The sequence below is a fragment of the Sciurus carolinensis genome, chromosome 12 (genome assembly GCF_902686445.1).
Source record: "Sciurus carolinensis chromosome 12, mSciCar1.2, whole genome shotgun sequence".
Taxonomy (NCBI): Eukaryota; Metazoa; Chordata; class Mammalia; order Rodentia; family Sciuridae; genus Sciurus; species Sciurus carolinensis.
In genome coordinates, this window is record NC_062224.1 from 47101060 (window position 1) to 47173148 (window position 72089).

Sequence of the window (72089 nt, forward strand, 5' to 3'; positions counted from 1 at the left end):
CTTTCTTCACTCCCCCTCATAAAAGAATAAATTTCAAACAATTAATTTCTATACATGCCATTAGTGAGGAGAAAAGCAAACAAGACTGAAAATTTCCAAATAAACAGGGCACCTAATTTCTAAATGTCTTGAACACAGTGTAGTTAAAATTACTCCTAGGAAAAGAACTTTAGATCTAGAGTTTGATCCCTGTTATTTATAATGGTGGAGTAATGGGAGGTAAGGTATTTGTGCAGTGATTTCAAGAATAACAGGATATAATAAATGGCAGAACAATTTTTTTTAAACTGGACACTATTCTTATACATATTGTCTCTCTTAATCTTTATAACAACCCTGTGAGACAGAAAATATTATTATATCCATTTATTTATGGGGCAACTAGGCATAAGAAAATAATACTCATAAAGTTACATAGCCAGTCAGGGGCAGAGCTGGAGTTAAACTTGCCTGGTTGATAGAGGTTTATTTATTTTTTTCTTTTTCTGCAACAACTTTATTGATAATTTGTATACAATACAAGTCACTCCTTTAAGGTGTAACCTTCGGTGGTTTTTTAGTATTTTACACTCAATGGCCTTTTTTTTTTTTTTTTTTTTTAGTATATTCACAGTTTTGCAGCAACCACTATAATAGTTTTTAGAACATTTTCATTACCTCCAAAAGAAGTGTCCTGTAACTATCTCCCCAGTCACCCCATTCCTCACAACCGTAAGCACCCACTCATGTATTGTCTTTCTCAATGGAAATGCCTGTTTGGAATATGACATGTAAATGGAATGTGGGGTTTTTGAGACTAACTTCTTTCATGTAGAATGATGTCATCAAGGTTCATCCATGTTGTAGCATCTATCAGCTCTGTACTTCATTCCTTTCTTTGGCCAAATAATATTTCATAGTATTTATATGCCATGTATTGTTATTGATTCATCACTTAATGAATATTTGGGTTGTTTCCACCTTATGGTCATTATAAATAATGCAGTTATGAACAATTTTTTTGTGAACATACATTTTCACTTCTCCTGGGTATATACCTAGGAGTACAGGGCTGGACCATATGGTAGCTCCATTTAACTCTCAGGTTATTTCTCAAATGGTCAGTACCATTTTCATTCCCACCATAATGTTTGATGACTCCGTTTTCTGCACATCTTTGCCAGTACTTGTTATTTTTTGCTTTGTTTTTAATTTTAGCCATCCAAGTAAGTAAGAAGTGCTATCGTGTATTTTTTATTTTCATTTCCCTGTGAATGTTGAGCATCTTTTCATTTAATTGTTGACCATTTTGGGTCTTCTTTTTGTGAGAAAGAGCTACTCAGATCCTTTGCTCATTTTTTAACAGTGTTGCTGTTGTTGAGTTTTAAGGGTTCTGTATGTATTCTGAACACAGATCCTTTATCAGATTTCCAATCTGAAAGCTTTAATTTCATTTTCTTGTCTAATTACTCCAGCTAGAACCTCTAGTACAATGTTGAATAGAAGTGGTGAGAATGCACCTACGTCCTTGTATTGGTCTTGACCTTAGGGGGAAACATTCAGTCTTTCACCATTAGGTATGATAGCTGTGAGTGTTTTGCAGATGCCCTCTACCAGGTTGAAGTTTCCTTCTCTTTCTGTTTACTTAGAGTTTTTATCATGAAAGTGTCTTGGATTTTTATCATTTTCCCCCTCATTTATTGATGTGGAATATTTGTTAAATGATTAAATGAAAATCATCATACAAAAGTTCTTACCCCAGGAAATTCCACCTGATGGCCTAGCATTGTGGGACTTTCCCTGACTACCTTTGAGATGAGAGTCCATTTTTCTATGGAATATAATCAAATGAGTTGTAGACTAGAATACTAGAATTTGGGTTCAAGTGTTGATTGGTTAATTTCCTGGAGACTGTTACAGCAATTATTTTACTTAGAACCATTTTCATTTCACATACTAGGAATCCAACTCAGATTCATACGAATTTAAAATGTATATTCATGCCTTTTATTCATCATTTCTACTTTTAGAAGTTCACCTTATACACTTGCACAAGTGATCATGTTATTTGTAGAAGGTTGTTCACTGCAGCATTATTTATAGTAGCAGAAAAATGGAAACAATTTTCATATTGGATGATTGATTATGTAAACTAGGATAAAGACATATTATGGAACTCCCTGTCCTTATTCCAAAGATATAGTGTAGAAGGTATCACTGACAGGGGAAGACTTTAAATTTTATCCCATATAATTTTGAATTATATATATTTTTATAATAAACAACATGTTAAAAGATATATTGTAAGTGAAAAATGTATTTTAAAAATTTTTATATAATTAAAAATTCAAGAAGACTAGTAGTATTTTATTTTTTAAAACTGTGTTGTGGGACCATGGGTGTTTGTTAGAATTCTTCTTTCTGTACACATATTTAGAAATACTGTTTTATATCTGCTTAATTTAATAAAAAGTTATGCTCATGATACCTGATTATTTCTATGTAATGGTCACTCTTTTAAAAAGACTAGTCCAAATACACTTTTTTCAGTGAGTTGGGGTTTTGGTTAACTGAGGTCAGTTCTTCCAAGTTTCTCTATATCTATCAATTATTGCCCATGTAGATTCTCTCAAACATGAGAAGAAAACTCTCAGATTTTACTGCTTATTTGTTACAGACTTAATTTATTGATTTACAAAGTTAACTTGCTGACATGGATGATATTGTGTCCTGCCTCCATCAGCACAACCAAACTCACAGGTGTGACAAGGGTCAAAGGGGGATTGGAAAATAAAGATTCACAAACACAGATTTTGAAGATTAATCTGGGATCAGGTGGAGCTCTGCTCTCTGATAGAGATGCAGATCTAAAGAATTATGCCAGCAATCTTTATTTATATATGTCTCATTATCAGGCTAAAGACTATGCAACCATTGTATTCAGGAAAGTTACAGAAACCAGGACATCTATGTAGCATTTCCACAGTTGCAGTGTGCAATGTTAGGAGCTTTGTGTAGCTCTCAAGAAAGTTCATTGTTTAAAGTTACTGTAAAGCAGACAGGAACTGGAGAAGCAGAGCTGGTGAAATATTGTGGTTGTCTAGCATAAGAATTCCTTCCTTCCCAGGAGGTGTGTGTCTGAGATCAAGGTCAGAGTTGACAGGACTCTTGCACAGAGCCTCCTCATGCAGGGCATTGCCACAGCACCTAAGCATCCTGTGCCCTTGCACAGAAACATTCCCAGGCACCGGGCATACCACTGCCATGAGGTCTTCAGAGACCCCCAATCTCAGTTACTGCTCATCCTCTGTCACCACTCTCCACAGTGTCCCTCTCTAAAAAAAAGATATGTTGAAGTCCTAACCCCAGTACCTCAAAATGTGACCCTGTTTTGGAAATAAGGTCATTGAAAACATAGTTAAGGTAAGGTCCTACTGGAGTAGAGTGGGCCTCTAATCCCATGTAACTGCTGTCCTTGTCAAGATATGAACATGTGAAGAAAGGAACATGCTAGGAGAACATCTCTGATGACAAGCCAGAGAATGGAGGTATGCAGCTGCACACCAAAAAACACCAAGAATTCTCAGCAAACCACCAGCGGTTACCAAGAGACAAGGAAGAATTCCCTACAAAATCCAGAGGCAACATGCCCTGTCGACATCTTGATCTTGGACTTCTAGTCTCCCCTTCTATAAGGCAATATATTTCCATTGTTTTAAAGCACCCAGTTTGTGGTACTCTGCCTAGGAAACTAAAACTTACAGTTATTATAAATATTATCTTGACATCAAATCATAATTTTCAGATTCAGTGTATTTCAAACCACTAAGCCAACATACTCATCTTTTGTTTAAAAGGCTCTCTGAAATACAGCTCCATGAGTGACAGCTCACTGGTTTTTTTTGTTTGTTTGTTTGTTTTTTGGGTTTGGGTGTGTGTGCGTGTGTGTGTGTGTGTGTGTGTGTGTGTGTGTGTTGTAAATATCTAGAAGATTACTCTCCACACACAGTCCCTAGTGACTACAACTGAGGAGGGAAATTAGAGGCTGAGGTACCTAGAAATGAAGGACTTTAAATTTATTGGTTTTTAAAAAAAATATTATTTTATCATTAAAAAGAAAAAAGAATTAAAAAGAATGTTATTCTATATTGGAAAGCCAATACAAAAATAACAAATTTTTAAAATTTGTTTGTGCTTGTATTTTACTTAAAATACTCATTTTAGGGTAAGCTGGTCTGTCAATGAATAGGGAGTATGCATGATTTAAATCTTGTATGACCATATATTCAGATCATGCCCATGTTCCACTAGCACCCACTTTCACTGTTTTCTGATTTGGATGATAAATGATATAGTCATCTAAGTAATGGTCTTCAAGATCCTAATTTTTGATTGAGTCACTAAGAAGGATTTTCATGTTCAAATTATTTCAGCTCAGCCAGCAGAGGTTCCAGGGAAAATTTTACTAGAAGAATAAAGCAAACCTATAACTTCTTGGAGTTTTGATAGGCATGAGCTATGAAAGTCTGTGAAACTGTGCCTTTTATCTTTAAAACCATGGAAGGGAAATGGTTGAATTCACAACCTTTCTGTTCACACTAATGAGGAAAGCTTCCAAGTTCCTTTCACTGGCTTTTTAGTCTAATCCATGTAAAATGATTTATTTATATATCGAGTAAGCAGAAATATATGTTGACATTTTCATGTGTCCATTCACTGCAAAAGTTGTTCTTCATGGCTTAGCCTAGGACCTTGCACAAGAGCAGCCGTTAAGGATTAACTGAAGATCAGGCAGAAGCACCAGAGGATAGTGTAAAGGGCACTGGCTGGGAATCAAGATGCCTCGCTCTACCAGAAACCTACTACGTGGCTCAGGAAAGAAATTCAACATCTTTCTTTTGTCAAGCAAGAAGAGGAAAATAGGATCCTCTCTTTCCTCACAACACAAGCACTTAGAATTCATTGAAGACATATTCTGTTAAAATTATGTGCCAGTAACTAGAAGGTTCTATGCAGATTATATAAAGCATAAATAGTATTTATGCCCTACAGAGTTCAACCTCCACTGAGGAATCACTAACTGATAACTAAAGCGTGGTCTAGCAGTAAATGCTATGAAAAGAGAAGACATAGAAAGTATTTGTTCTGAGAGAGGTGGGGGATGAGTGAAGGACAGCAATAAGAATGAGCCACTGATTTATAAGAGTAGGTAAATGTGTACATCCACAAGTGCACCCACACCCCCATACACATACACTCACACATCAGTACTGTGAGCAGTTTGATTTTAGGGACTGGGACTTACTCACTCCTGTTTCTAAAGCATAGCAGGTTTGCAACACATTGAAATATAGCCTAGCCAAGCATGGTGGCACACACCTGTAATCCCAGCAACTGAGGAGGCTGAGGCAGGAGTATCTTGAGTTCAAAGCCAGCCTCTGCAATATAGTGAGGCCCTAGGTAACTCAGTGAGACCCTGTATCTAAATAAAATACAAAAAAGGGCTGGGGATGTGGCTTAGTGGTTAAGTGCCCCTGAGTTCAATCCACAGTACTAAAAAAATTTTTTTAAAAATGTATATGTATGTATATATATACCCTACATGTGTGTATATATATATATATATATATATATATATATATATATATATATCCTAAAAGATAAACTACTTTTGCTGACAAAGAACATATGTTCATAAGCTTGAAAACAATGCTTGATTACTTATTGCCTTTTTCAACTTGATTCAATAGTCATTTTCTTCCATTTAAACAGACTTTTTATATAATAAAATAAAATTTATTAAAGAATTCACTGACATTTGTTCTTCAAGAAATGTGTTGATATTCTACTATTTTGAAATTTAATTTTAAAGAGAGATTAAAATTTATCTTCCCATTATTTTTGAAGCCAGGATATACAAAGAAGATTCAGATGTGGTCTGTGTCCAAGTTTTTGTTGAACTATTTGAAGAGGAAGACTTTCAAAAAATCTCCCTCAGACACTTTGACAATAATTACCCAAATTACAAAAGTATATAGCCATTGGCAGAGAAGGACACTTAGAATAACATATGCTGTAGATGTACTTGCTTGATCTTGGAACTGATATGAAGAAAGAGATAAAACATAACCTATGGGGCTGTAGTTGTGCCTTAGTAGAAGAGCGCTTGCCTAGCATGTGTGAGGCACTGGGTTCGATTTTTGGCACCGCATATGTATAAATGAATAGAATAAAGATCTATCAACATCTAAAAAATAAATAAATAACAAAATAGCATAACCTAAAAGAATGAGGAGGTTCTTTATTTACTGATCTGAAACTTATCTTCAAGATACATTGTTCAGAGCTAGGTGTGGTGATGTACACCTGTAATCCCAGTGGCTCTGGAGGCTGAGCCAGGAGAATTGCAGGTTCAAAGCCAACCTCAGCAATTTAGTGAGACCCTAAACAACTTAATGAGAACTTGTCTCAAAATTTTAAAATTTAAAAAAGGGCTAGGTATATAGCTTGGTTGTTAAGTGCTATTGGGTTCAATCCCTGGTACAAAAAAAAGTGGTTGACTTTAAAAATACATTTTTCAAATTTATTGTAATTCCAATTGACTATTTGCACCCATATGTTTGCGTTTTATGGTCTTGCTGCCAATAAGTTTCCAACTACTACTTCAAGGTCTATAGTTTTAAGATATTCTATTCAACACATCCCTAATCTGAAAATCTGAAGTTTGAAATACCCACAAAACTGCAACATGATGCCCATAATGGAAAATTTCACAACTGACCTCATGTCACAGTAAGTACAGCCACACATTACTTTCAGGTTACGTGCATATAAGGTGTGTATGAAACATTAATTAATTTTGTTTTTAGACTTGGGTTCCGTCCCCAAGATATATTTGAATATGTGTTTGTATACAAATATTGCAAATATGAAAAAATCCAATGATATGATTTTTTCTATATGCAAGTGACGATGATAAACTCTCACCTTTTCACTTGAAGGAAGTACTTATAACTTCAATATAGTTCTAGTTCTAAGCATTTCAGGTAAGGGATATCTGAAAACTTTTCTTTTAAAAAGTAGAAGCTTATTTTAAAATAATATTTTCTCCATGGGTGTGGTTGCGCATACATGTAATCCCAGCGGCTTTGGAGGGTGAGACAGGAAGATGATGAGTTTAAAGACAGCTTCAGGGATTTAGTGAGGCCTTAAGTGACTCAGCAAGACCCTGTCTCTAAATAACATATTTTTAAAAGGGGGTGGCTGGGGATATAGTTCAGTGATAAGTAACCCTGGGTTCAATCCCTGATACTAAAAAAAAAAAATCACATTTTCTTTTATTTAATGTTTGAGTGTATTAAAGAAACCGTGGAATTTTCTAAGATTGATGTGATGTTCTCTGAAATGAAATTTATTCAATATGTGTATTCATTATCTGACGAGTCATTTGTTTAATTTATTCACAGTGCTCATCATATAGTTACTTCTGGTTGCATTTCTAAACTAATTTTTGAAACAGTTCAAACCAGGAGGCTTTTCACCTTAGATATCAGTATGCCAATCCTAACCATTCACTAAAATTTAGTCTTAGAGTTTGATGGGAAATATAAGGTACAAATAAAATTGCTGAAGTAAATTTTCATAGTTGTAATATGCACATAGCTAGAGCTTTCCTATGCCATTTCCTTAAAAATGATCCCAAACCATTTCATTAGTTCATGTATAGAGTCATGTATAGATTAATAATGGGGTTATGTTCCTTTTATAAAATGATTATCTTTTGGCAGTGTGCTGAGTCTGATCAGTCCCTCAACCACCCACCTAGCAGACTGTATGTACAGTAGTCCACCCTTAGCTATGGGGGGATATATTTCACTAGGTTTTTTTCTATATGCAAATAACTATGATAAACTCTTACCTTTTCACTTGAAGGAAGTACTTACAGGCATATCTGAATTTTAGCATCACTACCTTGTACTTTGAGGCCATTATTAAGTAAAAGAATTACTTGACAAGCACTAACAGACAACTACTAAGCCACTAATGGATGGGTGGTATACAGAGCTTGGATATACAGCTGAACACAGGGATAATTCATGTTCAGGGAAGATGGTGGTGGAACTGTATAGGATGGCATGAGATTTCCTCATGAACAGCACACAATTTAAAACTTGTGAATTGTTTATTTTCCATTTAATGTTTTCATATGGGAGTTGACCATGGGTAACTGAAACCACACAGATGGGACACAACTACACACACACACACACACACACACACACACATGATCCAAATCATCTTTACGATTTAAAGCAACCATTCAGAATCTCATAGGCAGATTGGAAGGACCATTTTCTCTTTCCTGATGTAGATCTGTATCTGATTACTCAAGATCCCAGGTACAACTTTCTACCATCCAAACTGACAGTCCTATTAACAAATGCCAAGAAAAAGAATTAATGAATTGATCCATCTGATCATTTCTAACAACATGTCTATTTTCTGCTGCTGCAATTTCTCTTATGGCCACACAGAGTCACTGTTGACAACTGGTGGTTTTACACAATCCAATGAGTTCTCATCCAAAGGTAGGATGAAGATAGGCTGTGTGCCCATCTTGATGTCCCAATAAAAATAATTTACTATGTGGCTAGTATTTTGTTGTATCTAATTATACCATCTTATTTAAACATCAAAAGATTCCTGTGAATATTATTATTATCATCCCCATTTTATGGATGCAAAAATTGAAAAGGGTTAAGTAAAATGACCAAGGTCAGAGTAAGAGGTGTTTCTAACCCGGGTTTGACTGACTTCCTAATCACTACGATCCTAAGTCTATTCCATAAATATGTCCATGATTTTGGATTTAGTATTCTACTTCTAGAAATCTATCTTAATCAGAGATCTACATAAAGCTTGGCATACAAGGATATTCAATGCCATACATGACAGGAGAATGAGAACAGTCTTAAGGCCCAACAAGGGGAGGATGAGTTAATTCACAACCTATGCACAGATCAGATCATAATAGATTACTATGTGATTAGTATTAGCCAATCATGGTTCTAAGCATTTTGTTTCTTGGCTCAATTAATCCCCACAAAACCCTACAATATGGGTGTCATCATATTTATTCTAGTCTAAAACATCGTCATTATAAGAAACTCTTATTATTTTCTTCATAATTAAGAAAAATGCAGGGGCTGTGGTTGTAGCTCAGAAGTAAGAGCACTTGCCTAGCACATATGAGGCCCTGGGTTCTATCCTCAGCACTGCATAAAAATAAACAAATAAAGGTATTGTGTTGATCCATTAAAAAAAAAAAGAGGAAAAATGCTGCATCTGGGGCTTGGGGTGTAGTTCAGTGACAGAGTATTTGCCTCATATATGTGAGGCTGCAGCACCATAAAAAAGGAAAAAAGAAAAGGAAGGAAGAAAGATTCCGTCAATTCGATTCAAGCCCAGTGCTTTTTTATTGTAAGTGGTGAGACACATTCTGATTTTAAATATATTAAAATGTGAAAAAATGTTCATATTAAAATAGATAAGATCATTTTATTATAAAATATTTTAAATTATAATATGAAATAGTTATTATCATCCCTCATTTTATTAGCAAGAAACTTGAGGAACACAGAGATTAAATAACATGTCCAAGGTCAAAAAGTCTGAAAGTTGAGGGAGAATAGTAACTAGTGTGACCAAAAGCCCCAATCTTTAAATAAAAGGTAATCCATAAACTTCAGAGATTTGGGCAGGTCTCAAATTATGGGAAGTATGTCTATTAGGACCAAAAGAAACTCTTTGGGTAAATTTGTCACAGCTTGGATCTGAAAAAAAACAAATGTGTTCATTGAAAGGGCTTTGTATCTTCGCTACCCTATTCTATGCTTTGTGTTAACCAGTACCACTGGCCATTGCTGCTGTTCAGGAAACATGAAGGATCAACTAGACTTAAAGTCATGCACCAGGGTTTACAGGCAAATGTTTTTAAAATATAGACATTAGCTTTTGGAATGTGACCCCAATGTTCTTACTGTTTGGCTTTGTATATTCCAAACTAAGTTTTCTTTCTCTTTTTGGGAGGCTTAGAGTTTCTGAAGTTGATCCAGGAATGCCATTCTTTCTTCAGAAGCATCTACGGAGCTAATGGGGTGAGATTCAGGAATCTGCAATTTTTTTACAACCTCTTCAATATGCTAAATTGTGGGAACCATCGCTGAAGACCATCATGATGTGTGTACATTTTCTATAGAATTCTGTAGTTAGGTTTTTATTTACTTTTCTGAAAAGGTGGATTTTCCACGTTAAACAAACAAACAAACAAAAAAAAAAACTTCACCTATTCTAACTATTGCTAAAGTTGAGCACTTCTCTCCATGAAGAGGAAGCAAATGCATTTTTATGCTTGTTTTCATACTGATTTTTTACTCAGATTACAGAGAGTTTTACTAATTAAGTGTGATTTTTTAATTGTAATTCCATCTTATAATAATGATTTCTTGAACTCATTCCCCTGATAAACTCATGAACTTGGACAGACAGCCACCATTAATGAATTAGTGATTTCTATGCTTGCCACATTTAATACTAACTCATATCTTCATTTCTTTAAAAGAGGAAAGAAAGAAAGGAAGGATCCTTGGAGGAGGCAAAAGGTAAGGGAGATAACTTTGCCATTTTTCTTTTCTCTGCAGGCTCTTGTCCTCTCTAAAAGCCACTGGCTCCCTTAGGAAATGCTATTTCTACCAAGCTGCCACCTTCTGGGCATAAGTGCCTGCCAGCGGGTTGCAAGGCAGAGAAAACCAGCCTACAATTGGATGGGGACTTGCCTCTGGGAGCAGTTTCATCTCACTTCTCAGAATGGAGGCCACAATTTTTCTCCCTGGGTCCAGCCACTTCTGCTTGGTCTGTGGCATCCCAGCCAGGTTAGGAAAAAAGACACCTGCCTGAGGAACCTCATAGAAAGAATCAAACACATTAAAAACGAGACTTGTTCTTGTTTGCTCATGTTCTAAAAAGTGAGCACTCTATGAATGTCCTGGAGACACAAAAATAGGCCTTTAAGTTTACCTTTCTAAAAAGACTTTTGAGATCTCTCTAAAGCCTCTGCAAACTATGTCAAATATTCAAGTTTCTTAGTTGGGTATTTCCTTAAAAATGTCCTGCTTCTTATCAATTTCAGATTTTTTTTTTCTAAGAACTGGAGGGAGATTTGCAGTGGGATAATCCATTTCACATGGTAAAAATGAAACTGCTACCACAAAACTTATGATGCAATAAAGTAAGTGTAATAAAAGAGGCACTAAAGGAAACCGGAAGGTTTGGTATCTTAAAAAGAAAAACCACAGTGATATGGCTTTGATCTACTGAATTGCTTACCCAGGTTTCTCCACGCACGGACCCAGGGTTTCTGGTTACTAATAGAGCCCTGTTAGGTTGAAAGGAAAACCCAACTACCAATAAGCTCTGATCTATTTCCCTTGCATTGAAGAGGTTAAACTTTTTCAATCTTTGCCAAATTTTAACTTTAATCTCTCACTGTTTTCTACATTGAAACATTGAAACAATAAACACACTTTCCAAGTATCCTGTCTTCATAAATAAGGAAACTAAAGCTCAGAGGGATTAAATAGCTTTTCCAAATCATACAACTAGTAAAATGAAAACAAAAATTGGCATCTGTGTGTCATGTAACTCCCAAACCCACATTCTTTCTTTTATTCCAGACTTTCCACCAGAGGGGGGGAAAAAGATACAAATACTGTGTATTTGATTATAGTATGTTTATGGGAATTATAGAGAGCAACACTTCTTTATATTGCTTTTTTCTAAAAGAAGCTACAAGTTATGGTCATAATAGATGGGATTTGTCAGTCCAAAAAGTTGGCTTCTGAGTCCGGTTCTGTTATTTGCTAGTAATGTGATTCTAAGTCCCATTCCCACTTGACCTGAGTTTCATCACTTTTAAAATGAAGATTAAATCACCTCTAAGATCTTTGTTCACTTTGAAGAGTAATCCACATTAACATAACAAACTTGAAGCCCCAGCACTTCGACTAGCTGATAATCTGCAGTGACTTGTGACTTTGGGTTTTTACCAGATTGCCATAATCTGCAGCATTATCTCTATTATTGGAGGGTACATTCTCTGAAAGGAAAGGACCGCTGTGACCTCAGTAAGGTCAAAAGCATCTCTCCACACCCCATTCACTTCCCCCACCTTGTTCATTTCCTTCTTGGCACTTGGCACTACTTGTTCTCTTATGTGTATTTATTTACTTGTCCAGAGTGTCTCTTTCCCTAACTAAACTATAGGCCTTTGAGTTCTGTGCATGGCTGTTTCCCGGCACTTGGTACTGTGACTAGCATATAATTCAGACTCAAATATTTGTTGCATGAATGGTTGAGCAAGCAAATTGTTTCTGAAATAGCATAGTGGTAATTCTTTTCTTCTCACTTTGCAAAGTTAATTTTACAAGCAAGTGCCAGGGTTAAAGGTAATAAAACCTTAAAGTCTTTGCATTATTAAAACATCACAATGTTGATTACTAAAATGTTGACAGCAGTTGATACTGATCTGAGTGTCAGGACTGGAAGTAAATTTTTAATCTTTTTTCCCAAAATGTCTTAACTGAACATGAATTGTATAGCAATCAGATTAAAATGTTTTATTTTGTTTTGTTTTGTTTGAGATTCTGGGGATCAAACCCAGGCCTCACACATCCCAAGCAAGCACTCTACCACTGAGCCACATCTCCAGCCCCAGATTTAAGTTAAAAAAAAAAAAAAAAGTTGGGGGTTCCTACTTTGTGTTCTTCTGGAATGGGTCTTCTGAAGCTTCCCAATCTTTAATTGGGAACCAAGAAGACGCATCTCATTATTCCACACCCTCCTGCCAGAGTTCCGTGCCCCAAGACTGCTCAGTCGATCTTGGATCTAAAAGATGAAACGGGAAACTGGCTGGGCAGAGTCCATTTTGCCAGTACCATCTATAGCGTGGGTCTCAAGCAAGGAAGGACAGAAAGCGTAACCTGGTGTGAACTCTGAAAGCAGGGCTGCAGGTGGAAGTGAGGAGGCTGGCTGGCCAGTGGTTTCATGCTCCACAGCAGCCTACCGGCAATGTGGGTAACACATGACTGACAACCCCTTTCCTTGGTTCTGCTGTGTGAATAGGTATGAAGTGATGGTAATACCTCAAATAAGCAGATTGAGATCCATGATCATCCTTTATTCTCCAAGATTAATATGCTATTAAATATAAGAAAAGGGAGGGTTTGGTATACAAAACTAAAAATTTCAAATGTGACAAAAGTGCCACAAAATATATGATGCCTGGAGGTAGTACTGTGCTGGTAAATGTTTAACAACCAGCTCTCTGAAAACCCTACACTGATTTGTAGCTTTTGCTACTTTCTGTGGTGTAAATATTTCCACCAGTGTGTTTCAGGCTACCAATGTGAGGCTGCTGAACATCGGAAAGAGTTTCACAGAGGTACATCAAACATAGTATTTCCACCACGTAGATAAAGCAGACGTAATAGTAATTATGTCTGAGGTAATGGTAAAAGGTAAGTCAATACTCAGGAAGTGGTATTAGTGTTTATTATCTGTCTTTAATATATTTTAATTTACTTTTAATTTCATGTGATTTTAATTTTTAATAAAGGCCATGTTTAATAACCAGCTCTCACAGCTTCTGAGAAGTTTAACACTGGCTCCTAGAGCTGGTCTGACATGCTGCTGCCTATTGGGAGTTGCTGGGCAAGGACCCTTGTTGGAGGTGAGGGGTGTTGACTTGGAGAACCGTGATCTCTCCTGGCACTGTCTGAACCACTGGGAACAGGTGCCTCCCCCAGGCATTCTTGGGAACACCTTAGGAACAGACTCAACAGCACCTCTTCTCATCCCCCAACACACACCCAGGTGACTTCCTCAGGATCTCAGTGTGAGAGAAGGCAGGACTCTGGATCCTGTAGCCTGGAGAAATTGAAGTAGATTTACTTTAAGGGAAAGCAAAACTAGTGTTCTAAAACTAGTGTTCTATTTCTGAGACTTCCTGGGCTCAGCTCTTCCTCACATCTGAAATTCCTTCAGAACCCCTCTTCTGGGAATTGCAGATGGAAGACCTAGCATTGCCTGAAACCCACTCACATCCTGAAGAAAGGTTCATAAGATAGAACCTGGATAGAAAAGTCAACCTGCAGAGAAGAGACTGGGGTAAGAAAACAACCCAGGCATTTCACAATCAGCCTATGGCAGCCCTGTTCTCCTCCAAAGGGCACCAACAAATACCAACTGCACTCCGAGATGCCTTTGCTGTGGGAGGCACAGCATGTGCAGGAAGATGTTTATTTGGTTTAAGGTCAGATAGACATGGATTAGAATCTGGTTTCCCTGGACACCTAAACGAAGGTAAACAAACTTCTTTAAATTCATGTAAATCTCAAATGTAAATGGAGAGAATAGTACACAGCTCAGGACTATTCTGAGACTCTAAGGAGATAATCTATCTAAGGACTTAGCAGTGTGCCTGGGGCACACTAAGCACTCAAAGTGCAGTAACTATGAAAGTTATTTCAATATGGCCAGGGTCTAAAATGATGCTTTGTTATGAAATTAATAAGTCAAACCATCTCAATTATAAGGAAAAAAAAAAAGTCCGATGGGCATTAATCCATAGATTTAATAAAGGAAGGAAAGAAATCTCTCTCTACCCACACTAAAGAGATTGAATCAGTTAGTAGTTGCTTTTAGTACTGTAATAAAAACTGTGATGGTTTGAATGTGTCCCCTTTAAAATCCAGGCATCTACCAATGTGAGAGTATGAAGAGGTAGGTGGGTCTTCAAGAAGGAATTGGCTATGAGGACTCCTCCTTCCTGAATGGGATCAAAGCCATTTTAAAGGGGGTATCAAGAAGTGTTTGGCTACCTTGTTCCTCCCAACTGCCATAGGAGGACAGTGTTCTTCCCTCCAGCAGATGCAGCAGGAGACTGACTTGGAAGCAGAGAGTAGCCCTCACAAGTCAACCAATCGGCTATCACCTTGATCTTGAACTCCTCAATTTCTGGTATAGTGAAAAATAAATTTTTGTTCTTTATAAGTTACCCAGACTCAGGTATAACAGCACAAAAGGACAAAGGAAAGTACCCCCCCAATTTTTTTTTTTTGTTCCACTTTGGTTTAAAGCAAAGATTCATATAAAGGTATACATGACATGCCCTTCCAGACCACTGGGGTAATCTCATCAATTTCTTAATACATTTCATGTGAAGAATAACATTTTGATAGAGGCTTAGAAAATGATTGTTTTTGAAGAGTACAAAAGTCCACTTGTTTTTCCTCTACCACTGCATTTAATACTTGCACGTACATAGAGGGGATCAGACTGTTTGTATGCTTTTCTTTTTAGCCAGTTTCTCCCCCACCCAAACAATATGTTGACAACAGTTTTCTCAGATCCTAGGCAGAATCCTTTTTATGCTGCATGTATGGTATTGGGGACAGAGAGGACTGTGAGGTTAGTAGGTAAAGGTTAGTAGTTAAAGGAGTGGCAGAAGGCACATAAAATGGCACTTGGGTAATCTCCACAAATCCACCTGGGTCACTCCATAACTGGCCCCAGGCAGTTTGGAGGAATAGGGGATAGGAGGATGATCATTACTGAGCCTTTCTTGCCCTCTAAACGTGTGAAAAATTAGTACAAAGCCCAGCACAGTTCCTGGGAGCGGTCCTGAGTTATGTGGTCATTTTGGAAGGCCACGATTAAGAAATGCTGCACAAGTTTCCACTGGGGAGGTAGAACCCAGAAGCCCAGAGCAAAAGTTTCTGTTTTCAAAGTGTGGCTCAAGGAGCTTAAATTTGGGGAAGTCACAAAACTAAGCAAGTGAAATTCAAAACATCACACATACAGAGCAGTGCGTTTTAGGCACTAGGAGAGGCCCATGTTTTAACTTTCTGCACATGAGAACAGATGGTCTCGATTCACACACAGGCCCAGTTTACACAGCCTCTTCACCTAAACAATAGCTACCTCGGAGTGCATGCAGGAACTCCCCTTCCCTTCCCAAGGCTATGGGGACTTCTCTCCCCTTCCCACATGTGAAGACTCCCTCTCTGCCTGGGTCCCTATTTCCCTTGTTTAGTTTTTACACAATGATGGTGAAAGTTATTTAGTACAGTAGTAGTTCCAGTGGGGTAGGAGGAGGACAGAGAAGACAGTTCCTTCCCTCCTTGTTTGCATCCCTCCCCTATAGTCTTAGGGAAGGAAGCTGAGAGGGTTGTAAGAGCTGAGGGCATAGCATTACACATTGATGAGCCATGCATGTGTTAGAAATGTCCCCTCACTCCCAAAGGCAGCCAGGTGAAGCCTGAAGCTCCAGGAACTTTTGTCTTTGCAATTGCATCCAGGATGTCTTAGGGAAGGCTGGAGCAGAGCAGAATCTAATGGTGTACTCTGTAACCCCCATAGGTTTGATGGACATCCCTGATCCACCCAAGATGCTGAGTGTGACTGAGCAAGTCCTGCATCAAACAGTAGCTGCAGAACACACTGCTACTGTTACCTAACTCAGGTCACTGGGTCCAGGGTAGGCAGAAATGAAAACTGGATGAAGAAAGAGTTTAAGCATAGGCAAGGTTTTATTATTAGGGGCTTCTGTTCAAACAGAAGGGAAACAACACTGACCAAGAGTTTCTGGCCAGCTCGAGCAAAGGACAAAGGCGTATAGCTTTTACAGCATCTATGGGGGAAGCAGGAACTCAGTCACTTGATGTCATCATGCCTTTTCATGTGTAGCATGTTTCATACCATCTTAAGTCTGTACTTGATGGTGTGCGTTTATTATTCTAATAAGGAAAAGGTAACTGTGGTTACTTCAGTGACTCTTCTATGTGTGTGTTTGCCCCTCACCATCTGGTCTTGCCCCTTATCATCTACGAAAACTTCTGACATTTTTTTTCAGAATGGGGTAAACTATTGTCCTCCTCAGTGAATTACTTTCAGTGATTTTGCTTTTTCTGGCTCTAGCTCCTTAGCATTTGCTGTCCACACAATCTCAAAAGCTGAGCTTTCTTCTCAGTCTTCCATCTCCTGGCACGTCATCTCGCTACCAGAGCCTTGAGGACCGATTCACTTTTTGATGGCTAATTTTCTGGTATAGCTTCTAACTCCCTAAAACCAAGAGCTAGATTGACTATCCTATTTCCCCTTAAAGGTTTAATCCCTCAATTCTAAAGGGTTCTGGTACTGGTGAGGGGCAGGGGGCCCAGTTGGTGTTAGAAGAAGAAGTCTGTATTTCAGGTAGCAGAGGAGCATGGAGTGGCAGGGGTGGGACATGAGATGAACTCCTTGTCCTCAAGATAGAGTCTTGAATCTTCGCCTCCCCAGGATACTTTATCCTTGGTGCTGTTGTGCCCTTTTAGTGGTATCCAAGCTAACTGCTCTATTGAAGCATGTGTGTTGTGCACATTAAAGCTTTGTCATTTTCAAATACTTAATATGAATAAGTTCTATCACGTTTGAAATCCAAACATATTATCACAAGAAACTTACATATGTCAATGAAAGAAAAAGAAGTTACTAGGTCTTTAAAATTGTTTCATCTGCTTAAAATTTTTTAACATGATTATAGTTTTAAATGTATTACCTACATGCCTAAACAATTTCTCATTAGAAAGTTATCAGAGGTGTGAAGAGATTATTCAAACATCTTAGCAAATGTAGATTTAACTGTTTGAACATAAAGCCATATGGAAAAAAATTATGTTCATGAAATCAGGTTCAAGTGCCTCTTAGCTTTAAAAATATCTTCTTTAAACTTTCTTCAAATTCAGCAATTATCTTCCTTTAACACTTTGTGATTATAATTTTAAAAAGAAAAAGTATAGTTTTCACCACATATAAATACCACTGAATTTATTCCAGTTTATTTTATTCATAAAATTCCATATTTTATGATTATGAAGAGACTGGAAAATAGTACCCTATATTTTAATATTTTATTTATTACAAACAACCACATTTGTGATTACATAGGTTAATGGACTAGCCAGATAATCTACTTATTGTTAATTTTGTTTCTTGCATGAGTAAATGAGCAAATGAATTCAGATTTCCAAATGACATTATTACCCCAGCCGGAGTGAAGATACACTCTTCAGGTAAAGTGCTACCTGTTACAACCCAGTTTACAAGTATATTTTGTTGGCTGCCAACAGTTTCAAGAAAGCTATTTTGTTATGTACCTTAAAATGACTTCTCTCATAACAACCCGTGGTTCCCTGTGATTCCCTGCACTCTGGTTCAGGTGGTTTCTCACTGGCACATTTAAAACTTATTTTGCGCAGGGATCCTGGAATGCGTTCTCTTGTTGGGTCCTTGGGTGAATTAGGTGATGAGTTTAGCACCTACTATGTGTCAGGCTTTTTGTGGTCAGACTATAACCTTTAGGATCTTGCCCCTGTATAACTATAAAACTCTAATAAAAAAAGATCTTGTCCCCCCCAAAAAAAAACTTATTTTGCTAGCATGTTCCTAAAAGAACAGAATTGCTTTTGCAAGCCTGTAAAAAGTCCTGACCAAGAAAAATGTAGTAAGTTAACAAACTTTTCTTTCTTTTCTCCTTCCAGTCTGTTCAAGGTGCTCAAACTCAACCTTAATTAGACTTTTCAAAGTGTTTTAAAGTAAAACTGTCTAATTCACCCCAACAGATATGAAATCTGCTATTGCATAAGTCAGGAGTAGCCAGCCAGAAACAGCCATTGCACCAGCTCCCTAAATGCAGCTATCTTTGGGAAACCTCTATGTAGGAAGTCAAGCTAATACTTCGTTCTCAGAAGATTAGGTGTGGTTTTAATGAGCTCATTGGAGGAGGGGGGCGGGGCGGGGATGGGAGTGGTTCCAAGGTTCTATTTTTAAAAAGCTTATAAAGGTCATCCTCTGTTGTCTAAAGACAATAGATGAGGGAGAGACCTCTCTCACGTTACAATTACAGGTTAACAACCTGTGCCAAACTGGTTTCCAAAGAAAAAGCTAAGAGGGTACAGATAACTTCCTTTTCAGCGGAGACCGGGATAATCAGCTCCTGAGCCAGTGCCAAATTTCACTGAGCAGCGTCTAGGCCATCAGGGCTTCTTCACCTCAAATTGGGTTCGGCTGCATTTGTCAAACGAGTGCTGCAGGGTGGGCGGAAGGTACATTCCTTTCCTCCAAGATTAGAAATGCCAACCCCCTATAAGGGGTTCTCCTCGTGGGTGCATGCAACTACCTGGGCCATCGAGGGGATGGAGAACATTCCGCGTCACTCCTGTCACAACACTGACCAGCGCTAGCATTTAAAATAATCTGTTCCCGTCGTTGCACTACGCTAGTTGGGCTTGTCCATATGCGAGTTAAGGTCTTATAATGAGGGCCTTGCTTCTCATCCTGGCTAGCCTATGTCCGTCACCAATTCTCTCAGGACTTAGTTGGAAAAGCAATTCACTTTCCACAGAAGAATCGTGTGGAGAACTCCAATGCGTGTCAGAAAGCAGTTTTGAAATTGCGGAGGGAGAATGAGCGTGGGTACCGCACAGAGTAGGAAAGAGATTGAAGCTGTGAATTTCGTGGAGAGAGGAGCTTTTCCCCTATAATTCTCTTCCGGCTTCACCTGGAGTTAACGCTTACCTTTCAAGGAGGAAAACCCCTGCTTATTAGCTAAAGGTTAAGGGGAGACAGAACAGGTAAATTTAGTAATGGGGGCGGTGCCGCTGAACCACCAGTACCAATAAAGACTGTAGAGAGAAAAATCAGGTTCTGCTGGCCAAGTACACAGATCTCCCTGAGAGCTGGACCCCGAGTTCTGTGCCCGCCGTGCCGCGGCCTCTCCCAAATCTTTAAAGCAGAGTGCCTACTTGCCGACCACTAATCACCGCCCTTTCTGGTGGATGAGCCGAAATCTGGGCGGAGCGGGTCCGCAATACCCGTATTCCAATAGACTTGGTTCGGAGAAACCCAGAAACTCCCCATGCCTCCTGCAGTTCGGCTGGGAGAGGAGGAGGTGCCTGGTCTCCCTGCTCCGGGCGTGAAGCGCACAGGAGCCCGTCCTCCCAGCCGGAGCCTGGGACGCTGGAGCAGGCCCGAGCGCGTAAGCACACTAGAATACACAATCTTCCTTCCGAACTGAACAAGGACACGGTCACCCTTTCCACTCTGCCACTAGTACGTCCTCTGCTCACAGGTCCGGGAGAAAGCTCATCAATGTCGCTCAAGCTCCACTGGGGCTGCAGCTGCTACCTAGGGTCCCAGTGTCTCCCCTCAACACACCCCTCCTCCCTGGCCACACACACGCACACGCACCTCCAAGAGCTAGAGGAATCCGGACTCCGGCGCCCGGCTCCGCTCCTCCCTTGTCCCGCCTTCGGCTCCGCCTCAGAGCCCCGAGGGCAAAAGGGGGGCGGTGAGAAGACGGAATTTCCCAGCGCGGGGGCTTGGGCTTCCACGGCAAACGGGCAGTCTCTTTCTGTTTACGGAGAGAAAGGGGAAATGGAAAAGGCGGGGAGGCGGCGGCTGGCGTCCGCTGCGCCGCCCCTGGGCTGGCTCAGACGCTGTGAGTCAGGGGCCGACGAGGACGGCCCGAGAGCACGGGCTGCCTGGAACGCACTAGCCGGCTCAAGTCTGGACGACGCGCCGCGCTCCGGGGCCGATCGCCCTGGCTCCCTCTCCTACCGCTGGACCTCGGTGCCCCGGCGTGCCTGGCTCCGGAAGGCCGGCCACCAGCTGCGCACCGAACCATCGGGGGACTGCGGCTGGAGCTCTCGGCCGGCGGGGGTGCGCGGAGGCCGCAGGTAACTAGAGTTTGGGAGCTCGGGGTGCCATTCGGCCGCATCTCCTGGATGCCCCGAGGGTTCCCACTCAGAAATAGTGTACGGGATCCCGGCAAAGGGGAGAAGTCTCGGGCCAAAGGAGTTAGGAGTGTTGCGGTAAGCGTGTGCAACTCCGCTGCGGCCCTTTGCGCTGGTCGCCAGCTGCAGGCAGGCACAGCTGGAAAGCACCTTGCGCAAGGGTCTCACGAGGTATGGACTCGCGGCTCCTCCCTCTTCCTCCTACTTCCCGGATCCCCAACTACCGGGCAGTGTCAGTCTGGGCAGTAAGCTGTGAAGCCGGGACGTGCTGTCACTGCGCCTCCTTCGGGAGACGCCGCCTGGGCGGCTGCACTCTCCCTACCGAGATCGGGTGAGTGCCCCTTGGAGGTTTGAGGAGCCTTCTGCTGCTGGCCCAGACGATGGTACTTTTATAAGTTTTTAGCCCTTTGAGGCTCTCTTGGCTTTAAGAATAAGTTAGAAAGAAGTGTGTATTTGGTGGTGGTGGTGGGTGTGTGTGGGGGGTAGAGGGGGGCGTTAGGTTGAAAAACAATTTTGGACCCGAATTAAAGGCTGCTCTTAATTAAAACAGGGAGAGAAACTCATGCAGTGGCTTTACATACCCATGGCCTGAGTCGTATTTGCTAAGTAGAGTGTATTCCAATCTCAGCTGAGACCCTTGACCCACTGATGATTAAGGTTTGTGTGCTGTCAGCTCTGGGGTATGGCCCTAAGGCTTTGTCTTATTAGGGAAGTAGGATAGTTGCGGTATCTAGAAGAGGAGCGACTTTGATTATATAGCGCTGGAATGCACCATTCTGGGGCTTTTTGAGAACAACAATATAGTTAAGAGATGTGCCCTGCAGGGCAATGTACTATTTTGGCAGGAAAAAAAAAAATCTTCTAATTAGGAAGTAACACAAGATGTATTCATCTTTTGTTAGGCAGAAGTTCATGCCTCCAATCTTGGCCATTTTCATTCACACTTGCCAGGAAACACTCAAGTTTTGTTTATGTCAGTGGCAGTAGCCAGGAGCATTACATTAATTTTTTTTTTTTTTTTTTTTTTTTTGATGCTGGGGATTGAATCCAGTGCCTCGCGCATGTGAATTAAGCACTCTACCAACTGAGTTATATCCCCAACCCCTATATTAATGTTTAAGAATAGTATTTCCTCTTGATTTATTGCTGATGTCTGAAATAATTTGAAGTACATAGTTTTGACTTTATTTGCCCACTTTTCCATTTCTAAAATTGGCATAATTTTTATTCTATTAGGAAGCAAACATTTTATGAGGATTTTTAATTAAACTGTATCCAGGTCAGTTATTTTATGCTAAAAGTCTTTATCTCTAAACTAGAATGTCTTCACCATCTGTACTTTTTCTAGATGTGTACTGAACATGCATATCTCAAACTGTTAGCCTACTGTCTGCTTGATTAAAGTGAGAAAGTGCTCAGTCTCTTTGCTGGAGTGTATAGCAGGAATGACTGGTCTTCAGTGTTGCCAAGGAGCACAGATTTGTGTGACAAGAGTCCTGAGTTGCTAAGGAATGGAGCAAGCACTGGGGAAAGTCTCCGTGTTAAATACTTCACCTCTCCTGACTTCCCCTTCAGGTTTTCCTTTCCCTTCCCCTCACCTTGCAGTTTAGGGGTGTGCTTATGTGTATGTTTCTGTGTTTGTGTGTGGGGGGGGGTGTGTATAACCTCTTAGGTTTACATATGAATGCTTGAGACTTTCTGCAGGATATAAAAACCAAAAGCTGTCTTTCTTCTCTAGATCACCTAAGTAAACTATATAGACTTTTCTTCTCTTAAGTTATCTTAGCGCTGGGAACTTTATTTTCTGTCAAGCGATCCATGTAAGTCAGTCCAGGAGTCTTGGATTATTGTAGATAGTAGGGCCATAAATTGATTGGTTTGTTGCTGTTGTTACTTCTGTTTTTCTAGTAAATTCTATGAGGAGAAACTGTAACTAAATGGCTCAGTGAAACTGAAGTCAAATGTTCTTCCATTACCCTAGGAGGTTCCCTTCATAACTTCACAGATGCCAAGAACTTGAATCACAGTCTCCCCTCAACAATGTACAAGATCTTGCTGTTGGATCTGTCTTTATAAACTACTGAACTCTTGGAAAAACAAAAAGATATGCAAGTTCTCTAAGAGGGAGCAATCTTGTTCTCTGGATTTAAGTGTGGAGACAACAACCATCAAAACATTTCATAGATTTCTGTTTTTTCTTTTTTTCTTTGTCTCAATGTAGGCAATCTTCAAAAGTTTACTGTGAAAGAGACTGGGGAACAGGTAGCCACATCCCATTTGCAGATAAGGAAGGTGTCTAATGCAATATCTGCAAAGCCAGATCTGTGACTCAGTACTTCTCTCTTTCATACCCATAAAGCTGCTATCCATGACAGTTTATTTACTGTGCACCAGACATGTGCATACAAATTCATGTAATCCTCTCAGCTATCTTAGGAAGTAGGTGCTGGTATTACTTCCATTTTACAGATGGGGAAATTGAGGTACCAAGAGATTAAGGTACTTTTTTTAACATCATGCAGGCAGTAAGAGATGGGCCTGAGGTTTGACCCCAAGTAGCCTGAATCTTAGAGGAATATTAGACTGCGGGATGGATGCTAGATTGTTTTCCTCAGATGCATGCAATTTGTTCATCAAAAATGATCCTCAGGTAAGGGACTGATGATATTAAATTGTGTGGGGTTTTGTTTTGTTTTGTTTTGTTTGTTTTTGAAAAGTGAAATGCACTCAGAGAGAGGCAGATGGCTGGGTCATGCATGCAGGTGGCCCAGGGTGGAGCATTTCCTGAAGCTTTGAACTGAACCTCCAGGTTGATTGAGATATATAGCTTTGGTAGAGAGTTGTGTTTATTAATTCTTGTGCTTTTTTTTTTTTTCTTTTTCTTTTTTGGTGCTTGGGAATCCAGGATCTCATGAATGCTAGGCAAGCACTCTACCACTCTACCACTGAGCTGCTGAAATATCTTTCAGATATTCAGATACCCCAATCCTGCTGAAATATCTTTCAGAGAGAGGCCCTACTTTCAGGAATGCTGTGGTTTAAGTAGACAGCTTCAAAAGTGTCTTAGATCTCTTTGATTCTGTTGCCTTTACTTTGGAATGGAGTTGTGTGGTTCTAAGATACACAAGAACAGCTTCTCTTTTACCCTTGCTTTGCATTCTTTTTCTCATCTACACATTCTCAAGTTGTTGGACCTGATTGTAAAAAGAACTGAAATGCAACTTTGTCTAAAGTAGTCAATTGATCTTAACCTGTGGCTTGCTTATGATAGATTGGACTTTCCTGGCTTATTTTTGCTGCCACAGCTTCTAGAGGGTCATTGGTGTAGATATGAAATTAACCTTCTGGGTCTCTCAGTATTTTTGCTTTATTATATTACAGAATTCTGGTCTCAGGAGGGGACAGCTATATCACAGGTTTGAAAGATTGTCTCCTTTCTCATACTTAGCACTGACAGAACTAGGATCTGAGGTGACATCCCCCTTCTAGTGAGCTTTTAAACTTGTTTGTGTACGAATTTTACTGAAACTTGACCTATCAACGTCACATTTGCCTAGATTAAAATCTGTTTTACTTTCTTTGAGTTCTTGACCTGACTTTTATTTGAAAGTTACCTCCCATTTGTCAAGTAGTTCTTTTTTCTTTAAAGTTACTATCAGCATAAAAGACATAGTGATTCTTGCAGGGAACTACTACTTTGGGGTATGGTGCGAGGTTGGAAGCTATAAGGAGCAGGGAGCCTCAATCTTCAGAGTCCTGACCTGCTCTTTATTTCTATTTATGTTTAGTGAAGTTAGTTTTCAGTAGCTGATGCCACAGTGAGTAACCAGTGGACTCTCTGAATCTCAGGTTTACCTCCGCAAAGTGGCAAAGTGAGAGAGCTTCGTGAAAGATTATCTAAGGTCTCTTTCAATTGACACTGCCTGTCCACTTGAATTCACACACACTGTTGACAGAGAGCCCTCATTATGAACAAAGGCAGGGAGAAGCCTAGTCACAGTACTTTCAAGTCAGTTTCCCATTGGTTTCAAATGCAAATATCAATAGTAAACTAAATGTTTGTGTTTTCTTTTGTAGACTCCCCAGAAGGCACCACAGTAATGGAGTACATGAGCACTGGAAGTGACAATAAAGAAGAAATTGATTTACTAATTAAACATTTAAACGTTTCGAATGTAATAGACATCATGGAAAATCTTTACACAAGTGAAGAGCCAGCGGTTTACAAATCCAGTCTAATGACCATGTGTCAAGACAGTAATCAAAATGAGGAGCGTTCAGACTCTCTACTGCTTAGTGGCCAAGAGGTGCCTTGGTTGTCGTCGGTCAGATATGGAACCGTGGAGGATTTGCTTGCTTTTGCAAACCATATATCAAATACCTCAAAGCATTTTTATGGACACCGACCACAAGAATCTGGAATTTTATTAAATATGGTATGTTTTTTCCTGATCGGTTGAGTGCTGTGTGTCCAGCTTTACTAGTGTGGCTTCATTTACTGCAGAGTGGCATTTGAACTTTGTTTACACTGGCTGCCAGGTGTGATTTTAAAAAATGTAATTACTGGTAAGAATCACCTCCATGTTAAAAATGCAGAAAAGTCTTCATGAAAATTTCCATTTAAAGAGTCTTAACCATAATTTAGTAGTTGTTCTACAAATTAAGAATGTCTTTTTTGGGAGTAGGATGGTACAGGGCCTCCCACATGCTAGGCAAGTACTCTACCATTGACCTACTCCTCCAGTCCCTAAGAATGCATTGTAACAATTTATTAAAAAGCTCATTCATCATTTACACAGAAGAGAAAGGCTTAATGAGACTCCTTCAGCCCAGAGGGGAATAAACTCTTTGTCTTAATACTTTTAACGACTGATTTAGTTGTTCTTCTTTTGTCACATTGTGAAATGTTATAATATACTAACATTGGCTAAATTCAGTTCTTGCAGAAACCTAGTTTGTAGGTAGCAGATAGCTACCCACAGATCAACTCTGCAATCAGCAAAGTCTGAATGACAAATGATGTATTTGCGTAGTCATCCCAAGTATTCAAATAATCCAAAATATTGTGACAACACTTTGTTGCCACAATAGTTCCATCAGGTGACATGTTTAGGTGTAACTGGCTTTCTGCCAGGTTTAGTATGTCAGAGGTGAACGTGGGTGCTGGCTAAAGGTGATCTAATTTTTTTTAAAAGAACAGTTTGCAAAACAGTAGGTGGTAGCTTGCAAAACCTGTTAATTGATGAAAGTGACTCCCTTTCCTTTTGGGTGTCTGAATGGCAGAATGGCCAAGGCTGAGGGAATGTTAGTGATAAATGAGCATAGAGTCTGATACCATTTAATGAAAAACAACACAGTAATTTAGGTCAGCTATGTTGTGAATTGTTTTGTTAGAAGCCAATTATGTTCAGGTCAATGTGGAGCAAGATTACATTTTGCATTGTTGTGTGGCTTCCTTTGGTCTGGATATACTGGATATAAAATGCATTTAGTAGTTATTCCTTTGCCTTCAGAATATTACTTGCTTTTATAAATGGGAAGTAATAATTTGAACTGGGAGTAATGCTTGATTTTCTTAGCTCAAGTATAGCTGGATGATTCTGGTTCAAAATAATATAAATGTGTATAATGATGAACAGAATTTTTATGTTTTATATTTTTTACATATTTGTTAAATGAAAACATTCTCAGTAAACAAATTGCCCTAGCTAGTAAGTATGTAAAGACTTATGTATGTTTGGTCATTTCCCTGGCCCATCAGACTGTTGGAGAGATGGGCCATGTATAGAAAAGAATTCTTGAAAGTTACAAGGAATACAAAGAGATAGCCTCCTGAAGCTTTTTTGGAGTGAGGCTAGAAAAGCTCAGACAGAAAAGGTGACAAAGTAAGCCATTCAAAGGAAGTGAAAATTTTATAAGCAGAGTGTAGAAGTAAAATGTTGTCATTCTCTGACAAAGGTCCTATGTTCTGTAAATGAACAAATGCATACTAAAGAAAATGTAAAAATAGGACATACCATAAAGGTAGTGATCTTGAAAGCTTTAAACATACTTTTACTTTAAAAATGATCAACGAGGTGCAAAAACAAGAAAACTGAAAAACAGAATGGAATAAGAGAGGGACCTTAAAATGCACAGGAATGTGGATCAGGTCTTACCAGGTCAGTGGTCAGTTGGTCTGGGGGTCCATGGTTGACTTCGCTGTCACTGACATTAAGATTGTCTCCACCCCTGTGACTGGGTAACCTACCACAGTTTTATACTTCATCGGTAATGGTCTAGGCATTGGGACCTGTCATCTTTGATCCCAGCCACTGTGAGACACATGGTAAAGGAAGTAGGCTTGCTTTTATCCTAGCCTCATGTTTTCTATGGACCCAACTGGTATATCAGATCTTTTTTCCTCTCCTTATTTTCTGTTTACTACCCTATCAAAACTTAACATGTGTGTACACGTGTGGGCTTTACTTGCTGTTTTCGGTCTCTCTGAATTAGGAAATTATCTACCACTAGATTGGTTCCAAGGTAAAATCTATCTATAAATTGTACCTATATGTTCATACCTATGTATTGGGGTGAAAAAACTTTGATTGCAGTATTCAACTGTTGATTTGCTAGCCATAGTTGGGACATCCATAGTATATCAGATTCTTTTCCAGAAGATACATACAGAACGTTAAGTAGGCTGGAAGTTTACTGCCTGGTGCATGCAGGAGACAAGTGAATAGGCAATTTTAACATAGTGTGCCACTTCCAATACAACTACGCCCCAGTTGTTCTGGGAATGCTTCAGCCACAAGTGTCAACACAGGTTTCCAAGATGAATTGGTACCTAAGCCAAGGTCCAATGCATGGAGTTGGAGTCAGCCAGATGAAGTAGGGAGTTTTGTAGATGAAGGGCACAGCATGTGCAAAGGCCTGGAGGCACAGAGACCTGGTGTGTTCTGGTAGCCAACAACCACAACGCCAGAGTTAATTAGGCAGGGTGGAGTACCAGGAATTATAAAAATATCCTGAAGCATAGGCATGTTGAATGGTACTCTCTGTGCATGTGTATGTATGTGCTCTTTTCCTAAAAATAATAATTGTTAAAGATTCTACTGACATCCAGTAAGTAGGGGAAGGAACTTTAGAAGGCTAACCTAGAATGCTACAAGGTTTTTTGTTGTTTGTTGTTTTTTTGTTTTTTTAATAATCTATGCTGATTTATAACTTGATCCAGGGACAGATAACCCAAAATGGGCTTCAAACACTCAATTCTTCGGTGGTTACGTGTGAAGCCAAAGGTTCCCAGAGGATTCAAAGATGATGTTCTTTGGGGGTTAGTCCTGGAGTCAGGGTTTCTCTAGGTCCAAAAAACCTTGAAGATACTTGAGTCCAGTCCTCTCTGAGGTGTTTGAATCAGCCCACTTATCTTCCTCAATAATGGGTGGAGTGTTTAGGTCTGTGCTTAAAAATCTGTTAGGAAGAGCTCGTGACATACTGGTATGCTCCCTTTCGTATTTCTGATGGTAAGAAAGTTCTTAAGTGGAACTAAAATCCATCTCTGACTCTCTCTCAGAGACCTTAGTCCTAGTCCTACTTTTTTTGCTTTGAAAAAAAGCATATATGATGAGTACTGGTGAAGAATGTGAGCCTCATATTAAAAAGTGCCTGTGTATATATAGTTCAGCTCTGAAATGCTTGGATGTGTGACTTTGAGCTAATTATTTCAGTCTTCTATGCCTCAGTTTACTTATCAGCAAAATGGGTAGCAGCATATTACTCTATAGGGTTGTTATTTGGAACAAATAAGAATTACATGTGACCTGTTTATACATTTTGAATGTTTAATGAATGCAAGCTTCTGTGGAGTTGTCTACAATTGTTACTCCTCCTCCTGACAGTTCTTCTAATATTTAAAAACTTGCATGTTTCCCAGATCTTCTCTTCTTTTACAACATCTCTGTGTCTGCTACTCATGTGGTGTAGTGTTAACTTGTCTCAGCATCTGAAGTGGCCTCTGAACTCAAGCCCCTGCCACCTGTTTTACAGTCCAGAACTTGAATGTGGAGGGTCCATGCATTTTGTGACCAGCACAGTAGGACAGAGCTAGTTTTGCCTTTGTTCTAGATAATCTGCCTCGTGACTGTAACCCAAGATTATATCATACAGTCATTTATAGAATTTTTTCTTACTAAAATACTTGAGAAAGTTTTTCAAGTGCTGTTCCCGGGCCCTGTATTGTTTAGGAGAGAAAATAGAGATCTAGATGATGAAATAGAAAGCATGATCATAATGTTTACACTTGATGTAATGTTTGCACTTGGCAAGTTGAAGAATTGACAGAGATAAACAGCGTGGAATCCCATTCTTTGGTGGGGCCTCTAAAAAGAAGGAAAAAAAAAAATAAAGCGAAATCTCAAATCCCAATAGGGAAAGTCTGGGGCTAGTGAAAGAACCAGGAACTTTGCAGAAGTGTCCATTGGTCAGCATTTGCACATTCCAAATTCAGAGCCTGTCATCAAAGTAACCATGGAGAACTTGGGATTCAGAGCAGGACCTTCAGAATGCAAAAGTGGGTAAACTAGGGTTGAAGAGATTTGCTAGAATGTGCTCAGTGACATGTACACGTAGGCTTTCAATAACTGGGTTTGCATCATAGCTCAGCTTTAATTGCAGCCTTCTAGAACACAAAAGGCTCTTAGGCAGACAATGGGAACTATGGCTGTGGGTTAAGACAGACCTGAGTTTCAATCTTATCTTGGAACTGACTAGTAGATTACTTAACCTCTTGAAGTCAGTTTCCTCATCTATAAAATGGAGATAAAAATAGTAGTTGGCTCAGAGGACCATTGTAGACTTTGATGAGATAATAATGTATATTGAGTATACTGCCGGGTCCATAATTAGCACTCAATAAGTGGACGCCATTAATATCCTTCATCCTTTTGAACAGAATAAGAGGGTGAAAATGGAGCATAAAAAATTTAGTTGGACAAAAGTAAAACTTTCAAGAAGGTGAGTTAAGCCCTGAAGTTATTAACTGGAGGGTGCAGTGAAATGGGGTCTACTAATATTTGCCATCAAGAAAGGACCAAAAAGCAAGTTCGGTTGAGTACCCTGAGTGCAATTCTGTATGTGCACAGACCACATTTCATCATATCCTCAACATGCTGCAAAGAGGTGTCCATTAACTAGAGGTGACACTTGCAGAAAAGAGGTCATTTCAAACAAGGTCCTGCACAAGGTACCACACAAGCAGAAGGACTCAATAAATGTCTGATTTTTAGGTTTAGTGAGTTTGCATTTTTAAGTATGAAGGTTATTCTCTGCTTTATTCCTTGACTAATGTGAACATGTCTGTCTGTGGGATATGAAGCTTAAATGAACAATAATGGAGACTGAGTGAATAACCCTTATGGTTTCTAGAAGTATGCCTGAAGCAGTGATGAGTGAGGAATCCCAGCCATCTGCAGCTGCATCAGGTGCTCATTCTTGCCCTGTGGAGTAGAGTTGGTGGTTTTTCATGTTCCCCTTCAGCTGCTTCTGGACTTGGTATAGCATAATGTCCTTAGATAGTTTCAGAAATCCTGAATTCAAAACTGATGTCATAATATTGATAATTTCATTTAGGAAAAACTAATTTTTTGAGACTGAATACCCCTTAAAAGAACACTTCAGATATTCTTAGATTTCTTCCTGGTCATGTTTCCCATGGATTACCATGTGAATTTGTGTTCATTTTAATTATTATCTTTTCATTTTTTTCCTTTTTAAAAGTTGAGAAATTGAGATCTTAAATGTCTAGTTTGATGAACTTTGACAAATGCCCACATCCTCAGCTCCCACTGAACTATGGGGATAGAGCTCTTAAATTTTGAGTCGACTAATTTTGTTTTTATTTATTTGATTTTTTCTTTGAGTTGACTAGTTTTGAAAATTCTGGTTCTAAGTGTTTGCTTGGTTGCAAACCCTCTGAGGTCAGGCATCCTCCTTCTCTTGTTCACTGCTGCCTCCTGAGCGCCAATCCCAGTGCTGGGCACACATGAGGCACGCAATAGATATTAAATGAGTAAGTGGATGAGAAATGATCCTTCCCTGAGTTTATTTATGTGGCATGGTTAAGTCATTGCTCTGGCATCGCATATTGTTTTCCACAATCCTCCGTGATCCTCAGGTAATTTCCACGCTCGCTCTATGCATCATGTGTGAGTAATAGCTATGCAGATGAACAGGTTAGCACATTTTAATAGAAACAAGTCCATGTGCAAGCACAATGGCAATCTTTATATTCAACCTTTGGGTCATCCTTCTTAGATAAAAAATTTTAAAGTTGTATTTGGTGATTAATCACTCTCAAGTAGATGGAAATGTGACTAGGTCTGACCAGGGACCTCTGTCTCTGTTACATGCTTTCTCTGTCTTGCTCAAGTTCTAAATATAGTCTCTGTACAGTGTTAGGATTACACATGGTGTCATTAATTTTAAATGTGGTGTGTAAGGATGCTTCTAAAATAACCAGCTTCTATTGGGTGAACAGCCTTGCTGAGAGTCTCACCTTCCTGCATGTTTATTTTCTCATAGGTAATCACTCCCCAGAATGGGCGCTACCAAATAGACTCTGATGTTCTCCTCATCCCTTGGAAGTTGACTTACAGGAACATAGGCTCCAATTTTATTCCTCGGGGGGCTTTTGGAAAAGTGTACTTAGCACAAGATATGAAGACTAAGAAAAGAATGGCATGTAAACTGGTAGGTACATTCATATAGCATGTTGGACATTCTGGTTGGTTTTTCTTTTTTCATATGTATTTCCAAATTTCCTACCCTTAGACTTGATTTATCTAAGTGTATCCCACCCCAAAGCATTTAGACTTGATTTATCTAAGTGTATCCCACCTCAAAGCATTTGTTTTTCTGGATTTATTTTCTTCCTGGGGCCATTCAGCCCCTGAATGTCTGCTTAAGTTCCTGGTTGATTTTAATCAAATTAAAGGAATGTGTTGGTGTATGTAGCAACAGCTTGGACAGCATCATCTCCCTTGACAGGGAGTGAAGGCGGGCTCTCCTGCACTGTAAGAGCAATCTGTGTGCAGTCCCTTTGATCCTGTCCACAAGCAAGGGGGCCAGGCAGAAAAGCAGACTGGGAAGGCAGAAGGTTTTTCAGGGCTTCAGATTTAAAGGATTGAATTTAAATATACCAGGTATTGAAAAGACCCCATCTCTTCTTATTAAGTTATAATTGCCAAGGTGCTGCCACCTGGGAACACTGTTTGGCAGAGTCTACCTGAGCTGAGCATTCACACATCATGTGACCCAGTAATTCCACTCCTGTAGTTACACCCAACAGAAGCATGTCCACGTGGTCATTAAAAGCTAGAATGATGTTCTAGCATGTCCATATTAGTACTATTTGTAAGAGTCCCAAACTGGAAACTTCCCAAATGTTGACAGGTAGGATATTTACACTCTGAAATACTGGACTACAAAGAGAATAAATGATTTATAACTAAAATAAGGTGGATGCCTTTCAAAAACATTATGTTGAGCCAAGCAGCCAGACACAAAATAAGATCTACTATATGAGATTTCCGTTTATATAAAGGACAGAAATAGACAAAACGAATCCATGCTGCTAGACACCAGGATATTGGGGAACCCTTACAGAAGGGTGACTGAAAGAGTCAAAAAGTGGATTTCTGGTCTGCTGGTAGAGTTCTGTATTTTTATTTAGATGGGGATTTCATTTATGTGTTCAGTTGATAATTCATTGAGTTTGACATATTCACTATTGTTACATTTTTATATATGTCTAGTTTGATTTAAATAGACTTTTAAGTGTGCTAAAATAAAGTACACTCATTTTTTTCCCCATGGTGTTGGGAATCAAACCTAGGGCCTCATACATGCTAGGCAAGTGCTCTACTGCTGAGTTATATCCCCAGGCCCAAAACTCAAATTTTTAAAAAATTTTTTATTTTTATTTTTTTTAGTTGTTGGTGGGCCTTTATTTTTATGTGGTGCTGAGGATCAAACCCAGTGCCTCACACATACTAGGCAAGCGCTCTACCACTGAGCCACGACCGACTCCAGCCCCCAAAACTCAATTTTGATTTAACAAAAAATAAAATAAAAAATAATTGCTGAATATTATGTTTCAATCTCTTATCATAATTAAAAGACCAATAATAGGTTGTTCTCATTTGTTCCTTCATAAAGATCCATTAGAGTACTTGTTTGAATTTCACAGGCAGACCAGAGGTAAACATTATTTTAAGGTGGCAGTACCTTTTCATACAGGTCAAGGTTGCCTTGAGGTTATTTATTGACCTCTGGTTTGTTAGTTGACTAGTATTCTTTATTTTTCAATTATTCTCAGGTTGTTTGGACTCTTGCTCCTATTTTTTGTGTTCTAGATCCCTGTAGATCAATTTAAGCCATCCGATGTGGAAATCCAGGCCTGCTTCCGGCATGAGAACATCGCTGAATTATATGGTGCTGTTCTGTGGGGTGAAACTGTCCATCTCTTTATGGAAGCAGGCGAGGGAGGGTCTGTTCTGGAAAAATTGGAGAGCTGCGGACCCATGAGGGAATTTGAAATTATTTGGGTGACAAAACATGTTCTCAAGGGACTTGATTTTCTACACTCAAAAAAAGTGATTCACCATGATATTAAACGTGAGTAGCTTGGGGTGTGTACTATTTTAGTTTAAGCAGACTCATTAAATGGGAGGCAGATGGGCTCTTTCCTTCAACTGAAGACTCATTGGCAGAGAAGACAGCATGGTTCACCTTCCTTCTCTTTGCTCCTGAGATGGGTCTTAGAATTGGGCTGGGTTGATAGCACTTTAAAAGTCAGAAGAAAGGATGATAACCCAACAGCTGGTGCAAAATTATAGCCACACATCTGTTAGATATTTTACCTTAGCTATTATTAACAAGGCTTTAAAATAATTTAGGGCTGCTCACTGGTAGAGAGCATGCTTAACATGTGTGATTGGGTCCCCAAAACTGGAAAAAAAAAAAAAAGTAATTTGCTTAATACATATAAATCATGTGTTTTTGAAGAACAAAGGAACTTTTTAATTTTAAATTTTGAGCACCAACTAGATAACAATCCATTCAGCCAGGTTTTACTGACCCTTTTCTAGAATTAAGATGTGGTGAGGAAATAAAGAAGTAACCTACTATAAATCTTTAATACCTAATGCTAAATTGGACTAGCACAATACCTTTTACCAAAAAAAAGAAGGATATTTTACTTTTTGTTTTAGAAAAGTGACTTGATAATAGTATGCTGATATCTTAGAATTTGAAACTCAAGCTCTTGAGCCTTATTCATGACTATAATCACTTATGCCAGCATTGGCTTAATTCTTGACAAATTTGAAGTGATTTGGAGTTAAACTTTTATCAAGATTCATCTTCCTCTTTTGAATATAGTATACCCATGTCATTAGGGAAAGCATTTCAGTCTGCTGTGATTTGAGATTTGTTTTTATTTTAGATAATGCTTTTATTTTATACACATAGGATTTATAAACAATTTTTGTGCTAAAAATTTCCTTCTCATTATAGCGAGCAACATTGTTTTCATGTCCACAAAAGCCGTGTTGGTGGATTTTGGCCTAAGTGTTCAGATGACTGATGATATCTATTTCCCTAAGGATCTGCGAGGAACAGAGGTAATTATATCCATATGAATTCTTAGTTTCTTAAGAATTAAAAAAAGTATTTTAGAATTACTGTGAAAAAGAAGCACAAAGAAGGGGATGAAAACCATTGCATGAATGTCATTATTATCTCCTAACAAATTTAATGGTCACTTGCTTTGTGCCAAGTATTTAGTTTAACACTTTAATTTTAATTCTTTTTTTCTCTACTATTTATAATACATGATAATATTTATAATACAATATGTATGTATACATATATATTTGTGTATATATATATGTGTGTGTGTGTAACATAAAACACTTAGAAACTATCTAATGCCAAAACAGATTACTAGTTGAGCAACCCTGATCCTAATCTGAAAATCCAGAAATTTGGGATGTTCAACTGGTAAAGTTTATGTAAATATTCCAAAATCCAAAAATCCCAAATCTGAAATGCTTCTGGTCCTAAGTATTTCAGATAAGAGCTATTCAACTTGCATGTATACAGTTCAGTTTTAAAAACAATTATGGAATTACAGTTAACTTTACAATAATAGGTTTAATACTCTAATGAATTGTTATTTAATTCTCACAACTCTATTATTGATAATAGTGTTATTGTAGCCAATACTATTATTATGATTTCCATTTTACTGTAAGGAAATAAACTTGAAGAGATTAAAATAAAATGTCTGAAGTTGTTTAGCTACTAATAGGTCTCAGACTTGAACTCTGTTCTTTCTTTAAGCCTAAAGTCTAACTACCAAGTAATTTTTTTTTTTTTTTAGTACTGGGTATTGAACCCAGGACCTCAAACATGCTAGGCAAGCACTCTACCACTGAACTACACATACAATATAAATATATTATTTAATGTAATAAATATATTATTAAAATATACTACATAGTATATATTTAAATGAACTATATGTGTAGTTCATTATGTTTTGTTTTAATTATGGTCTTAATTACCATGATCATTAATACTTTTGAGAACTTCCTATCAAGCCCTATATCTTATTCTAGGGATCCTATAATACACCTGAAGTAATTAGCACAAACATCTCATTTTAGGATATAAAATAGTTATAATATTTAGCTCATATGTGAAACTAAATGAGATTCTGGGGTAAATAATATATTCTGGGACTTTCAAATAATATATTTAACACTCTCTGTTATTGATTATTAGCCAGTGTCTACTGAGGATCTGGCATGTGACTGACTATTAAGGGCACCAGCAAGCATGTGCTCTTGGTGGGACTTCCATGGTCTCTACTATATAATTAATTAGATTAATTAATTTACTTTTTATAAAGTTGTTTTAGCATATTATTTTATTGCCTCATTACATTTATTTAGTTTTGCAGTATTGGGGATTATACCCAGGGATGCTCTACCACGGGGCTATATCTCCAGCCCTTTTCTTTAATTTTTTAAGACAGGGTCTCACTAAATTGCCCAGGTTTGCCTTGAACTTGGGAATCTTTCTGCCTCAGCCTCCTGAGTAACTGGGACAACAGGCATGTACCACCATGTGGTGCCTGATTAATTAAATTTATTTTTTAACTGGATACATAAAGACATAAATTATACATATTGATGAGTTATCATGTGATGTTTCAATACATGTATATATCAGATTAAGCATCTATCTCCTCAAACTTGTATCACTTCTTTATGGTGAAAACATTCAAAATTCTTTTTTCTAGCATTTCAAGAGAGACAGTAAAGGATCACTACCTAAAGTCACACTACCATGCAAATAGCACAACAGAACTTTTTGTTCATATCTAACTACAGCTGAGCACTTAAGAGATTAACCTTTCCCCATCCCTCCCTCCTCCAGAAGGATCTCTTTGAGATTTATCTGAATTATTAAGAGATCAGCAGTTGAGTTCACAATAGGATGTGATGGGCACAGAGTAGATGCACCTGGAAAGGTAAAGGTGCCTCTTGGCCACTCTTTGCTACCATGAATCTCCCACACTTATAGCAGCCACAGGAAGTGGAGAGGGTCCTTGGCTGCATGTTTACTTCAAATTTACCATTATCAGTCTTGGTGTACAACCATTTAACAGCCCATAGTGTAACTGGTATTTGTGCTGCATGAAATGAATTGCAGTGAGAAACAAAACAAAACAAAACAAAACCTGATCTTGCTTCCAAACTGAGATTCTGTAACCTCTTCTTAAATTCTCCCAAAGCAAAGACTCCCTGGGCAGTGAAGAAACCCTTGTTTTACTGATATGCCTGATGTCATTTCTGGAACTTACTTGAGAAAGTTTTCTTGATCACCATCTTTGAGCAGAGTAATATTCAGAAGGGAAACTGTAGAGTGTTAAAAAAAAAAAAAAAAAAAAAAAAAAAAAAAAAACTACATTTAGTCCCCAGATCTTAAGAGTACTTTGCCAGAGCAAAATCTAATAAGACTTGATGCTTATGACTTGTTTTCTTTGGAAAATGTTTCAGCATTTTTTTGCATTAGTCAGGAGTTCAGATATGTCACATTCCACCCTTTTTCCTGGAGCCAGTTTGAGAAACTATTTATGGTATTAGAGATGGAAAATACCTTCTGCTTCCTGGCAGTGCAGTCAAATTGAACATTTTGCAATGTTAAAGAAAGATGTGTCTTTTTCTGGGATTCTCTAGAAGAATACTTGGATGTGGGATAATAGCAAATTTCATTCCTGAATAGTGTTTAGATCAAGTATTTTTAGCTAATACAAACTACTTTATATGAAGTGCAAAACAGGCTTTGGTGTTTAAACTCTCAATCAATGTGCATTTATTATCTGTGCAGTATTCACAGACTGAAATTTGATAATAAGTGTGATAATGATTGCAAAGTTATCAATGAACCCTTTCAACAAGCTTGCTTTTACTCCTCATCGCAAATGGCATGTATTTAGTCAAAGTCAACTGTACAAATATAGTGGATTTGCTTTCCATTAGAACTTAATCACATGGCTGTTGCACAGCCAAAGACAACTTCTGATCCCTACTGTATGGCTTACAAACAACAGTCATCTGTGCTAGATTTCTGCCTGTCTGTCTTGTCTCTCACTCTCAGCATTCATGTTCAGAGCATTATATTATAACCACGTAAAACATATACAGGGTCAATCTGCATGTATTTATTGTGTTAGTTTCACTTTACATGGTAAAAAGAAAAAATGCATGAGCTTAAGTAATAATTTATAATTACTTCCATAGTGCAGTCCTTTTTTAAGGTTCTCACCTTCCTCTGAGTCTGGTCTTACCTTCTCTTAAGTTGAAATGCAATCATCATAGGCACATGCGTACATACAGATGTCCACATACATAGTCTTTTCCTTACTGAAAAACAGGTTGAGAGGTGAAGGACTTAACCTGACATCAGGCTTCCTGCTCTGGGACCCATGCCTGAGGATGTAGAACTCTCAGAGAGGGTCCCATCAGTTCTGTTTGCACTTCCAGGAAGCCATCCTGAAAAATGCTTGCACATCATGCCCTGCTGCTCGCTGATCTGCTTGTTCTTTCTCTTATAGAACTTGAGGGTACAGGAGCTCTGAGTTGTGAAGTTCTGGGTATCTGTCTGAGGGCCAGCATCCAGGTCACCAGGCTGGACCCTATGCTGCCATTGCTAGATGCAGCCTAGGTGTGCAGTCCTATAGAGCCTGTAAAGCCACCTGTGCATGGCCACTGTTGGCTATACACAATTTGTACTAATCCTTGCTTAATTCTTGCTTTACCTTGGGGGAGCAGAGGGAGATAAACCTCCTCTATTAACACCCACTCCATTTATTTCTTTTTCTTTTTTTCCTCTGTTAACTTTCTTTGATTGTGGTTTGAGCATATCACATGAGATCCATCCTCTTACCACATTTTTAAGCATACAACACATTATTAACTGTAAGGTACAGTGTTGTACATTTATTTCTTTATTTGTGATTAAGAAGTTCCTGCAAAAATCTAAATACTCTGCCTTTGCTGCAGGGAAAGTTTATGAACAGAGAACTCAGTTTAGTATGTTTGCTGAGAGTGAAAGGAAGTCAGCCCGGAAGTGTATTGTAGGATGAAGTTGAGCAGGGCTGGAATGGGGAAACTGGGCAATTTCCCCAGTTTTTGTAAGCTAGTTCTTTGCTTACTTGTTCAGAAATACATTCTGGGAACACTACCCTTTTCTGCATATTCACATGACAGACAGCATCAAAACTTTCTAAACCAAAATAATGGGTTTACTATTCCTCATTCAAAATTCTTGATATCATAAATGTTTAACATTTCTGATTTTAAAAAATTTTGCAACATTTGCATATACACAAGGAGATAACGTTTGGGATGGGACGCAGAACAAAATATGAAATTCATTTATGTTTCATGCCTATCTTATATACATAGGCTGAAGTAACTTTTTACAATAATTTTAATACCCCTGTGTTTCTGTGGTTTGGAATTATTTTTGTTTTGTTTTTCCTTTTATTTTGAGTCAGGCCTCACTATGTTGTCCTGGCATGGTCTGTAACTGTGAGCTTAGTTGGTCCTCCTGGCCTGTGCTTTCTGAGAAGCTGGAACTAGAGGCAGGTACCACCATGCCTTGTGCACCTGTGTCACATGACTAGTTAACATGAGGTCAGGTGTGTAATATTATATTCTGAATCTTCTCAGGATTCAGAAAGCTTTGGATTTTGGAGCCTTTAAAATTTTGGATTTCAGATTAGGGATGTTCAACCTGAATAAAAACTTACGGTATTACCTAGTATGTGTCTGTAAATATGAGTTATTAATAAATAAATATGGGTTATTAGTCACTAGTATTTTCTCTTTTTATCTCTTTAAATTTTAGAAATAAGCACTTCTTTGAGAAATTATTTGTAAAACTAGCCCTACTTACTCAGTATCTACTTGTGACACCCAATAGAACTTATATACCTAATGGCAGGCATTTCATTTTTAGTCACTGGGCTTACCTGGTAGGTGGAAGTAAAACGTGGTCCATAGAAATGACTCATTAGGATCCCTTTTGCAGCATTACACTTTATTTTTTAAAGTTCTTCCCTTCTAAGAAATTAGTGTTAATATCCTATAAATTTCTGCCACCTTTTAACCCTACAGATAATTAGAAGTTTGGCAACTAAGTGACAGATGAGGAAGTATATTTCAATTTCACTTAAATATGAAAGGAAGCTGGGTGCAGTGGTGCATGCCTGTAATCCCAGCAACTTGGGAGGCTGAGGCAGGATCTCAAGTTCAAAACCAGCCTCAACAACTTAGCAAGGCCCAAAGCAACTTAGGGAGAACCTGTCTTTAAATAAAATATAAAAAGGGCTGAGGATGTGGTTAAGTGCTCATATGAAAGGAATTGGTGTTTTAATAGAAAAATTAACTATACCCAATCAGTGTTTGCAGAACTCTGATTGGTGGGAGTCCCAGGTGAGTTCTGTGTTCTAGACCCTTTGCTGCCTGATGAACCATGCATTCTGTCTATGGAAGGAGGTGTTCTTTGTCAGACTGCAGGGACACATCCATCTAAATCTGCCTGGTTCCCAGAGAATGTCAGCAATATACTCCTTCTTTAGCTTAAGGGAACACAACAATGACATTGTCTTCTGAAAGGACGAAGCATGCAAAAAATATGATAAAAGTGAATAATTCCAGAACTGGATTAGAGAAATGGAAACCCAGACAACTGAGAGGAATCAGGCTGTTTCCCACATCTTTTTCAGATTTACATGAGCCCAGAGGTGATCCTATGCAGGGGCCATTCCACGAAGGCAGACATCTACAGCCTGGGAGCCACGCTCATCCACATGCAGACGGGCACCCCACCCTGGGTGAAGCGCTATCCCCGCTCAGCCTATCCCTCCTACCTGTACATAGTAAGTGGGGGGTCAGTCAGGGATGGGAGTATTTCCACCTGCTGATGGGGAGGGACTGTTCTACCTCCCATAATACCACCCTGAATAGGTTGATGGTGAAATAGCGATCATGAAAGGTAGCTGCAGGCTCCTCCCCTGTGGAAGTAAGCCCCATTTTTGCAAAAAGAACATGGTTCTTCTAGTGGGAACATACCAAATGTCCATTTGGCAAAAATTATATGCTATTCCATTGCCCAGTAGGTATACCACATAATAGTGTCAAAATACTACAAACCTGTCAGCCAAGGAAATTTTATAAGCCCTTTGAACATTTCTTTAAGAGAAAAGTTTAGATTATTCTTTGTGCCAGCCTGGCTTTTAATGGAACATGCAACTTCCATTTTACTTTTGAGACATTTAGAAGCAAATGTTTCCCCATTACTGCATAGTGACCTTTGGGCCACCCATGGGAAGCTGTCATTGCTTAGTCAAACCTAGCATGTATGTTTTGCAGCATTAAACCAAAAGATGGGTTTAACTTGGTGCTCTAGCAAATTAAAGGGAAACTTCTTTAAAGGTATGAACTGTATTTGTTGTAAATCATATAGTGGGAAGCAAATTAATTTCCAGGTCTGGAGCACGTTTCCTGTTGAGGTCTATTTCCATGCCATTGATACTAAGAGCTGGTTTGTTGGTAGATCCACAAGCAAGCACCTCCTTTGGAAGATATAGCTGATGACTGCAGTCCAGGCATGAGAGAGCTGATAGAAGCCGCCCTGGAGAGGAACCCCAATCACCGTCCAAGAGCAGCAGACCTGCTAAAACATGAAGCCCTGAACCCCCCCAGAGAGGATCAGCCTCGCTGTCAGAGCCTGGACTCTGCTCTCTTTGAACGAAAGAGACTGCTGAGCAGGAAGGAGCTGGAGCTTCCTGAGAACATTGCTGGTAGGACACCCTATGGTGTACAGTGTACCTTGCTGCTTCTTTCTCGGTTCACGTCAAATCTCTGATGTAGTTCAGGAAAGTATTCCAAAAAAAGGGGGATCAGCTGGGTGCAATGACACATGCCTGTATGTAGTCCCAGCTGCTCAAGAAGCTAAGGAAGGAGGAGGATCCCTTGAATTCAGCTGGGCTGGATATCATGTGTTGTTTGAGAAATTCAACAAAAACATTTACAAAAGCAATTTTTTAAAAAACTGGCCCATTTACTACCAAATTATAACAGGTTTTCAGTGAAAGTGAATGTTACCTAACAATCATTAAAAATTGCCTCTGATTTGCTTTTTTTGCAACAGAGACTATTATTTAGTGATAAAAGCAAATTTACTACCAAATTATAACAGGTTTTCAGTGAAAGTGAATGTTACCTAACAATCATTAAAAATTGCCTCTGATTTGCTTTTTTTGCAACAGAGACTATTATTTAGTGATAAAAGCAAATGGAGCGTGACAGCTTTGCTGTTGATCAAGTACAAGTTCTGTTTAACTTAATTAGAGTAAGACCATCCCATCTTGGGTTAGAAACCTCCTGCCACTGCTTTGCTATGAACAGATAAAATACTGAGTTTGAAGTCAGCTTTCATTTTTGTCTTCCTTTGCTTAAAATCTTTTTGTCAGCTCTGAATTGTTTCCATATAGGAAAGTCAGTATGCATTCCAGGAGACTGGATATGCATGGAGAGGGATTTTCATTTTTATTAATCTGCAGTCTTCATTTAGGCCCAGACCTAGCAATCAAGGCTGGAATGCTTGTTTCCATCTTTCTGCTTTTTGTCTGATTTTCTGTATTTAAAGAAAACCATCTGGGTTGTTGTAAAATGTGCCAGGATTTCTAACAAATTTCTTGTCTTCATTAACTCCTGTTTGAACTCTTTGGTCTATGTCATGATACATTAATGAGCCCATAGTACGTTCAAAGGCCTATCTGTAATAATGCCAGAGCTTGGACATTGTTTCATTAGGCCCCAAAGGATTATTTCTTTGTAGAAGGAATATGTGTTTGTTATTTCACATGTGCCCTTGTAATTTATTTTATTTTTGCAATGTTTCCCTTTTCAGATTCTTCATGCACAGGAAGCACTGAGGAATCTGAGATGCTCAAGAGGCAGCGTTCTCTCTACATAGACCTTGGAGCCCTGGCTGGTTACTTCAATCTTGTTCGGGGTCCACCAACACTGGAATATGGCTGATGGATGGCACTGTTTGCTCTCAACTAGAGACAGCATTTATCTCCTTGACTTTGGTTCTGCAGACTCTACACAGTGGCTCTGGATAGTGAATTATACCCTTTATTAAAAGCAGGCAGTGAGGGTTCCAGTGACACATGAATGTGACTCCAAGTGGCCCCTGTGGATTTGATTTGTGAAGCTACTCTGGCATATGCCAGGTCTCAAGGTTCTCATTTCTCATGTGGTGGGATTTAAAGGAAGAAAGTGAAGAGTTGATAGAAGGATCATTTCTGGTGACTGATTTCATTCAGTGTGCACTTTGCTTGAAATTCTAAAAATACCAGTCATGTGGAACTAGCCTAAAATTACTATTCTTGGTTCTTATTTAAATGTGGGATCTTCATTTAACTCAGAATAGTTGTGTTGTATATATTGATGTATATAGTATGGTAATTCTTTGAGCCTTTGTTAGTAGATTCAAAATACATTATATTTTGGGTGACTAGAACAATTTGAATATGGTAGCAATAAGCTTAACTAGTGTCTTAAAAATGGCTGATTAATTAGGAGCCATCAGACAGCAGGCCACTAGTGAGTCTCTTTTATGTTCCTATGGAAACACTTTGTACTGTACATGCTATGCTTAAAGCATTTAAAACACAATGTTTTGAATGTGGATAAAACTGTGTAAACCACATAATCTCTGTACATCCCAAAGGATGAGAAATGTGACCTTTAAGAAAATGGAAACTTTTGTAAATTCTTGGTGATACTACTACATTTTTAATTCTCATGACTATTTTCTTTAAAGCATTTGTGTATTAAAATAGCATACTGTGTATGTTTCATATCAAATGCCTTCATGAATCTTTCACATATGTATATATTTGTACTATTGTAAAGTATGTAAGTATTCCTACTTAAAGTATGTTTTTACATTACACAAAGGAAACCCAACATTTTTGTCCAATGTGACTAGTCAAATCAACCAAATAAATTTAATATTTTGTCTTAATTATTATAAAAGCGTGCTTCTCATCTGGGACTGGGGAAGGGTCATGAGGTTGGGATATATGTTATAGGAGACTCTGTATCACAAGAAGGCAAAAAATACCTGTGAGTTTTGCAAATTGTGTACTCTTTTGCCCATTACTGCTATATAAAGGCATTGTTGTCAACTGATATGTGTTATATCCTCTGATATATTGAAGAAGAAAAAAAATCATAAGCCACTGGTTTATGGTAAGTGCGGTCCTGTTTTATATTTTGTTTTTATACATTTATATTACCCTTGAATAGAGGCTTGCATATTCTTTGACATTAATATTTGCAAATTAATAACTAACTTGCCTTTGTGTAAGGCATATTTAAATTACACCAAATTCTAATGAAAATTGTTGAATGGGAATCTGATCTTTCATTCACTGAGTGAATAGGATTCAAGACTTTTACATGTATTAAGTAAAAAAATGCTATCCCTTATGCATTAATTAGTTTTCTGTCACTGTGACAAAATACCTGAGATAATCACCTTTTAATGATCAAAGTTTTATTTTGGCTTATGGTTTCAGAGGTTTCAGTTCATGGTCACCTGGCCCTGTTGCCTTTGGGCCTATGATGAGGCAGCACATCATGGCAGGAACATGCAACAGAGGAAGCTGCTTACATCTTGATAGCTGAGGAGCAGAAGGGAAAGAGAGAGAGAGTAGGGGTGTGGGTCCTAATATCTCCTTTGAGAGGATGACTCCAATGTCCTAATTTCCCTCCATAAGGGTCAATCTCCGAAAGATTCTGCCACTTCCTAATAGCACCATAGGCTGACAGCCAAGCTTTTAATACCTGGGCCTTTGGGGGTACTTAACCACTGAGCCACATAACCAGCCTTTTTAAATATTTTATTTAGAGACAGAGTCTCATTTAGTACCTTGCTAAGTTGCTGAGGCTAGCTTTGAACTCATGATCCTCCTGCCTTAGCCTCCTGAGCTGTTGTGATTATAGGCCTGTGCCATAGCACCTGGCTCTTACACTTTTTTTTTTTTAAGGGAGGAAAATTGAAGCATAATGAGGCAACTTTATGCTCAAGATCACAAAGCAAGTAAAGAGACAGAGATGGTATTTGAACCTAGACCTTCTGACTCCCCTCTGTAGGCTCTTTTTATGCTACAAGTTATGAGTGATCATCACAAGGGAGAGATCATTTCATTGCAGAGGAAGTTCAGTGGTCCCTCTGGGTTCCATTTCCTAGGTAAGGGCAGAAATGCATTTACCTTGAAGTTGATATAGTCCAGTCTCAGGTATTCTCACTTGTATGAGCCCTTTTCATAGCTCCAGCCCAATTTTAAATTACCCCAGATAGGCCTAACAAAACTTGGACCTCCCCTCCCTTGGGTAAAAGAATACAATTTTTGATAATTTTTTTTTGTAAAAAAATGTGTATAGTCAATAAGAATTGAGTTCCACTTAATAAACTCCATTTGGAATGGAGAAAACTATTCCTTTTAAAACAATTGGAGCTCTGGGTATGTTTGCAGAGAGTGGGTTTGTGGTGGTGGTGTGTGAGGAAGTGGTCATGAGAAAGAGCTAGAAGGGGAAGTTCACAGTTGAGTCTTGTGCACCAAAGACTTGCAGAGCTGTACACCTGCAAGGCCAGGAGCTGCAACCTGAGATGGTCACCAGGCAGAGATTCGGCTTAAAAGAAGCAAATGGGTTCCTAAGGAATCCATCATTTATCTCCTCCTGAGCAGATAGGCACTGAGACAGTTAGATTGAGTGTAGCTAGGACAGAATGATCACCTCCTGCAACCAATTTCTGCCCACCCTTGGTATTTTGGCTCCAGGCAGCAGGAGATGAGGGCTTTCCAGCTCAAGCTTTGGAGACTCTCTCATCTAAGTACCTTGCTAGATAGATGTGTGGTTGAACAAGCTGATGTGTGGCTGATCTGGAGCTTCATCTTCTGATCTTCACTACCCACCCATGTTTGCCTTGCAATCTATAAAATAACCAGAAACCAAGCATGAAGACTGCCTACCAAGAATTTGCTGGACTTAATGGGAAGTTGCCTAACCTTAAAGAGATGGTTTCTATCCAGGTATCAGCAAGTGCATCTATGTTCTTTGAGCTAAACTTCCAATGAATGTCGGCCATGTCATTGAGCATTAGAGTGGGACCTGAAAGGGGTTCTATAAGTCCCTGGGTTCTTTGGTTCTTCCCTGGTGGGATCTCACAGTAATTTGATCTTTCATGGATAGTGAATTTCTGTGGTGTAAATCAACATAAAATCTGGAATTTTCTGGAAAGCCTAGGGAATTTTTTTTTCTTTTTGTAAGTCTTCAATATGATTGGAAATAAGAATTGTTTGATGCCAATTCCCACACACAGCCAGGTACTGTGCTCAGCAGGAGAGCAGATCTATTAATGGAGAGTTGAAGCCCTATGGGAACCACTCTGAGCAAAAAGAAAACAAAACTGTGCTGGGTCTTGTAGGGAATACAAATAAGAGAAGGTTCTGGCCAGTCATTCATCCAATTCCAACCGAAAAGGAAGCATAATTTTGGAATTATTAGAAGGTTCTTTGCTTTAATTTACATCTCCATCTACTTTCAAAAAGATTTTTTTGGTTAAGTATTTACTTGTAATTCTAACTTTTTCTTGAAAGAAAAATTGACATTTTCAAATGTCAATTTAGCCTCATATACATAAAAAAATAACACTTATAAAACATGACTGAGATCAACATTAGGTTTCAAAACTCTGAACCAGAGAGAGGAAAAATGTAAAGCAGCTGCCTATCAAACATTTTTTGCTAATTAGTATACACACCAGGATTTGTGCTTGGCTTTCTCTGGGGAGGGAAGGATGTGCAGGAGAGAATGACAAGAAGAGAGAGAGAAAATCATGTCTACTCTGCGGTTCAAAAGCTTGCAGCTGCAGGAGCAACAGCTGGCCTTCAAAAGTTGGCACTTAGACTACAGATTTCTTCCCATATTACCTATGCTTAATCTCATTGTTGGAAATATGTTTAGTCTGATGACCATTCACAGCTATCACCTGTAAGAACAGAGTTCAAACTCCATTCATTTTCAATGCTGGGATAATTTCTGAGTGCTTAACCAACTCAGAGACATCTGGCTTCACCATATATTACAGAACTAATAATGTTAATAACTGACTAGCTGGTTGCCCAGAAGACAATAAATGGCTTAATGAGATCCTGTTAATTCTGGTGACCATAAAAGGGAGACCAACTGGAAATAAAATCCATGAATAATTGGTTAAGAACAGAGCAGTCTCTCACTACGGGTCTATAGGGAGATATCCCGAGTTGGTTTAGTAATTATATCATCATAGGAATAACACTAAGATTAGAAGGAATATGGAATTGCTCTACAAATGTTGATTATTATTATCATTTTTAAAATTCATTAATGCTACATGTTCTATGAAGCTTAATATATTTCAGCTTTATCTTTTCCACATAAATGTAGAATTTCAGACAGCATTTTATTGGAACACATCTCCATAGTGGTCCATCTATAAATCCAAATGCAATCAACTATTGAATTTAATTAACATTTTTTCCCAGGGCATTAAGGGAAATTTAAAAAGAAGAAGAAATTTTTCAGCAAAAAGAGTATTTTTTCACCAGACCATACTTCTTCTTGTTACTTACTTTCCTTTTTAATATTAATGGTCTGGGAAATCCCAGAGCAGAAGCAAGACAGCAGTTTATATTGTCTAACTTTTGGATGTGGGGAATTGATAGGAGCTATCTGGCTAGACTGCCCTAGTTTCCCTTTTATTGATAGCAAGACTGGATCCTGTCTCAAGTTAATGTCATGGGACATAGTACAGGTAGATAAGAATAGGTTCTGGGATAAAGGATGAAGAGGAGAAAAGATTCTACATTAGAGGCAAAATTAAAGTGATATTAAAGGAAAAGAACTGTTAGGGAAGAACTGATAGATTTTCTTGGTGCAAGAAAAAGAAGTCATGGACTTCTCATTGAAGTTAATGATGAAGTTGTTGTAGTGCCTGTGTGCCCAAGAATTCCAGGATGCAGTTGTGGGAAGACACAAAGTCATAGTCCATGAACTGACAGTGTGGGACTCAAACTACTTTTCATATGAGCCATATTATGGTGTTTCTGGTTAAGAAGGATAGAATCTCAGTAAATTGTGAATTCTGCAAAGTGATACCAAAAGCAAAGCTCTTCCAAACTAACACTAACTTTGGAGTTGGCAGATGTGTTGGGAGTGTTGATTTCCTTCACCATTTGTGTTGATGACTGAAGTTCAGAAAGAGGGGATATAGATTGGGTCAGACCTGTCACTTGTAAACTAGAGCCCATACGTAGGCAGGGAAGGGCTGGGCTGGGAATTTACAAAGTCTGTTCAATTAGTAGTGGTCAAAGTATGACTTGAGCCATTGTCCCAGGATGGTATTTTCTTTTTTTGCCAAGCAGGGGAAAAACCTCAGAGAAAATGAGTTGTTTACTGAGTGATTATTCGTTCTTTTTTATATATGTTAGTAGAGTAGGGAACTGAGTCTGAGAGGTTGGATAACCATATGAGCACACACCATTAGAACATGGCAGACCTGAGATCTGAATTCGGTTCCATCTGACTCCAAAGCTCATGCCATTACCACTAAATTCTACTGTTTCACAATGTCACTGGAGGGAAGGGTAAAAAGAAATTTTCTATCCAAGTTTGCAAAAATAGGCCTCCAAATTCTATGACTATTAGATTATTCCTATTTTCAGAAATGAAGTTATTGAATTGTAATGTTTGTTAAGGGAATGTGTTCTCTACTACACACAGAACTGTAGAGAATGTAGTCTTTACTTAAAAAGACTTAGCTATTTGGTTGGACAATAAGAGCAGGACCCATAAATTATAGCAACCAGACCATTCCATGTAATTAAGGACATCCTTATGTTTCAAACATAGACTGCTGTATGAGTATATGCAGGGTATAAAGTAGAGGCAATGAGGGCTGTATTAATTCATACAACTAGGAAGGATTTGCATCAGTAGTGTCTTTTTTAGTCTCAGCTTCCTAGAAAAGAGAGCATGAGGCAAAGTGTAAGCAAAATGTTTTATGAGAAGTACAGTTCCAGGACCCTGCAAATGAGGGAAAAGGGAAGTGGGGAGAGGGAAGAGCAGGAGAGGAGGGAAAGCAAATCAAAGGAATGAACTATTGTAGTAGGCACAGCTTCAGGAGAAGACCTAGTAAAGTTGCTTAATTACATTGGGGCACCTTTGGAGAAGCTATAGTGCCCTGAAAACACCCCATTGAAGGGAAAAAGGAAGAGGAATTTACTTTCTTTGCCTCTCATTGTCGGGGATTTTCTATGAGCATTAACTCTCCTGCCCTTCTGGATTAGGTCTCCAGACACCTTTAGGTTGTTACTGGAGAAACCAGTTTTCAGTGCTGCAGACTAACATTTCATCCAAATCTATAAATGAAAGCAAGGAATCAGAGCTTCCAGGTCTAGTCAGAGCAACTATGACTCCCAACGGAGGGGTAGCACTGGAAGCCATGTTGGCATTAGACCTTGGTGGCAGCTTAGAGATCATCAATGTCTATAAAGGATGTGGTAGCAACTGTGGAAATGGGCAGCGATGTGTTTGTGGGGGATGTCTATGAGTAAGTAAACAAGGGCACAGGGACAGGTGGAGTCAGGCAAATCTGAGGAGGTGTATGCATTGAATCTGATAGAGAATTCATAGAGAAAAGAAATTTGACCCTCAAATTAGGGTAATCTCAGAAGAATTTATTCAAAGAGGCATTTTTTTTTCTCCCTGGAGATAACCATATAAGGAAACCTTGGGGGTTAATTTGGTGTCAACAGAAGAGTTGTTACAACTTCAGGCCGAAGGAGTTCAAGAAAGGGAGCAGTTATTGGACTCAAGACATTTCCGAAGAAGAGGCCACTTTGAGGAGAACAGTGACCTTTGGTCAAGGAATACCACCAATCCAAGACAATCTCACAAAGAAGAGAGTTAGAGGTTAAGAGTGGCAACAGAAGCTAGTCAGTCAGAGTTTATTGAGGTAGTCAGTGCAGGTCAGCCTCCTGGGGGTCAGAGCTTGGTGGAGAAGTTAGGACAGTGAATCTGGAAGGGCACAGGACGATATCTAGCATAGGTTCTCTAAAGGAATTTAGTCCATGTCTTTCTCACTGATTTCATTTTTTAAAAAGTAAATGAGAAGGGCTAGGGATGTAACTCAGTGGTGGAGCACTTGCCTAGCATGCATGAGGCCCTGGATCCAATTCCTGGCACCTCAGTAAATAAATTAATTAAATAATTAAACTAGAGATGAAGTAGCTCATTCAAGGTTATTGCACCTGGGGAGAACTTTGCAGGACACTATCATTTGGTCCCCCAAACTCTGTGTCTTAAAGAGTTAGATCCCAGTAGGTAGCATACAGATGGGAAGTGGTGGAACCTTTAGGAGGTAGGGCTTACTGGGAGAAAGTTGGGATGTTGGGGTGAGTCCTTGAAGGAAATGTTGGGACCCTGATTCAAATTTGTCTCTCTCTTGGCTTCCCAGCTGCCATGAGATGAATAGGCCTCCTCTGTCACATGCTCACATGGTATATCACCATGATATACTATGCCACCACAGGTGCAAAGCAACAGGTACAAGCAATCATGTACTGAAACTTTGTAAACTGTGAGACAAAATAAACCTTTCCTCCTTAAAAGTTGATTACCTTAGGTACTTTGTCACAGCAATGGAAATCTGACTAAAACAGGGTAAGTGTGGTGTGGCTGGGTAGAAGGAAGGGAAGAAGTTTGAACAAATGATCAGGAGCAGGAATGAGCAAGATGAGTTAGTGGAATATTCAGGGGGTGATCCTGACAGAAGGGAAGTTGAAGGGTTGTAAGAAATACTGGTAAATAGGTGGAGTAACACTGTGAAGGGCCTGGAAATAATGCAGGTCACTTTCTCCTTGGTGTGGCAGGAAGTAGCTTGCTATTAAGTTTTGAGAAGAAAGCACCATGAAATAAGATTAGCTTAAGCAGAAGAAGATTCACTTCAGAAAAAACAGAATTCAATTCACTTAGTTAAGGGAGTCTACCTTAAGAAGCTATTAAATAAATTCGGAAGTGTAGTAGTATAAGCTTAAGTTTTGATTATGGTAGAAGATATGGTCTAAAATATTTTCCAAGGAAAAACTGGTGGAAGGTTCATATTGCTTAATGTGGGAGTGAAAGAGAAAAATGAGTCAATGGTAAACATAAGTTTACCAGTGTTGATGAATGGACAGATAGTGAGGTGGTCATTCAGGGCAGGGTTGGGGACTGGGTATTGGTTTTGGTTGGGACATGTTGAAACTGAGGAGACCCACAAGTTAATCATCTCCACTAATCTTGCCATGGGGAACCAAGTTTCTTAACTATAGAAGGACAGGACAGGAGTGTACCAAGTGTGGGGCAGTGGGAGGTGTCTGCCAGGAAGTAGATAATAAGAGAGTGCATATCTACAGATAATTCATAAACAATAATGAGTGGTTGGGGTGTAGCTCAGTGGTAGAGCATGTGCTTAGCATAGATGAAACCCTGGGCTCAATCTCTGGCCACACACACATATATACACACACATAGAAAGAAAGAAAGGGGATCACCCAATTTTATAACTGGCTTTGAAATCTGCCAGAAGTTAATTCTTGAGGTTCTTGCATATAAGAGTACTATACCAAGTTGTTCCTGCTAGGAAAAATAGAAAATTCCTAAAAACTACTGATAAAATTCATCAGGTGAAAATAAATTAAGAAATCAAAATAGAAATTTTATAGTATTTTTACCTTATGTTTGTAGCCTAATGAAGCCTTTGTTTTTGTGGTATATCATTAGCACATGAAAGGATGCTTTGTTCCTTTTGGATGCTGGTGGGAATCGCCTGAAATTGTAATTTAGCTCTGAAGGAACTTCTTGTAAAATTTAAACACACTGTTATTGTAGAATAGGGATTGATTTCATATGGTATTAGTTTTCCATTGCCATAACAAATACCTGAGATAATCAAATTAAAAAGAGGAGAGCTTTATATTGGTTCATAGCTTCAGAGCTTTTAATACATGATCAGTTGACCATGTTGCTTTGGGTCTGTTGTGGAACAGTTTATCATGGTGTCCAGTGTGTAGTGGAGCAAACTGTTCACCTCATGGTAGTCTAAAAATAGACTCGGGGCCAGGGCTGGAATCTCAAAATCTCCTTCAAGGACATACCCCAGTTACCTAACTTCCTCCCTCTAGGCCCCACCTCTTAAAGGTTCTACCACCTCCCAATAGCACCACAAGCTGGTTACCAAGTCTTAATATGTGTTTTTTTTTGGGAACACTTATCTAATTCACAGCATGTACATATTTTCAAAAAATGCAAAATTAATTTAGTCATCTTCTAGGAAATTGTATCATGAGAATAGTGACACATTTTATAAAAGCTAATTATACTGGCATTCTTTTTGATAATATTCCTAATGTTAAATATTTGAAGTGATCAGATGTGGCCATACTGAAGTGGGTCAAGTTAAAATAATCATTTTGGGATATTTCTTTTATTTATAGGAAGATGGTTGCTGTGGAACACTGTGTATGAATGGGTTGGGCATAAACTTCTGGTGTGGTCTAGTAAATAAAGTCCTTATCAGTTAGCACTTTCTGCAAATCATCCTCTCAACCTTTGCAGAGTCTATGCTATTAGACATGTTTCTTGCTGGGTAACATTTTTGGAAGAATGGATTGTATTCATTCTTTGTCATCTCACTTCATCAATGAAGAAGTACTGCAGTGAAGACAACCATTAAAAAAGTCTTCCCCAGACAAGATAGGGTGCCTAGTATGAAGCTGTATATTCCACAAAGATTAATTTTGAAAATTTGACACTAAGATTTAAGGTTGAGAGATCAATTTAGATTTTGCTTTCTATTTCATGCAATTTTATTTTTCTGAGTTATATTTTTTTACCTGAATGAAGTTTTAGATGAGGTTAATTAGACCCTAAATTCCACAAATAGCTGGCATCAGCCTTAAATAACGTACCTACTAGTAGGCACTGAGTTTTAAAATTGTTCCTTGAAGACTGTTGCACACAAATTGTGAGGATGACCTTTAACCTTGCATTACCAAATATTAGCAAGTGATGTTTATATAGAAAATAAAATTGAATTTTCAAACAGAATGCAGGAAAATGACACAAAACATGCTGGCCTTACATTGCCCGAAGAAACTCAGAGTGATGCTTAAATGCCCTACCCTTTTTCCCAAGAACTGAAGACTCATTCTAAAGGGATAGATCAAATAATATCAATGTTTTCTCTTATTCTGCCATTGTTGTACCTGTTTTTTTTTTTTTTTTTTTTTTTTTGGTGGTGCTGGGGATTGAACCCAGGGCCTTGTGCTTGCGAGGCAAGCACTCTAACAACTGAGCTATATCACCAGCCCTGTACCTGGTTTTTGCAGAAGAAAACTTGAAAGTTTTTATCAAACATAGAAGAAATGCAGGATGATTTTTCCAGAAAAGATATTTGGAAGAGAATGGGAGTTTTTGAAGGTGAAGTCTTCTGAAAGCTGTTGGGATCACTCAGAGAAATAAATATATGGGCAATATAGTGGATTCTGGAATGTATTATGAAATGGCATTTAAGTGAATCTCTGCTAAACTATATCCCTTTCCTACCTATTTAAATCTCTGTTGCCTCATGTGAAGGGAACTTGAATTCAAAGTTAGGATGTACTGCTCTTCAGTAACTATGAGTGAAGATGGACAAATCCCAGTAGAATGTTTATTGCACATGAATATGCAAACACCAATTTTTACAAACTCACTGACAGATTAGCAGGAATTATGCCTGGAAAACAGACACTAACTTATTATTCTTTCCTAACACAGATAAATATACATAGATTTTTTTTCCCTCTCTTAAAATACATTAATGCAATTAAAAATAATCATTTGCCTTTTTAAGTTTGGTATTATAATATTTTTATTCATTAATTTATTTTTATTCTCATGATTATGTATTTGAAGTTCAATAAAAGAATATTTTGTGGTCTCATTTCTGGTCAGAACTATTATTTAGTTTATTTCATGACAAGGGCTGAAAATCATTTTGTTGTGGAGAGAAGGGAGGTATTGAAAAATGATCTGCTCTAGGAGTTAATTATGTTAGGTGTCCCACCACAATGGAGTTTTCTTCGTAAGTTTACAAAGAGCTCTTTTTTTTTTTTTTCCTGGTAAGAGCATATTCCTCTTTTTGTTTTTTTCCTGGTAAGGTATTCAGGAAATGGAATAACTTCTCAACTCTTGATCATGGTTTGAGTCTGGTTCTGGAACTTGGCTTCTACTTGATTTGACCTAGTTCCTGGTAGAATATATATGGAGACTTTCATAAGTATGTCTTGAAACAGGAATGAATAGGTAAGTTCATGGAGTATTCTAGTGCCTGGCAATACCCCTTCTGTGAAAACGGAGTTTGTGCATTCTTAACAGTACTTAGGATTTAAAAACACAGTAAAAAGGGGCCAAGAATAAGATGGGTTATTAGTGTGATATTTCCAGGATATTTATAAACTTTGGTATGGGTTTTTAATACCTTAGTTGTACACCACATGGTTAGCAAGAAATTACCAACCATGAAAACAGGGTGTTTTCTTAATGAAGAAGATTAATTTAAGAGGAAGCATATGGTCAAGAAAGATGACAAAATAACTAGGGTTTCAGAGTAGAAAATACTACAAATGGAGGGATACTACTTGCCCCAAATAGTTATAGAGCATCCAACACACGCTTTGGCTCTTTGAAATCCGACTAAAGCAATGAGGTTTAGTGATTTATGATGTTGGTGAGAAGCTTAGGAGAACTTTTAGAACAAAGTTTCAATTGTGGATCCATCGCATGTGACTGAAAATAGCACAACCACCCCACAAGGGTGTTATTTGCTTCCTTCCTCTTCTACACTCACTGATGGTAATTAAGAACTGAGTTGGAATAACTAAAAAAGGGTCTGAGAAAAAGAGGAAGTGTTTGAAAATGTTTGGTGCGTGTTCTCAGTACACTTTTGGTAAGTGCATACCTGGTTGATTTCTCATCAAGCTTTCTCCTACTAGGTCTCCTGACTCTTTCCAAAAACACAGTTCAGTCCATGAAGTCTCTTTTTTTTTGGTGCAAAATTAAATGTTTGAGTGTTTCTCTTGCTATACTGACTGCTCCAGTGGAAGTTTGGTAGTGGATGTAGGTAAATATCAGTGGTCATGTTTGAGTGGGGAGTTGTGTTTTAATGCTATTCATTTTTTATTTTAAGTGACACTTAATAGTTGGTAGGTAATTATAAGTTACCATGTGATGTTTTTATACATGCTTATTTTGAGTAATGATCAAATTTGGGTAATTAGCATATACATCACCTTAAATATTTATCATTTCTTTGGGGTGAGAACATTCAAAATCCTTTCTTCTAGTTATTTTGAAATATGCAATACATTACCATTAACTATAGTTACCCTACTGTGCAATGGAATGCTAGAGAATTTTCCTCCTAACATATTGACCTTATCTCTCCTCATCTCTCTTGCCCTAAGCTCCCCTCAATCTCCAGAAACCACTATTCTACCATTTCCATGAAATCAACTTTTTTAGATTCCACATGCTTGTGAGGCCATGCAAAATTTGTCTTCCTGTGCCTGACCTTTTGCACTTCATGTAATGTCCTTCTTGTTCATCTACATTGCTGCAAATATAAGATTTCATACTTTAAAAAATTTGATGCTATTCCTAATGGACCCTGCTAGATAGATCAGATTGGCACTTGGATCAGAAGCAGGAAGTACAAACCAAAATTGGAGCAAAGAAAACATGAGTGAATTACACAGAAAAGACTATTCAATTAGCATCCAAAGAAGGTTTTTGTTTGTATAGAGGAAGCCAAAGAGAACTATAATTCCTGCAACAACACTATTAATAATGGGGAAATATTAGTAACAGCAGGATATGATTAAGCAAATTATGGTATATCCACTGTATGAGTTTATGTTAGCAACAAAAAATTATATCATGAAGAATTAATAATTATACAAAGGAATTGGGATTCATGTTTCATTACTGTAGCTATAGTTGTTTGATCAGCAAATCTGATAGTGTGCAAAAGAAATTCTCAATTGCTCTTATAATAAAATATAAACTCAACACCTGGCTTATACAGTCCTTTATTGTCTCTAGACTCAACCTTCAAAATGGCCCTTGCTGCCTTCCCCTCCAGGCTACACACAGGTGGTTTCCTTTGTCTTGAGCAGTCCTTCCTTACTGCCCAGGTAAATCCTGCTACTTCTTCAGATATTGGCTTGAACCTTTCTTCACTAAGGGAAGCCCTCTCTGACCAACCTCCAAGACCAGTCTGGAGGCTGCAGAATTTTGTACTTTGTGTACAATATCACAAGTGTCTGATCATTTCTGATACCACACCATACGCTCACATAAAAATGCTCAGTAAGGGAGGCTGAGGCAGGAGGCTCATGAGTTCAAAGCCAGCCTCAGAAATTTAGTGAGGCCCTGAGCAACTCAGTGAGACCCTGTCTCTAAATAAAATTACAAAAAGGGCTGGGGATGTGGTTCAGTGATTAAGTGCCCCCCAGGTTCAATTCCTGTTTTAAAAAAAATGCTCAGTAAATATTGAAAGAATGAGTTTCAATATTGAGTGAAAATGGAAGGATCAATTGTACATCTAAGTTTACACTTTATATATATTTATATATATATATTTTTTAGAAAGTGACTTTTTAAACAACAGAAATACTATACAACAAAATGTTAGTATTTTCATTACCATATTTGTGTTCCAGTCATGTATTATTTTTGCAATTACCAAGAGTTACTTTATGATTTTAAAATGCAACAAAAAAGAGGAAACTGTCTGAGTTCAGCATTGCAGTTGAGAATAGTGTTTCAAGCGTAGTGCCTATACAGCCTCTTGAGAAAAGGAAAAAAATAAAAAATAAAAAGCCAAAACCTCAAAACGGCTGGGGTGATCTTTGGGCGGAGGGAAGTTACATTTGTATAAACTAACCATATGCAGGCCACAGCACAGGCAGGCTCAGAATGAGAGGGGAAATGAAATAGGCTGGTGACATCTGCCTGTGGTGGTATGGAGGGAGAGCAGGGGCCACCCTGTTAAAGAAGGCAAAGCCCACAAGAAATGTTGTAGTCAGACGGGCACCATAGCGCATGCCTGTAATCCCCGCAGCTAGGGAGGCTGAGGCTGGAGGAGGCCCTGAACTACTTAGCCGAAGACCCTGTCTCTGTCTCAAATTTAAAAAATTTAAAAAAAGGGCTGGGAATGAGGCTCAGTGGTTAAGCACTCCTGGATTCAATCCCTGGTTGGAAAAAAAAAAAAAAAAAGAAAAAAAAGAAAAGTTGTAGTTAGAAAGAGGAATAATGGAGGGAGAGAAGACAGAGAAGTGGATGGCGCAGAACTGAGAAAGAATTCTGAGGAAGTAGCAGGGGTAACTCAAGAGGCAGCAAAGCCAGAAGCAGATGACCTCCACAGGGATGAGGATGGCCTTGCTCATTTAGATGATGCATAAGGTGAAAGAGGGAGGCAGGCAGAAGGGACTCCCTGAAAAGCAAGCCGTGGCGGTGGTGGGGTGTGCAGGCATGTGGATGTGTGCATGAAAGAGCAGGTGGGCAACAGACCCTAGAAAAAGACCCCAAGAGAAACTAAAATAAGGATGCATGCAGCTTAACAGAAAAGAACATCAGAGTTTAACTGAAAAAATTGGAGATGTCAGAAAGAAATGGGGTCAAAGGTGAAGGAAACTTGGAAGTATAGCTCAGATGAAGAAATCTACCCACGTGGCGAAACTCAACTGAAAGTTGACATGCATGTGACTAACCCAGTGAGCAAGGATGCCGCCTGGTCCCAGGAAGAACAGGAGGAACAGGCAAAGGGGGGGGGGGGCATGAGAAGTTGTTTGTGTGGGGAAGAGACTGGGTGGAGGTGCGTGTCAGGAACAACTTCTGGCGTGGTTAGTGGTAAGCTGGGGGCAATACTGGAATGACAACACGTAAGGACTTAAAATAGCAATAGCAACAACAAAGGAAGCTGGTGTGGGTTTTACTGACAGAGTGTGGTCTGCCAGGCAGGAGACCACGGATGATCTGTAGGATCCAAGGTGGGAGCACTGGATTGGTTTCCCTAGTCGAGGTGGTTCCAGGGCTCCAGGAGCTTCTGAGGAGAGGAATCTATGGAGCCCTTAGCATGGCAATTCTATTCTCCTAGAAACCACTTCTGTACTTCTCACTGTGATTTTAACCGATTGGTTTTAGGAGAGTCAGATCCAGTTGGATTCTTGCCTGGTCATTTGAACCTTGGATTTTCCAAGAACCATTGTACCGAAATCAGTTATGTCTGTGTCAAATGCTCTAAGTTGTTTCAGGCATTCCACCGAGTACATCAATGAAGCAGATGTACCCAGTCATCAGCAGTAACTGATAGAAGATTTCAAACTGAGACTTCAACTCAGACTGCCAGTGTGTTTGTGTCTATCACCAAAAACCTGTTTCCTGCAGAGGACTTAATAACCAAGTTGTCAGGGAACCTATCCCCTGTGTCCAATCAGTGCATCTTGTCAGTAATCCAGACAGGATGTTTGCCAAGACCTACTGTGCCCTACTGCTAAGGTGCAAAACTTGGTTGCTTAGGAAAGGCAACCCCTGCCATTATGGGAGTGATGCTCATCAAGGAGGAAGCCTTCAGCTGACACCCAGACGAAGAACAGGTGATGCAGACAGGGTCTGGGGGGCGCTCTGATCTCTGGTTCCAGTCTTTACTCAAGCTCAGCTGCATGCCTGTCCCTCTCCTTGTCAAATTTTTTCCTGGATCCATGAGTTAAAGAACTTCTTTGGGCTATCCTAGTTTTGAGTTGCAAACCTGCCTCTCATCATCAGATTAATAAACAAAGTCTAGTGAAATTGCGGTGTGGGAATTTGCTAAGAAGTATCTATCAGGTTGGGGAAGAGAGACACAAACTTCACAGAAGCAGATGAATAAGGATCTAGGCGTTCAAGACCCACAGGTTCTTGCTCCTGGCTTTGGGAATATGTTGGTGAATGTTGCTGTAAGTGCCAGTGAGAGGTCTAAAAAGGAGGGCGCTGAGATTAAACTGCAAGACTGGGGCAGAGTGGATAAGGGTGACTTCAAAGAAACTACCACAGGGTGATGGGGGGAAACCAGCTACTGTCTCAACTGCAACTCCATTGACCATGACCATGAACACGAGGTCAGGCTTAAACCAGCTATTCAGGGAGCTAGTTATTTTGAGGAGAGCTTTAACTGATCATGGGGACAGACATGCAATAGATGTGATTCAAGAGACCCTCTGAGTGTGATATGTAGTCACACTTAATGCCTCAATTCTTCAGGATTAGGACATAAGTGTGTGTCATAAAAGAAAAATGTGTGACACTTCAGTAGCCTGGTAGGTAGGTCATATGTCTGCACACAGTGGGATGACCACAAGTCCTCATTTGGGACAGTCCTAGTTTATATCTGCTATTTTGGTGTAATTATTATAGCACTTAATTTCAAATTTCTGAAAATCATCATGATTTGAATGGTAAATTCTGTGGATCCTCTAGTGGAACAGCTAAACTGATGTTGTGCCATAACTGAAGGGAATCTTGGGAAAACCAAGATCCCTGCATAGAACGGGAGTGGTAATTGCTGCCCAAAGGAACACAAGGAGGAGCGGGAAGAGGGAATTGGCAGCTTTGGGAAGAAAGAGCAAACAAATGAAATTTCAGTCCAGATCTGCTAAGAAAAAAGAGGATGTTATTGGGGATAAACAACATAGGAGGGAAAAGAAATCATTAGCCAGAAAAGAAGGTGCTGAGGCCAGAATGGGTGGATCTGCTGATGAGGCCTGGTGAGCTCAGAACCACAAGGACATGTGTTCCCAGGAAGAGCCAGGGTGACTTTGGAGGCTACTGAAGTGCTGCAGATGGAGGCAAAATGAGTCATGGAGGTAGAACCGGACTGGGTGGAACTTGGGCCTGAGTAATGGCTGCAGGCAATTGGGTCAACATGTGTCACAGCCAGACACCAAGGCTGTGCATAGGTGTTAACAAATGAGTTCAGGCTAGCAAGGCCTGGTTCAAGGAAGGAGATTGACACTGGCCAACTCTCCGAGGAAGCCTTTGCTCTGACAGATTTGTGACTTTTTACCTTGAGAAATTCAAGGTCATTGGTCAACCCTGACTCTGGAATCCTAAACATTTGCACATCTTAGATGAACCCCTTCACTTGAGCAGACAAAGAAGACAAGAACCAAGAGAGTTGAGTGGCTTGGAGTGTCCAGACAGAAGGCAGATCTAGATCTGGAATCCCAATACCATATTCCCAGACCACTTCTCAGGGTGACCAAGGTGTACTGTGAAAAACATCCTTCCAAAACAGTGGCAAATCCTCCTTGTGAAAAGTAACCATGAACATAGAGCAGTAAAAGTCTTAAGAAACCTGGCAGTGAAAAATCAACTTACCCTCTGATTTTCTGAACTTGACGATGGTAGTCATTTTTCCATGCAATACAGTTTTGTTTTGAAAGACACAGATAGGAACATACTTTGGAAAAAATAATAATACAGTTCTTGGTTACTTAGACCCAATTTGGCTGGTTTGAAAATGACTCGGCCTCCAGGAACTTTGCATTGTGGATCTGAACATAACGGCCACATTGTCTTGGTTGTTAAGTCCCCACTACGCAATTCCTAAGTTTTTGTGGGTTTTACTTGGTTTCATTGTCTGTGGGCTGTGAATTCTCCATTTGCTTCTCCAGAATCACTCTCCAGCTTCCACACCTTGCTTCCTACCGAGAGGGCTGACCTGTATAGAACACATTATCAGGCTTGGGTTCCCATGCCAAATTCCCCTGTACCAGCTTCTAGATATATTTGAGCAAAGGGAACTTAAGTTACTCCACTGTTTGCAGAAGTATGACCTATCTACCAGGTCACTGAAATGTCATAACCTTCTTTTATTAGATGCAGTTATGTTTTAATCCTGAAGAACTGATGCACCAAGTCTGTCTGTACTAATTCAAAGCAGGGTGAAGCCTGAAACCAGGGCATTCAGTTTCTTGGTTCCCACCATCAATCCTGAACCCCAGGAGCTGCCCCAAGGTCCTTGTCTCCTTGCTTGCTCTCTCTATGGGCTTGGCAATTTCTCCTTCCATGCCCCTTGAAGCCTGGAGATGCTAATTGAACACCCACTGTCCCTCATCCTGTGCACTGCACTACGTATTCCTGTGGTTCCCTTTACTCTGACCATACTTTTTACGAGCAGACCCTTAATTAAGCTCTCTTCAGTTTATGTTGTTGCTGATGTAGTCCTCTTTCATGGAGAAGATCGTGGGCTCATTATTCATTCATATTTTTTCAGCAAATATTGATTGAGTGCCTACAGTGTACCAGGCATGGTACTGGGGTCAAAGATACAATGATGAGCAAGAACAGATCAGGTCCCTGCTGCCTTGAAGCACAGGAGACAGAAGATAAAGAATGAAGGAAGTAAATCAAGCAGCGTGTTGTCCTGGTGTTAGGAAGGAAGGAAGCATGGTGCTGTTGTAGAGAAAGATTGGTGTTCTTATCTGACCAGGAGGGCCTCTTTGAAGAGGTGCCACTTAAACAGACTGGAAAGATAAGAGGATGGAAAATTAAAGGAGAGTTTTTCAAGCAAGGGAAATATCAAGCACCAGGCTCTGGGGTAGGAATGAGCTTGGCATGGGTGAGGAAGTGGCAGGAGAGCCATATGAATGAGTCAGGGGTGGGTAAGGGCCAAATCATCCAGGATTGGGGCTGTAGAGGAAGAGCCCTTGGTTCACTTCATCTGCCACCTGCTACCAATTCATACCAGAGACCCCTAAAGCTCTACCTGCAGTCCAGGCTTCCTTATGGAACTCCATTCACTCCTACCTGATGCCCCACATGGGTCCAAAGGAAACTCTCTTTTTCTCCCAAGTGGGCTTCTTTCCCCTGTATTAGGGAAGCTCCTTGTGATGTGCACCAATGTTAAAATTCCAAGGGCCATTTGTGATGTTCATCTTGGGTATTAACCTGAATGGACTGAGTTAATGAGTAAAGTATGCTTCTGGATGGGTCTGTGAGGATATTCCCAAAGAAGACTGGCGAGAGTGTCAGTAAACCAAGTGGGGAAGACCTGCTCTGAATGTCACGGCATCATTCAATGTAATGTAAGGGCTGAGAGTCTAGAAACATGGAAGAAAGGGGAAGCTCATGTCAGGCATGCTCAACTCTCCTTGAATGGGCATGGCTTTTGCTGCTGCTTCTGTTACCCTTGGATATCAGTCTCCACACTCCACCCTGATGCAGACTTTGAACATGGGCTTGCGTCAGCCACTCTCCCAAGAGCTTCCAGTCCTTCAGCCTCAGACCATGGCTACACCTTTGTTCTTTCTTGTTCTGAGGCTTCCAGCTTTTTCCACTGAGTAGTTGCTGGTTTCCTTAGCTTTCCAGCCTGCCAATGGGTCTATTCAGCTTCTGATTATTTAACAAATCCCCTCTTATAATTATATATATTCTATTGGTCCTATTCCTTTGGAGAACCCTGAATGTACACAAACCAAAGCCCTCACTAGACCGTTTGCTCACCAAATTCTATTCTATCTGTCTAACAGCTACTTCTGTTCTGTATCAGTCCCACCCTTCCAGCCTCCCTTCTCACACAGTGGGATTTCCTTGCAAGACTTGCAAGCATGGTCTTTTTGAATATGTCATTCCATTCCTTAAATGCAATGACTATACATGGTTTTTTGTTTGTTTGTTTTTGGTACTGGGGATTGAACCCTGGGGTGCTTTTCCACTGAGTCACATTCCCCAGCCCTTTTTATTTTTTATTTTTAGACAGTGTCTCACTAAGTTGCTGAGGCTGGCGTCAAACTTGTGATCCTCCTGCCTCAGCCTCCCGAGTCACTAGAAAGACAGGCATACACCCCCACATCCTTTTAACATAAAATTCAAATATCATAATCCTACATACAAAGTCCACAAGAACTTGCCTCTGCTCTCTCCAGTTACGTTTCTGCACACCCTCGCTCTGTACTCTATTCACTCCAACAATGCTTAGAGCATCATCCAGCACTGTGCATGCTTTCCTTTGCCTCCTGCCTTTCACACTCTTTCATCTGTCTGAAATGTCCTTCCACCACCCAGCTCCCGCCTCTGCCTACGATGATGAATTTTGGTCCTTTAGGAGTAGGCTCAAGTGTCAACTTCTGACCGCCTCAGCCTCTCCTCTGTGGTATGCATTACACCCACAAAGGTTACCTTTCCCATCTGTTCCCTCAATTGGAGTCCCTTAAAGAAAGTCTGTGCTCTTCATTTCTGGTTCTCCTGCTTTTATTTATGTGTTAAGCCCATGATGTGCATTCAGTGCATAGATGAATAAATTACCATTTCAGAAAGTGAAGGGAGACAAACTTTAGCATGAAGTAGAAATACAGATAGTAGAATCAAAGCAAGGAAAAGTAGAAAGGACCAAAAAAGTGAAACACAAACCTGAAAAAAACAGAGAAACCTCTACTACTCCCTGCCCAGGAAGCCATGAAAGAAAGGGGAAATGAAAAGGAGACCTTGTATGTACCATGAAAGCTCCAGGCACAGGCCACAGGCTGGAAAACTTGAGAAACAGTGGGGGAAACAATTGAAGACTGTGTCATGGGAATTCAAACAAAATCAGTTGGGGAGGGCTTTTCATTTGGTGGGATCAGTGAAGACAGCAAGTTAATTCCACATGCATGGACATGGTTTAAAAACCCAAAAGGAAACAAGGAAGATCTATTTCCTTTGAAAGGACAAAGTTCTAGGCAGAAGTAAAGGGTTATTGTCATTGTGTCATCTGAGCAGTATTATGCAGTTAGAGTGCTTGCACATGGGATGGTTGAGAAGTATTTGTGATAGTAAATAACATTTAGGGAAGAGCTCTATTCCAGTGCCTTCTCCCTAACATGAGTGTTTTGAGAGGCTCACTGTTTGCTGGTTCTCTTGAGCTCCCAACTTCAAACCAAACTGAATAAGCTGGAATTTGCCAAGGTTATGTTGACCAGCTACAGGCACCTTCTAATATCCAAGGAAGAGTTCCTTTTTTTTTTTTTTTTTTCTGTGGTGCTGGGGATTGAACCCAGGGCCTTGTGTATGCGATGCAAGCACTCTACCAACTGAGCTGCATCCCTAGCCCAATAGTTCCTTCTTGAAGATTGATTTCCTATGAACTTTCTTTAGCATTTTATTTATTGAGCACCTGGAAAATGACAAATACAATGAAAAATATTCAATATTGTTTTTCTCATTTGATTTTTTCCCTTGTTCTATTTTTTCAAGTCTAGATCATCTTGGGAAGATGCTTTAAAGATTCAAGAACACCGACTCATAATCACAGATTTTCCCTCATAGTGGACATGAAGTGTATATCAAGGGAACAGGCTGATCCTAGACCAATCTGTGATGAAGGACAAGGTTTTTCCCTCTGTTGAGACACCATCTTCCCATCCTATCTCCTCTCCATCCCTGCTGACTTGTCCTGTTTCTTGGTACCACTTGGTTGCCTACTCACAGTAAAGTATCAGGGAGCAAGGATCATGTATTTACAAAGAATATTTATAATTTAAATGAAAACTGGAGCAAGGGTAATGTTTGCCTAAGGGAAATAAATATTTGTTGGTGAAATTTCAGACATTGCAGGGAAGAAGAGAAATGGCAATCCTTCTGACCCCCTCCTCAAACACCGTGCATGTGACAGTGTGCTCCACGCCGCCCCCCCCCCATAAATTTGAAACAGGATGAAGATGTTGCTAAGATCTTTTTGCATCTCAGACCATTCACCAGTCTTAATATGAGTTAGTTAAAAGAAGCTTCCAGGTGCCTAGAGGAATCTGGGCTCCCCATTAGTCGGCTACTTGACTGGCTCAATGGTATTTAGAGTTCCATGAATTTCCTTTTCTTCATCTTCCTCATTTGTCTATACTCTCAAATTTTCCCAAAGCAAAAAAAAAAAAAAAAACTAACTATAAACTAAATGCTAATATCTTTCCCAAACTCATATGTTGAAACCTAATTCCCAGCACAATGGATGATTAGGCAATAAGGGTGTAGCCCTCACAAACAGGATTAGTGCCCTTTTATAAGAGACTGCAGATAGCTCCTTTGTCCCTCTGCCAGGTGAGGACACAGCAAGAAGATAGCTCCAATGAAACCAGGAAATGGGCCTGAGTCTGCCAGTACCTTGATCTTGAACTTTTCCAGTACTATGAGAAATAAACTTCCTTTGTTTATAAACCCTCTCTGGTCTATGGAATTTTGTTATAGCAGCCCAAATGGACTAAGACATCAATGCATCTTTGGAATAGTTTTGCTGGATTAACCATGGAACATAAAAAGGCACCAGAGATAGTTGAACTCTGAGTGTAGAAAGATGTTTCAATTCCTGCGAGGTCAAAAAATGCAAATACATTGATGCACTGTTGTTTTGAAAGGTTGATTTGCTTGCATTTTTGAAAGGTGAAAATTCATAAGCAGATGAGCTTGTGAATTTCTGCTAAATTCTGTTCAGTTTTACTGCTTGGAAAGGTAAAATTCCATTTCAAATAAAGAGAAGAATAGAGAGAGTGAGACCAACTCTCTGGCCACCCAATGTGAATTATTTGAGCAATCAAGGACTATAATCAGGGACCAACCAGAAGGTACCACAGGGCACCAACTGAATTAGTGTCTGGGGAATCACTCTAGCATGAGATTCTTTTCATAGGGTCAGAGAGAGAAATTTCCCCAGTCGTGTAGTGACCACTGTTTACCTGTTTGAATGGACTCCAAAGGCCCTGCTGTAACCACTTCCTTCCTATTTTTCCTTGCCAGTGTTAAAGTGCTGAACTGTTAACACCTAAGCCTTTGTATTAACACCTAATATAAAAAACATTGTTAATTCTAAACCACTGCATTATATATAGCCATTTAGAAATAATAACTATCCACAAGTAAATAAAACAATTTAGCACCATTTTTGGTCTTGTGGTTACAAAATTCTAAGCAGGTAAAAGGTAAGGTAAAAGGGGTCATTGCATTTCAAATAAGAAAGAGACTTTAGAAAGGATTTAGTAGAGGTCTGTTACTTCAGGACTGTAGGGACAATCTTCCTGGAAGATAAGTTGAAGGTCTAAAAGACCCAAGGCTGCCAAGAGTCTGAACCAGAGCAAGAGGCTAGGTTCTTGGTTCTTGGGATTTCTAGCCTAATCCTGTTTCTACTGCATCATGGTGGAAAATAAACTGAATTATGTATCATGGTTTAGAGTGGGAGGATAAGAATGACAGAGTCCAATGATAGATAGTTTGGAAAATGAGATGTAAGAAATTTAAGATTTATTGGCAAGCAATGGGGAAGCCATAAAATTTTTAAACTGGGGGATTTGTCTTTACAATGCAACAGAATGTATCAATGGAAACCCATTTGGCTAGAGAATGTGAGACATCAAGGTCATCCAGGAGACTTAGGTGCAGTGCCAGCCTTTGGGTGTTCAAAGAGCAGTAGATCAAGGGAGCCCCTTGTCTAGGACACTCTTAATATTCAAGTGCAGAATTTTCAAAAGACAGTCAGTACTCAGAAATGAGGCAATTTGAAGGCAATGTTGTATAGGGTAGAGAGTCACAAACTTTGGGACTGGACAGATCTGGATCCAAAACTTAATGCAGTATGACCTAACTTGCCAGAATCTCAGATATCTCACTAGTTAAGTGGGAGTAAGAGGTTTTACCCCATGGTCATGATAATAAAAGGGAATAATATGAGTAAAAGTAACTGGCAGATAGTGAAAGTCAATGTAAGAGAATTCCCTACCCTTTCAACATTTTAAGGTATAGAAGAGCTCCAAAAAAGAGGCTGAGAGGGAGGGGCAAGGAAAAATATGTTCCTATCCAGCATGGGATACAGTGGAACAGCTAAGAGAAAATGGAATAAGACAAGCAGAACCAGGGTGCAGGCAAGATAATTTTAAGGATAATTTTCTTTAATTTGCTCCCTTTGATAAACATCAGTCTTGCCTATGTCCTAGTCTAGACCACATTAGACTAGGCTTCATGTGGTGGGTGAGGCCAAGGTTTGCTTCAAATTAAAAATAAGCAGGCCCTTTTATTCCTTTATATAAAAGCTGTAATTTTGCTTAAAATGGTAAGAGAATAAGACTTAATGAAAGTTCCAAAGTCAACTATTCAGTGTTGATCCTTATGTACTCAAAATCTGTTTACAGTTGATAAGATTACTTTCAACAGATATTTTTGCTTAAGGAGACTTGGGTATACTAAAGATTTAATCCATTTATTAAAGAGAATAAAGAAGAAGGACAAGAGGGAGGGAAGGAAGGAAGAAGAAAAGAGGGAAGGGTGGGAGGGAGGGGGAGGGGAGAGAGATTATTAGTACATTTTCCCATGTAGATTTAATGAGGAGGTAAATAAAGGGGTAGGGGGAAAGCTCTAGTGAGGAAAATGGGAGGGCCCTGTGAGAGGTGGAAGTTCCGAACACACTTTCCTCTGGAGCTGGTGTGGCCAAAGGGAAACTCTTAAGCTACAAATGGACTTTTAGAAAATCCACATATTTAAAGTCCATTATCCTAAGCATAATATAGTGTAGCATTTTCAGATAGTGGAGTTGAGAACTATTAGTGGCTTCCAAAGTCAGTTTGCTGGTTTGCAACAAAGCAAGCCTTTACAAAAACCTTAATAGAAGGCAATAGAACAAAGTGCATCACTCACAGGGCTGCCAGGTATGGTTGTGCAGGTTGCACATACTGTGTACTCTAGGAATGTGTTCTTTGCATTGCGGTCTGTGTGCATATCACTGCTATGTTTTTTTTTTTTCTTTTGGAACTTCTTTTATGTGTAGGGAATGCCCAATTCTGTGGGTCTTGATGGCAGCAGGGTCCTGTCTTCCTCTTCAGAACCAAAGGTGGGGCACTTATTTCCGTCTCCCTTTCCCTGGAGTCAAGGTTGTGAGATGTTGACCAAAATAGGTCAACTGGATGTTCTCGTCAAGAACTTTAAATCTTGAGGGGTAAAGGAGAGATCCAGGTAGTTAGATATTCTTTATGATGGCAGTATGGAGTTGAGTGGCAGAAGCCCACCAATCAAAGATGGAGGGTGACCGGTTTCTGCTAACCAAGGTAAGGGTGGCATGCTAAGTAGCATTGCCCTTTGGCATGTCCAGCTGCTCACCTCTCTTTGGTTGCCACCTGTTTTCTGATGCATGAGTCATTTAATATATTTCCAGTAAATTGCTTATTTGCATAAGTTTGTTGGAGTCCATTTTTATTGCTTGCAAACAAAGACTTTTCAGAATATGTGTATTTTACAGAGTTTGAATGTGATTCACCTATTCCCTTTCCCTTAATTCTCAAGCATCAAAGTATTATGATACAAATGAAGAAACAAAGAAACAGATGAAAAGAGAAAAAAATGTCCCTGCAATATATTTTTTAACACATTATTTAGCAAAATTGCTTTGGGATAGGTAAAAGCAGTGAAAATTTCCTTTTGTTGCAGTAGATGATCATATAAACCATTGCCGGTAGAGTCAAAACCACTGTTCTGTGATCTTTCTGATGCCCTACTTTGGCTTTGATGGGCTAGCATTCTTTAGCATTAAACATTTTTTTGAGGTATTTACTACTTATTTAGTATCAATAACAATCAGAATATATGTATGCAGAATGTATGCAGAAGTTTAGCTAATTGTTCTTCCAAAGACCCAAAACATGTGCACTCACTCAGTTTCTTTGACTTTTTTTTTTTTTCTCAAGTAAAAAGTATAAGGGTTTCCCATCATGTTCTTTGATGTTGTTTTATTATTCAGAGAAAAACAGCAATTGATAAGACCATTTCAACAAAGAGGTTATTATTTTCAGACTTTTAAAAGTAGGCATTCCAGTTTGGCCTAACTATTCAGTTACCCTTTCAAGAGAACTTGTGTTTATATTTTGTATTTTACCTGAGGAGAAAAACAGCTCATTTCTCGTACTTAGGAAGTGGTTTCAGCAGTTGGAAAGACCTCAGTCACACAGTGTGATAAGCAGTCATGGCAGGACCTGGGGTTCTGACAATACATGCCCAAGGCCACCCACTGAGAGGAGGAACCACCCAGAAATGACACATCATAGTGGCTAAGCTTAAACCGTGGGAGCATTTATATCAATCTGCCCCAATGCATGATGGAAAGCCAAAGAAATCACACTATCTGGTCTTCATGCATCAAACAATTTCACATAAACCATTGGTGATAACTCTTCGCAGGTGGGTAAAGACAGTCTCAAAACTCCCAGAAGTTTCTTGTCACAATGGTCTTGTGCTTTCCTCTTCCTTTGAGCACTCTTCCTGCAGCCCTGCCCTCCTTCAGCCAGCTGACTGGTGTCACACCATGCTGGAATGTTTCCAGTAGCAGGGACCCTGTCCTCTTCCGCTGTCTTTAGTAGTCCCTGACACTCAGTCTGCAGCCAGATTTGTTTTATATTTGTCTATTTGCCGAGCTCAGGTGGTGACTGGGAGTAGCCCATGAGGACTATGGTCCTGGCCTGAGGGTCATGTGGATTCAGGAGTCGCACCGCTGGAGGCTAGCCTTGGCTTCTGTCTTCCCAGCAGGTTCTCTCCTGCAGGGAGAACTAAGCGGTGCGCGCCATACCACCACGGGCTGGCTGGCAAGCTCGGCTTCTGCTCAATTTTGTGCCTTCTCCTCTTGTGGGGGAGCTATCTAATGCAACTTTTACCCTCATGGCATGACTTCCACGCTTCTTTCTTTCCTGTCTACTTCTTCCTCTTGGTGGAATACTTTCTGCATAACTTCCCAAGACAGAATGCATGGTAGACAATCCTTTTTGAGAACTTGCATCTTGGAAAGTGTCTTTATTCTAGTCTCATGCTTAATTGAGGGTTGGCTGGGGATCGAAGCCTAGGTAAGAAATAATTTTCCTTCAGAATGTTGCAGGTACTCTATTTTCTTCTGTCTTCTAGTGTTGCTCTTGACAATTTTAACATTATTCAGCGACTTGATCCCTGACTTCAGCTTTGAAATTCCGTGGTAATCTGTGTTTCATTTTTATGGGTCTTCTAAGTCAATTACCACATTTCTTTTCAGTTCCCCCATTTTTTCTGTTCTCCATCTCCACATGTCTTCATAGTTCAAAACTCCCTGATGTCATAAGTCCTTCAGGAAGGTGCGGAGGCTAACACATATGCCTACCTACCATCTTAAACTGGAAGTCAGGTGTAATGTACTCTTACAGCCCAGTGAATCTCTTCTTTTTAATAACACAACTGTTTATAATTTCTCTTATAAAACAGATCCTTAATACCTTATTCTGAATGACCTGGGATTCTTGATCTAGAAACTCATTTTCATATTTGGAAAATTTATATACAAAATTTAAAAATTTTATTTTCCCATTTGTCTTCTCAATTAGCTTTTTCTAGATCTTTATTTATTTATTTATTTATTTATTTTGAGAAAAAGTCTTACCTTCTCTTTTTTTGTTTTGCTATAATTTCTAAGATATTTCTTCAGTTTTGACTTCAAAGTCATCTAGAGTATTTTAAAAGATTTCTCATACTATATTTTAATTTAAAATGCATATTGTTCACAGAGAAAAATCTCTTTTAAATACTAATCACATTTCATGGAGAGTATCCTGTCTTATTTTCCTGAGGAAATTAATGATAGTCTTTTTTTTTTAACAAATTTATTATCTTTTTGCTTTATATTTGTTTATTCTGGTTAGTTTTCTTTGATTTTTTTTTTTTTTTTTGGTGCCAGGGATTGAATCTAGGGGTGCTAAACCACTGAGCCACATCCCCACCCCTTTTTATGTTTTAAAAGGAGTTTAGCTAAGTTGCTTAGGGCTTTGCTAAGTTGCTGAGGCTAACTTTGAACTTGCTATCCTCCTACCTCAGCCTCCTGAATTCCTGGGATTACCGGTGTGAGTCACAGTGCTTAGTGACAGTTTTTCATTTTAAAATCTTCTTTCAATGTTGGCTGGTCCTTGGATGTCTGCTCATATTTAGCAGTTGAATATTCCAAAGCTGAGAGCAGAGATTCACTGAGTGGGCATGTGGGATTCACTGTAGAATGATTTGGATATGCTGTACTGTTGGGAAAAACTCAACAACATCTGGAGTTTTATATCTTCCAGTCTTTCCTTTGGAGTGGATTTTAGATTTTCTGGTCTCCTGTCTGGAGAGGTCTGGATGGCACCCTCTGAGAATCATGTGGGGGGGCACTGAGGTCTCAATATTCAGGAGGTTGTCATTCAACTCCTTTTTTCTTGGATCCCACCCATCACCCTCCAAAGATACTTGGTTTCCCCCCATCCAGAGATCCTTTGTTTTACTCTTTCCAGAGAATAATCCTCCAGTCTCCCCCCCAGAGCAGCCTTTAGGGAATCTATAATTTATATTGGGTTATTTCTTGACTTTTCCTAGAGCTGGGAAAAGTGTTTCATTTTTATGGGTCTTCTAAGTCAATTACCACATATCTTCTCAGTTCCCCCATTTTTTCTGTTCTCCATCTCCACATGTCTTCATAGTTCAAAACTCCCTGATGTCATAGGTCCTTCAGGAAGGTGCGGAGGCTAACACATATGCCTACCTACCATCTTAAACTGGAAGTCAGGTGTAATGTACTCTTACAGCCCAGTGAATCTCTTCTTTTTAATAACACAACTGTTTATAATTTCTCTTATAAAACAGATCCTTATATAGTAAAAAAAAATGACAGATGTAAATTTTAGTTGCTATCAGTTTCATTTCAGAGATGGAAAAGGAGGCATCTGAAATGAGGTTGAGAATCACGGCACTCTACTCTGTAGGATGTGCTGTGTTTGTTATAAGTGCTGTGTCTGTAAATGATTATTCCTTAGGTGAAGCATTACTGAACACACAGTTGACTCAGCAAATAATTACTGATAACAATTTCAAGGTCAGCTTGGAATCCTTAATAGCTACGAAAAAGTTAAAGTTCCACATTTATGTAGTATTTGTTCTCATTTTCATTTTTAAGTGTAGATCAGAAAACTGTCACTATTGCCATCTCTGTCCACTGTGTCTGGTTGCCTGAATCTGCAAAGTACACCAAACCCAATGTGTATTGGCTATGCTTTGGTTAAGAGCTAAAGTTTCTAGTGAGACTGAGGCGATTCCAAAAGTGGACTTAGCTGATTGAACAAATTTTGATCATCCTAATCTCACATGTAAAATGGGAATAACAATGGTGTTGATTCTGCTGAGGGGATTCTGTAAGATCATGCTTGTCAGGTGCTCAGTGCGGTGGCTGCACAAAGCATTCAATCACAAGAGCTGTTACAGAAGCACAGTGACAAGATGGACCCTGGGATGGACAACTTGTGTTTGAATCCTAGCTGCACCACACATGTCTCTGCTACTTGGAAAGTTACTTACCCTCTCTGGGCTTTAGTTTTGCCATCTGTGAAATGGGCTTAATAAAGGAGATTCCTAAAAAACTTGTTTTGAGGATTAA

General features: G+C 39.2%; 2 protein-coding genes across 4 annotated transcripts; one reads left to right on the forward strand and one right to left on the reverse strand.

Annotated features, from left to right (window-relative positions):
- Nucleotides 1-13879: 13879 nt before the first annotated feature.
- LOC124961290 (uncharacterized) lies at nucleotides 13880-20851 on the reverse strand. The gene is made up of 4 exons (XM_047519928.1): nucleotides 20570-20851; nucleotides 20323-20485; nucleotides 14916-15051; nucleotides 13880-13962 (listed from the first exon to the last, which is right to left on the reverse strand). The coding sequence occupies exons 1-4, from the start codon at nucleotides 20849-20851 to the stop codon at nucleotides 13926-13928; spliced, it is 618 nt and encodes a 205-aa protein (XP_047375884.1). The 3' UTR covers nucleotides 13880-13925.
- Map3k8 (mitogen-activated protein kinase kinase kinase 8) lies at nucleotides 20496-43661 on the forward strand. 3 transcript variants are annotated; one of them, XM_047520265.1, is made up of 8 exons: nucleotides 20496-20810; nucleotides 24945-25303; nucleotides 31434-31601; nucleotides 33266-33527; nucleotides 34428-34534; nucleotides 40216-40368; nucleotides 41046-41292; nucleotides 42405-43660. In XM_047520265.1, the coding sequence occupies exons 2-8, from the start codon at nucleotides 24968-24970 to the stop codon at nucleotides 42533-42535; spliced, it is 1404 nt and encodes a 467-aa protein (XP_047376221.1). In that variant the 5' UTR covers nucleotides 20496-20810; nucleotides 24945-24967; the 3' UTR covers nucleotides 42536-43660. The 3 variants fall into 3 exon arrangements, with proteins under 3 accessions (XP_047376221.1, XP_047376224.1, XP_047376223.1); XM_047520268.1 differs by lacking the exon at nucleotides 20496-20810 and adding an exon at nucleotides 21105-21198 and having other exon boundaries at nucleotides 42405-43661; XM_047520267.1 differs by lacking the exon at nucleotides 20496-20810 and adding an exon at nucleotides 21112-21250.
- Nucleotides 43662-72089: the final 28428 nt, after the last annotated feature.

Coding starts and splice junctions, on each gene's coding strand:
- LOC124961290 (XM_047519928.1), bottom strand. CDS start 20,851: ATGCGGCCGAATGGCACCCCGAGCTCCCAAACTCTAGTTACCTGCGGC. Junction 20,486..20,569: donor GTCGGCCCCTGACTCACAGC/GTCTGAGCCAGC, acceptor CTCCGTAAACAG/AAAGAGACTGCCCGTTTGCC. Junction 13,963..14,915: donor TGGCAGTTGGGAGGAACAAG/GTAGCCAAACAC, acceptor CAATTTCTCCAG/GCTACAGGATCCAGAGTCCT.
- Map3k8 (XM_047520265.1), top strand. CDS start 24,968: ATGGAGTACATGAGCACTGGAAGTGACAATAAAGAAGAAATTGATTTA. Junction 33,528..34,427: donor GATTCACCATGATATTAAAC/GTGAGTAGCTTG, acceptor TTCTCATTATAG/CGAGCAACATTGTTTTCATG. Junction 40,369..41,045: donor ATCCCTCCTACCTGTACATA/GTAAGTGGGGGG, acceptor GTTTGTTGGTAG/ATCCACAAGCAAGCACCTCC.